We start from the raw sequence: 60,311 nt of genomic DNA, 5'->3' as shown, positions 1-60,311 counted from the left end.
TCAAAAATTAAATTTTTTCAAAAAAAAAAAAATTATTTTTAAAATTTTACTTAGAATTCAGTTAAATTATCTTCACAAACTAACACATAATTATTTATTGTTACATGAATATCATCAACCAACTTTTATATGCACTACTCCATGATTAATTTATTTTTTTATATTTTTGTTCGTTTGTCATTTATAAATTATGATACCTTGAAAGTACCAAATTGCCCTTATTTGTTTGAAAATGACCGTGGGTAAAAAAGTTTCTTAAACTAGAGGTGTACACGGTTTGGATCAGAAAAATATTTTGACCAACCTGACATTTTAGATGGGTTGAGTTGGTAACCCTATTTTCGAGTTGGACGAGTTAATAGCACCAAATTTATGTTTTCAAAAAATTCAATTCAACCCAAACTTAAAAAAAAAAAATCTAACCGAACCCAACTTTTATGATTTGGGTTAGATAGTTTGAGTTGGTCGGATTATCGAGCCATATTTCTAAACCATGCGTACCTCCTTTTATCCACTAAGATACTAATATTTCCTCCAACCATTTTTTATTTATTTAGTTTCTATTTTGAAAATGAATTTTAGAAAATTATCAAATAAAAAAATAATAGAACCACCTATGGCAACTTTAGGTGTATTTTTATTATTTAATACATTTAAATTAAAGATATTACTTCAATTTTTGAAATATGATATTTTTAAAGATTTATTATGATAAAAATATTTTTATTATTTTTTAAGTTACAGATATTTTTTAAATAAATTCGTAAAAAATTAATTATAAGAGATTTTGTTTTTTTTTTAAATATTAATGAAATTTTTTAAAGTTCGATAGTTGTTGTCTAGACTTTATTATGATTTGATTGATGTCGGAGGACATTTGGTTTGATTTTTCGTCGTAGAGCTTACGTAATTTTTAACCGATAGAAACTCAATTATGCATAATTAATTTAATTTTAATAATTAATATAATTTTAATATACCACGTAACCTTTTTTTATTTTTTTTATTAAATGGAATAAAAGATGGGCGTAGGCCCCACTGTGGGATTTATAATTGCATGTGGATAAGGATGTGAAGTTATTTCTTGGAATTTTCCCGTAATTTACCTTTCTATTTAAAATAATAAGGTCAATATTCAAGGAAAGTATTTATAAGTTTTTTTTTTTTTTTTTCTCTTCTTTCTTTCGTGGATTTGATCTAATTTAAATATTATTTTTTCTCACGGATGATCAGTTTCCATTTCATATGGGGTCAATATGAGGTATATGACAGTTCACTAAAATCATGTCTACACTAGCAATGGCTAAAATGCTCTCAAATGTAGTATAGGGGATATGACTAGTTGTCACTTCTTCGTTATATATGTTATTTAAGTCGTGGTATTCGTTTCTTTGCTTATAGTCATATAACGTTCGAATTTCTCAATGCTGACTTGTTCGCTTGGTTAGAACAAGTACCGCACAATCGTTGTCCCGTTATCACAAGAACGTGAGTGTAAAAAATCGACACGTCAATCTTAAAATAATAATTAATATTTTTATACATTTTTATGTTTTTTTTTTCTATATATTTTATATTCTTTTATGTAAAATTAGCTATGACTTGTTTCATCGTGCATCCAAGAGTTTAGAGGAGACGGCCACAATGTTACAACCGCAACAAGTTACTTGGATGTAAGCAAGCGTTAAATAAAGAGTATGGACGATATAGCAGCACATAGAATTTGCAGGGGTGTGGTGCTGTAACCAACACGTTCTTGTGCTTAAGCTAGTGTTCAGACATAGCAAGTGGTATTGAGTTGAGTTATGTTAATATTGCGCATTGCACACTTTTATTTATTTGCTTCCTCAAACGACCAAGCTCAAGTCAATTTTGGTCAATTTCTCTCTCGTTAGTAGGTCGTTCCCTGATTTCAGTTCGATTCGAATGGTTCTTCAATCTACGTTGGTTTGTTCTCTTGTTCATGCTCGATTATGATAATTTTACTCTAAATTTGACCGTCTTAGAGTCATTTTTTGTGTTTTAATTAAGGTTTGTAAGAATGTTTGATTAATTCACCACACCTAAATGGTGTGAAAGTTATCTCATTTATAATCAAACAAATTACAACGATATGGAAATAGTAATAAATGGAAATAACAAAGATACCTGTGCTAATAAGGCAAATATTAGATATTTGCCCTATAATAAAATATCAAATATAATATATATGGTAAACTCTAATTTATTACTAAATATCCTTAACAGTTTGACATGTTGGTTCAATCTTATTCGTTGGAAATAAGATGCCTATCTTTGAATAAGAACTAATTTGGACAAGCGTTCTAACAGTTGGTTCTACTTTACGATATGCAGTAATGTTCGTTTTTCAAAATTGTTAAGTTAACGTTAAGACCTTGTCTTAGGATTGAGCTAAGGTTACGTGAGTCAAAGACATTTTTCTTTTGTATGCATGAAAACTTAACACAATTGTCTATCTACGTGCACAAGAACTACCGTAAGCCCCCATGGAGACGCAGGAGATGCAGGAAACCACCAGTCATATCAACCCAACAGCGATAGGCCCGAGCTATCTATTTATATAAAAATGTCATTAGAATTATATCTTTGTGATATGGTCTTGTAGTAATCACCTATCTGTGTTTGAACGTTTTATAGGTCTTTCAATCTTGCGATATTTTGCTATGAAGGTATGTATATCTAACCCTAAGACCCTATCAGAAATATAGGTAAATTAAATATCACACATATTTTTCATTTATTTTTGTAAATTAATTTTTTTTTACTTTAATTAATTTAATTTTTGCAACCTTTTTAAAATATACGTAACCAATGGGGTTGGAGATGATTTGAAAAATCACAATTTATTAGTGAATTTTACTTCGGTTATAATTTAATATAAACTATTAATAACCAATTATTAAAGTTTAAGGGTAAAATAGGTATATATTTAATATAAACTATTAATAACCGGCAGTTAAGGTAACAATTTCGGGCATGGCTAGCTCCCATAGTGTGTACAAGACCGGGAATGAATTCACCGTCGTATAGCTAACTGGCGATTACTAGCGATTCTGGCTTCATGCGGGTGCGTAGCAGCCCACAATCTGAACTAAGGACGGGTTTTTGGAGTTAGCTCACCCACGTGAGGAAATTATTTTACAATTCTAATGGTTTTTTTTATAAATAATTTTTTAATTTTAAAATTTGGAGAAAAAATAGAGAAAAAATATATATAAAATATTAACCATCCACCCTATTACAATTTAAGTTATTTATAAATTTAAAAAATGTCGGATAGATATCTAAACTTTTAATTTCAGGCATCATTGTTTCATTAGACTTTTGCCCATTGAGAAAAATTTCTCATTGTTGCTTTCCGTAGGAGTCTAGTCCGTATGCTCCAGTCCCAGTGTGATTGATCATTTTCTCGAACCAGTTACTGATCATTGTCTTGGTAAGCTATTGACTCACCAACTAGCTAATCAGACGCAAGCCCCTGTTCGGGTGGATTCCTCCTTTTGCTTCTCAACGTACGAGGTATTAGTAGCTGTTGTCCCCCTTCCAAGGGCAGGTTCTTATGCGTTATTCACCCGTCTGCTACTTGAGACACCACTTTTTGTCGGACTTGCATGTGTTAAGCATGCCGCCAACCTACAAACGGTGAATTTAGTTCGAGTTTGTCAAGAAAGGGCGGAGAGATGGGCCTAGTCCATGAGTCTTGAGCCCAATTTCCTTTGCTTCTCGTCCACCTCAAGCATGGGCCATGGCGAGAGCGGGTCCAGGAAATCAATCCAGAAGGGAAAGGGAAGGAATCGAATCAATTTGATTTTGTTGTACCGCCATTTTCATCTCTGCTCACTGCTCTGCTTCACAGTGTATGCTTAATGGCCATGGCCGGCAACGACCTATTCTCTTCTTTGATTTCAGACATTAAGTCATACTCTGGCAAAGACCCTCTGCTTCCATGGCTCCGGTATGCCCTCAACAAATCACACTCCCATTTCTCTGCTTCTTCTTTGTCTCTCACACCTTATTCCTTGCCATTTTCTTGCAGAGGGATTCGGAAAATGAAAGACTCGTTGCCTACTCACGTTTTGAACGATAAGCTTCCTCGATTCTTGCAGAAATGCACCGAGAAATTCGAGTCCGATCGGCGTTATAGAGACGATTTGCGGTATCTTCGCGTTTGGTTGCAGTTGGTAACTTGTTAATTCATCTCGGTTGTTCTTTTTTTTCTTTTTCACTTCCTNTTTTTTTTTTTTTTTTTTTTTTTTTTTTTTTTTTTTTTTTTTTTTTTGAAAAATAGTGTAGTTAGAGTTTGATGTTTATAGCTTATAATGGTTGATTTTGGGATTCAAACCTGATAATCAGATGGACTATGTGGATGATCCAAGAGCGCTCTTGAAAACCATGGAAGAGAAACGGATTGGGAGTAAATCTTCTTTGTTCTACCAAGCATACGCCCTGTACTATGAGAAGCTTAAGAAGTTTGATGATGCTGATAAAATGTACCACTTAGGAGTGCAGAAGTAAGTTTTTTATTTGGAAGTTTGAATTCATTTTTATTTCATGTCTTGTTCCTCTATACGCTATGTGTGGCTTTATATTATGATTAATATGATTAATATGTATAGTTTTGTGCTATTGTCTCCTGTTCTGTGAACCAAATTCAAATCTGTGTCTATTGAGAATTGATGATTTAGAGATGCGTGATCGAGACAGAATAGTAAATGGATTGTGTGGTTTTGTCAGAGAATTGGAGGTAGTTGAGAATGACATCTAGCGTGAGATTTCACGTCTGTTGGAGAGGGAAACGAAACATTTTTTATAAGGGTATGGAAACCTCTTCCTAACATATGTGTCTTAAAACCATAAGGCTCACGGCGATATCTAATAGGTCAAAACGGACAGTATCTGCTAGCGGTGGTGGGCTTAGGCTGTTACAAATGGTATCAAAACCAGGCATCGGGCGGTGTGTTAGCAAAGACGTTGGGCCTTCAAAAGAGGTGGATTATGAGATTCCACATCGGTTGGAGAAGGGAACGAAACATTCCTTATAAGGGTGTGGAAACCTCTCCCTAGCAGACTCGTTTTAAAACCGTGAGGCTGATGGCGATACGTAACAAGCCAAAGCGGACAATATCCGTTAGCGGTGGGCTTGAGTTGTTACATTTAGTCATATGCTTTTTCTCGAAATTTTTCAATGGAAGTTTAAAAGACTAAATATTTTTGTGCTTTTATCTTTCTTCAAAACATTATGATAACACCTTATGATTCAATAATCTTAGTATTTTAGTTTCATTATCCGTGCCCATGCCCATTGCGAAAATCAAATCTCTTGGAAGAAAAGAAAGCCGGGACAATTCGTCAACTTGGATAGCCTTGGCTAAGGGCAATACTAGTTGATAGTCTCAAGAGGAAATCATCTGAAACAAGGTAGAGACTAAATCTGTTAAATCAATGAGGCTTAACTGAGACAGAAGAATTCATATAGGCATATCTGTTCTCTCTCTTTTTTATTTGTGCAGTAGTTTTAACTTTCCAGTTTTCACAAGGATATTAAATTTGGGTTACACGTGTTACTCATGGCCTATTAAAAGTAGAAGGCCATTAGAAGTAGAAGGCACTCTGTTGTGATCTTCACGGATAGAAAAAGATTGCAATCAATTTGATAATGATCCTGTGACATCGCTTCTTTGGTCCGAACTCAGGAATCCCTTAGATATGATACAAAATGGATCTTGTTCTATCGTTGATAAGAGACTTCTCTATAAACAATATAAATTGGAGTTTGAAGAAGGGGAAGGAGAAGGGGTCCTCGACCCGCAATAGATAGAGGAGGATTTTTTCAATCACATAGTTTGGGCTCCTAGAATACGGCGCCCTTGGGCTTTCTATTTGATTATATCGAAAGGCCCAATGAATCAGATTTTCTCTATTGAGCTAGGTCATTTCAACGCAAACAAATCCTTTCTGATAAAGAGAATGAGCTTTTAAGTAAATATGTTCATGATTTGCTTGTCAAAATTATCATTGTTCTCAACCTTTTGCCTTTTCCTTTGGGATAAGATTATTCTATTTTGTGAATTCTACCCACATTATTACATTTTATCATTCTCATGGCTGACTTCTGTAATTTTTGTAGTTAACTTTTATCTCTGCATCAATATCATTAAATCTTGTATTGAAGTACCTGCTATTAGTGTCAAGAAGTTAAGATGGAAAGACATGTTTTGGTTGTTGTACAGGCTTGCTGAACCTATTGATGAATTACAAAGGTCATATGAGCAGTTTCTTCGTCGCATGAAAAAACACAATTATAAGAAAGTCCAGGTGAGCTTTTGTAAATATGCACTCTACTTTCTGTCTCTTGTTGGGAAAATTCAGTTAGCTTTCTAAGGAACAACAGACATCCTGCAGCATCAGCATGGAAAAACTTCAAGGAGGCATCTGTCTGACAAAATCACTTCTAATCAAGGTGATGCCGTGGTGAACAATAATGAGGATCAAAACAAAGGAATTTTTCAGAATGGGACTGAGAAGATGCCTCAAGATTCAGCAGCTGAATCCAGGATGCTTAAGAGCGACGACACGGTCGTTGCGAAATTTGTAGATAATGCTATTTATGGGAAATCTGTAGCAGAAGATGCTTGTCACCACGGTTTGGTGGAACCAACTGTGAATATGAAAGAGGCAATGAATGCAATAAATAGTATGTTTTCTGAACCAATAGAGATGGCTCCTGTAGGTAGGAGATCACATAGAAGCCATTCCAATAATGATTGCAACTTAAATGGTGGGTTTGAGGTGTTTGTTGACGAGAATCTTGATAAGAAACCTGAACTAGAAAAGCAGATGCCACAGCACGGTAGTATGACCGAACCATGCCAGCTCGAACAACCGCCTTTGATGATTTTTGTGGACGATGAAGCGGGTGGCGAGCTTGGCAACACAAGTTATGAAAAGGATGGATCAAAGTTGAGCGAATCACGATATGTCGTAGGAAGTTCTATGGCATCGGCGTCACGTTCAAAAGCGTTCGTGTTTCCTTGTGTGGACAATCCTGAAAATGTCGATGACGACGATTCTGATGTACAAGATCCTATTGAAGCGAAGTTTAGAGAAGATACAGTTGTTTGTAGGTTTGTTGGTACTGCCATTTCAAATGAGCCAGAGGTGGAAAACATTTGTCACCATGGCTTGGTAGAGCCAACAGTTAACCTGAAAGAAGCCATGGACGATATCAACAACATGTTTGGAAAGCCCATAGAATTTGTTAGGAGTAGGAGATCCAAGAAGCATGAAAATCCACCAGAAGTGCAGAATGATTTTGGTGGGTTCTCAATACTTGTTGATGATGATCTAGAGCAGCCTGCACAGGCTCAGCCACCAGTAAAGTCATCAAGAAAACCAAGAGACTGTGATTTGTTTGAGCCAACAGTGTTTACTAAAGAGGCCATGGATGATATCAACAAAATGTTTGGAATGCCTCTTGATTAGTAGTCAACCACGGGCTATGTTTCTGCTTGGAATGTCAGCTTCTGATTGAGATGTGCTTCTAATGTGTACTGTAATTTTGAATACGTAGATTTTGATTCTGGTTGATTTCCCAGTGCTTGTCTATCATGAAATCTTGAATAGGAATGATTCCAAATTTCAAGATTTTATAAGAAGGAAATGTTGAGAATTGTTGGGAGAGGAGTCCTACCTCGGCTAATTAAGGGATTGATCAAGACCTTACGCGCGCAGTGGAATATGTAGTTTTTGATGAAGCTGAGCTGATTGCCTCATTGACATGGGTTTTGCTGAGCAGTTGCATAAAATCCTTACACAACTGAGTGAGAATGGTCAGANGATGAAGCTGAGCTGATTGCCTCATTGACATGGGTTTTGCTGGGCAGTTGCATAAAATCCTTACACAACTGAGTGAGAATGGTCAGACCTTGCTTTTTTTTATTTTATTTTATTTTAGTGCGACCTTAGGTAGTGTTCTTGCAGAGTTTGTGAACCCCAGCTTGTGTGCGCCGCCTTGATTTAGACACTAAGATTTGCCCCGACTTTCATCTCCTTTGGATTATTTGGGTTTCTTTTCCTAATGTAAAATGTTCACAGTGAGTAGGAAAAGCTTGTTGTTGGACTCTTTTACCAATTGGATGTTTGTGTTAAAAACATTCTCAAATTTATTCCAAGTTTTTTATAGATTTATTCCAAGAATCTATAATTCTTTGATTCTCAGAAGTGGCATGATTTTTGTTTGATGTCTTGGACTTCTAGTCTGGATAATCTGTCTGCTGGCCTAATAATAATCGTTCTTTTCGGTTTCTATCAAGTTTCAATTTCGGCATCTCAATCTCAATCTTAGAAATTCATTCGATAAAAGATAATCTAAGAATTCATTCGATAAAAGACAGAAAGTTGATAACATGTTAAGAATGAAAAGATTAAAGTGGGATCAAACATATAATAAATAAATAAATAAATAAATAAAAAGTGTGATCTAAAGTCCAATTTTTAATAAAATCTTATAAAGTCCAATTTTCAACGACTCTCTCAAGAACACGATGGTGAAGCCATGAACACTGTTGGTAATAGACTTCTTCCTTTATCCTCCATCATGAGTTAATCGTGAAAATTCATTGATATTGTTTTAGTATTTCAACATACATGTAAAAGGGATAAAGAAAAAGGATGAGAAACGCTGCTTTGCTGCCTTTTAGTTTGCTCATTTGTCTATTAAACGTGGGGCAGGAATAAGCATTCAGTGGCTAATAATGTTCATGTGCGCCCTGAAGCTAAAAATGTAGAGCAAATTCAGAAAGAACCACAGAAGAAAGCAAATAAAAATCAATACATGAACAACAAACCGACAAGAGGTAAGAGATTTGGTCAAAAGGGAAACAGAGGAAGAGGCTTGTTTGACAGATTTCCATCTTTTTCCCAATACTTTTGATTGTTTTTGACGTCTCTTAACAGTGAAGATTTTCTCTCCCTTCAATGAAATGAAAACGTGAAAAGAAATGGTGAGAACACAAACCCAACTCTAACATCTAAATGGTTTCATAGAAGGCTGAATACTTTTACTCCCAAAGCTACCACGACTCGACCAACCGATTAAACCTTCCAAAAAACAAGGGACCAACATTAGAATTTCGACCTTCTCTCCAACCAACTCGTTTCATCTGAGTTCAACCGCTGAGTCAAGACATTACTCAACAAGTTCATGGTTTATACACACAAAATAAATGAACTTGGATTATTGCCTACCTCCACCACCTCTATAGTAAAAAAGCATCTCCATAAGAAATCCCATCTCCTAGAAGAAAAATCCATCACTCTCATCCCTTATTCCCATTGCATAAAAGCCTACTCTTGTGTTATTGAACATGTGAAAGATTTACAATCATTCTCGTTCTCTTTCCTATTAAACAAACAAAACAATACTCAATCAATGCAATATTCGCTTATTTCCATTCAAGAGGATGTAAAGATATCTATGCAAAGATAACTAACAACCTAATAAGAAGTATAAAAGGAAAAATTTTCCAACCAAATCCGACGTCAATCCGAACCAACAACCTGGTCCTTTAACTCATCGATCTTAGCAGCCAATTCATCTCTACTTTCCTGAAAGGTCAAAAACAAGAGAAATTTGCTCATTTATCACACATTTGGAGGAAATGCAGGATCTCAAAACAAACCAATTTAAGCAACTACCTTCAATAACAAATAGCGAGCTGTGAACCATACTGTGTAACCAAGCCCCACAACTTCCAACAGCTTAGGAACCTAGATTACAAGACTCGACGGTTAAAAATTCATATGAAAAAGAACTTTACCAATGGACCCCCTAAAATTGCAGTTCTAAGGAAATATAAACTCTAACAGAGATTAATGTAAGAACTACTCACCACTGGGATGGAATCAATAGCACCAACAATGGCTGAAACCAACCAAAGGCCCAAAAAAGCACCAGAACCATATAGGATAAGATTGTATACATCAACAGACTCGAACTGCAAGCAAAAGTAATCGCAACCAAAAATGAAAACCTCAGTACATTTAAGACACAATATGAGAAACTTGTTCCTCAGAGGCACATTATATGAATCTATCAGAAACCCTCAGAGCACATTAAGACATAATTCATGCAAATAGGGAAAACTCGGACATAATTCATGCAAATAGGGAAAAATCAACAAAACAAAAGTTTGAAATTTTGAAGATAAAGAAATTCAACGATGAAAACCAGTAAGTGAAGTTAGGTTGCTCGATTAACCGCTCAGGTCGACATACTTGTCGACCTATCATGTAGCACTGGTATATGCTATCAAGTTTGATGATATCATCACTGCAACTAACTCTGAAAAAATAGAAGGCAAAAACCCAAAACATTTCTATTTTTGTATTAAAAAAATGGCAGAAGCCATCCAAAAATTGTAATAAAAGAAAACCCCGATTACTCAAGTAATGACACACACACACACACACAATTGTCAAAGATACAAAAGGCATTGAACAGTGGGATCTAGCCATAGCCTAAGCCACGGAAAGATGTTGAAAGCAAATAAATAAATAAACAACCAACATATTCAAATACCAAGTAGCTTTGAAGTTGAATCATTCTGTTGTTGAATTTTTAAAAAAAAAATAGGAGACGGCTTTAAGCATTTTACTAACGGATTTAACACATTTATATTGAAAAAATTCATGATAAATTACAATTCACATGGCTTCAATATAAGCCCTTACTTGAAGACCGTTCCATAAATCGAACGCCTGTTCTTGCGCACCCTCAACTGGTTCTTCTGATGACGCCATTTCGTCGGATGGGAGCTTCTCAGCAGGAGAATCTTCCAAGATTATCGCACCATCCCGTTCTTCAGTAATGAATGGTCGATAACCATTTGAATCATCAGAGGCTGCTGCTCTTGGCAACGAAACAGAAAAAGGACGACATCCTAGGAACGAATGGAGAAAAAGAAAACTCTTCAAAATTCACATGCATGTAACATTCCCCCAACATCCAAACGAAATGGCTAATCAGCTCATCGTTATACCAGAAGAATCGATAAAGAACAGTGCGGACAAAGCAAAGAAAAGCATAAAGCAATCAATCAAGAAAATGAAAAAACCACAAACGACACACAGAAATTCAACTAAAAAGTAGAGAACACCACAATACAACCTAAGGGAATGTTTTGAATGGCACACTGAGAATGTAATGAACGGAGAACATACGGAAGTGAAGGCTACGAGTAGAGCGGGAGACTATGGCGATTCTGAGAGGAAGAGAGTGCCTCGGACGGAGCTGCGGGTTTCCGGCGAGAACAGTAGAGAAAAGTGGTAGGTTAGAAATGGGTCGGGATGCAGAGAGCTCCATGGCCATGGCGGGAGAGAGGAATCGGTGAAGCGGTGGAGCGTAGGAGTAGGGCTGAATGGACCGATGAAAACCCTATATATAGCGTCCCAGCCCAGATTCTTGTCTTTGGCCCACCTTTTATTTTTTGAATTTCCATTGAATTTTTTAATTTTTGAATTTCCATTGAATTTTTTAATTTCCAAATATGGTCTTTGGAGGATTATTATTTTTCTAGAACAGTCCACCTTTATTTTCGTATCATATTAAATTCAATTTAATTTGGTGCCAATTTATTTAATTGCTCTTTGTTAGGAAACAAAAATTTCGATTGATAATTCAACACTAAATTGATAAGCCCCTTAATTTTGTATAGTTATAGTATAATTTAATAGATAACCGCACAAGTTTAAGTTTCTAACCTAAATATAAATTTAAATTTAGAAAATTTACACTTTTTACACAAGGTAAGTTCGGGTTGGATGTCATTTTATTACTAAATTTTAAAAATATTATTACTATATATATATAACAAGAATCAACTAAGTATTGTCTGTTGTCGTCTCTTCTCTCAAGAAAGCGAGAAAGCCAACGATAGGGCAATGTAGGCAACGTGTTCGATGAACTTTCCAAGCACATCATACCGCTAGATATACAACATTAAAGAGTGCAAGCAATAAACTGATTCTTTGTAAGATAAACTAAATCAAAACATGATCGACTCACAAATCTATATGTTTTTGTATTAAATATCAGTCCTTTTCATAATTTGCATTGCTGCAAGAACAATAAAATGATGCAAGAACTTGGTTTCTTTCTCCTCCATGTACCCTTTATTAATCAATGAATCATCTCAAGTACTAATGTGCTGGCTGCTATACACTTGACAATTTCTCACTGAATTATTTATTTTACCAAAACCATTGGCATAAATTAATAAAAAAACAAAGAAACTGAAGCTACCTGCCTGCTTGCCTGCTCCCTCGGTTTCTCTTGCATATAAATTGAATGAAGATGATGATGATGATGATGATTACATAAAATCTGGTTGACCTGTTGAAGTTAGACATCGATGCCACATTCGGCTATTGGGGTCCAACATCCTGGCATACGAAATCACTTCTGGAATGGGAAGATAAACGTAGTGTGTGTTGCAGATTCCTACTGTGATGCCGCTGTATCCTGCAAACGCGCCGTGGACCTGTAATCGAGGAAGAATTAGTGGAAGAAACCCCCTGAAGAACCTGGAGGGAGGAGAGAATAGGGACTCACTGCATTCTGGCCCAATACGGTGCACAAAATCCCATCAGATGCATTTGCACGGCATGCACGGATCATATATGTTGGATCAATGTACTTCACGTCAACTGGAACACTAATCTCCTTGAAGTATTTCTTCATCTGCAAGAAGAGGCCAAAAAAATGGTAAGATATGTTAATGCAGCAGCAGAATAATCCTGATCAAGTTTCCAAATGCACAACAAACATCCTCGATCGGCTACCATGCCTTGAATAGCTTACTACTAGCTACTTAGCTACTAAGGTCGGAAGCAAACTCACTGTTGACGAGGGGAAGGAGAAAGAACCAAACAAACACTTATTTACTGAGATAGTTCAACCTGAACTTTTACATGAGAGTCAATGAATTAGCTGCTTTATCGAGTGAAAGAAGAAAAGAGAAATGCAAGATGGATGAGAATGAAGCAAACAATTCTAGGGTAGTTCATAGGGTTACTCAAATTTGATTAATTTCTTTATTTCTAGGGGAGCCAAGCCGAGGTGAAGGAAGAACCACCTAGTTCAGATTTAAAACATAAAATTTCAAGCAGCAAAACGCCGTACAGCTCCCCAAGTATTATGTACCAACGTAAGAAGTAAGCAGGGGATCATAGATTCTCTCAAAAAGCACGATGATTAATCTACATGGAAGTAAATTTACAAACCTCTTGTTGAATATATACGCCAATATCACCTAGTATAATGTTCCCAGATGCATCGGTGGCATTTGTTTTTTGTACCAAATTCTGCAGTTAACGCAAAGCATCAGTATTTCACTCTAATCATTTATGATAAACATAGTCAAAAAAGAAATTAGAAGATTCATAAAAATAACAATACCGAGTACCTGCCCTGCTCCCTCAGCCACACAGACTACAGCAGACCCCTTTGTCTCTATGAGATATTTCAAATGGCGTAGAACACCATGGGGCCCATGTAGTTGGAAAGGAACCTAAGAACCATTGGTGATATCAGTATGGCATCAAGTAAATAGAAACTAAATGTTACATTGATATTTTGACTCATACCTCAGGGATCAAGCATACATCAATCTGCCCACTAGCAAGTGCTGCTTGCATTGCTATAAAACCACTGCTGCGACCCATCAATTTCACAATCCCAACTCCATGATAAGCACTATGTGCCTACACCGATTTTTAAACATAATTATGACGACTTCCAGAATGAGGAAGGAAAGTTGCACATGAACACGGCAGTATTGATTCAGCAATAGAAAGCACGCTACCTCAATGTAGGCAGAGTTTATTGCTCGTTGGGCTTCTTCAACAGCAGTATCAAAACCAAAAGTTTTATCCATCAATAAGATGTCATTGTCTATAGTTTTTGGAACGCCAACCACGGCCACCTTTAATCGTCTTTTTCGACACTAAACAAACAATAAAATATTCAACAAAGTCAGAAATGGTGTTGCTTTTTCTATTAAGAAGCAGAGATGTCTCATTACAATCAAAGACCAAATAATAATAATAATAGGAACAAAAAGTATCATACTCTCGCTAAATGAAAATCCACACTTTATTAAAGTGGAGTGAAGACTGAAGAAAGATCAGAGTGATTCTAATTAAATTCATGTAGCTTTAGAATTGGTTCTGCAATATCATACAATGCCTATTGGATTCATGTTCTCGAAGAACCATAGATTCCAGTATATGACACGCTTGTGAGGTGAGCTTGAAGTATTGGAAAAACATATAGAGTGAGAGCATTCCAAAATACTGCAAATTTGCGTTGTAAACTCAATTTATCACTAATTTTTCTAGCGTAATTTAGATGCAAAGCATAGAAATCAAACTTAACAATAGATCATGAAAAAGAAGGCAATATCAGTACAACAACAAAATTCACAAATGTACTCACTGCACATCAGGAGAAACTAGTATACAAAATTGTCAAGTTAGAGAGGCTATGACCTACCTCGTTGTGTATCACGTTAGCCCCCGCATGTGTGCCATTTCCACCCAAAACAAAAAGCAAATCAATTCCCCTTTCCTGAAACACGGACAATATGTGCCTCAATGATTTTCAAATGGTCTACTCCCAAAAAAACTCTACATTATCGAACTAAGAGAGTCTGTTTCAGACCTGCAAGCTGTCAACAATTTCGTCAATGGTAGGACCTCCACGCGAAACTCCTAACAAACTTCCACCAGAAAGATGAATGTTCTGAACCACCTTTCTGGACAACTAGGAATGAACGCCACCAAAAAGTCAATTAAACAGCTTCAGCTAAGGCAACTCTTTCAACCACATTGTCGTGTGAGAAGCAGCACTGTTATAAGACATGTGGTTCTACAGAAAATATAATTCTATGCATGCCAAAGAGCAACCTACCGGCATTTCTGTCAGTTCTTTGTCAGAGAATCCGCGATATCCAAATGGAATCCCAACTATCTTCTTCACACCATAAATTTCAAGTGTGATTACAATCTGTATAAGAATGCATATTCTCTGAGAACGTAGAAAAAAATGCTGAAAACCTCTTCCAAAACAAGCATACAAATAAAATCTAGAGTGCATATCCTTTTAGAAATAATTGACGCAATAACATCTAAAAATGAAATCTGCTTAAGTTCATGAAATAAAAAAAAAATAAAATAAAATAACTTTTGCAACTGAAGTCGAAAGTAAAATAATGATATAATGAAAATAACCTGTCTGATAACATCATTAAGGCCAGGACAGAGACCTCCACAAGTCACAATTGCTGCTTTCACTGCTTCTGGTTTAAAATATATTTTCTCTCGAGGCCCAGCACGATGAACCCTATAAATTAGAATTGTTATATTATGCATGGATGTAATTAAGAACCAAAATGCATTAGTTACTTTGAGAAAGAAAATACGCAAGAAATTCTTTTCCAAATTTGTGAAGCCCTATGATCCCTTTGACAAGCTAAATAACCCATAGTGTCTTAGCAATCTTTCTTTTCTTTCCCTGATTTCCTTCTTTTTTTATTAAATAAGTGGCCATACTGCCAAGTGATTTCCCCTCTTAGCCATAGTTTCAGTTCACCCCATAATTGAACTTCAAGCAGTCTTTTAAGGTTCTAGAAAATTAACAATCGCTTCAACAGTTCTGGAAAAAGGTTAGTATTAAAACTTTCAGCTCAATTATACCAATGCAGGCATGGCCTACAATCGCTAATGGCTATAAATTGAATAGATTTTACCATTGTTCTACCCATGTACAATTGGGGTCAATGCACTCAGCACCGGCAGACCTACGTGATGAGTAATTTATGACCTGGGCAGTGCACAATAAAACCAAACTTATGAGTACATTCACTAAATTTCTCAAAAACAATAACAAAACTGCATGTCATTATAATATAGACGAGAAATTTTCAAGTTACCCAGGTTAGAAAGTGAAAACAGGCCTCAAGAACAAGTTCTAGTATCACATGTAGCAAACAAATATTCAGAGCCTACATGTCAGGGAGTGTTTAGAATATATCTTAAATGATCATCCAATAGCTTAAGTTTCGTTAGTATTCATAACATAATGAATGATCAGGAAGAATATGGCAGAAACTGAAGTGAAAAGAAAATGGAAATAGTTCTCGAATTAAGGAAAAACCTTCAATACGGTGTTGAAATAAATGATGACCAACCAATCAACTTCCAAAATGTTTTCACCATAACAGTGACAGAAAATATACCTTGAGAAGTACACGATCATTATTGTTTACGTATCCATGCCACTCTTCATCTGACGGATAACCTCCAGCAAAGGCATCCGAAACCGGTGGTGACCTGCAATTCCAATCCAAACAAACACACATAGTAAATATCGACATTCATACCAAACAAACAAACAAAAGGAATCATGTAACCAGAAACTAAAGGAAAAAAGGGAACAACACCTCATCTTGAGGCAAAAAGTGGAAGGAATAGGAACAGCATCTCCGAAAACGTCAGTAATGTGAGGGAGACTGAAGCGCTTTTCGAAGTCCGCCTGGTACTTCATTTTCCAATCAGGATCACTAAAATCAATCGCTGTATTCTTGCGTTCATCCTTAACATCAACAGAGGCACAGATTCTTCCAAAAAGCTTCCTCGAACTCAGACTCAAAAACTTATCACCATTAAAACCGAACAGTCCATTGGAACAGTGCGATACCTGGTGATGAAACCCGAGTTTGGGACCGATCGCGTGCGAGATAGAACCCATCAAACGGCGATCGGTTCGAACAATGGAGGAACAACGTCCAGTATGAGGAACAGAGGATTGAAGAACTGGCGACAATGAGAATTGTTTCTCCAGAGCTACAGTACGGACGGAGACGAACGTCCAGTCCGATACGAACTTCGAACAAAAGTGGTGGCCGTCTGGTTTTCCCGTTTTGACTTGACGACCATGCTCCATATTAACCCTTCTTTTCCACCTTATATTACAATATTGCCATTCACCTTCTATTATTAGCATTTAATTTGGTGTAATTCGATTAGACTTTTGCGAAAAAAATGGCGATGAAAATCTAAAAAATAAAATATAATAAAATAAAATATATTTTGTATTTATTAACATATTTTAATTAAAAATGAATTGAATCTATAACCTCGAATATTATATTTTTAAATATAATTATGAATTTTTTAATTTTTTAAATTTAAAATATGATGAAATTTGTATAATGCATAAAATCTTCAAAAATAATTATAAATAATATGTCTATGAAATACATATTAATTAAAATTAAAAATAAAAAGATAAAACACTGATTTTTTTTTAGATTTAGAGTTCGTTTATATTTGGTTTTAAGTTTATGATTGAGATAAAAAAATTTAAATGAGTTATTATTTTTTTATTAATTTGATCTTAAATTTAAATATACTCTATTAGTTTAAACATATACGATCGACCAATAAATTAAAGGTTCAAATTTTTCGACTTCAAATGATGTCCAGCTAATAGAATAACCGATGGTCTCTATACTTTTCAATTTTATAATAATTTAATATATATAGTAAAAAAATCTCATCAAATCAAATGATAATTTTTATTATATAAATAAATAAAATAAAATACATAAAAGCAATGGAAATAATAATAATAATAATAATAATAATAATAATAGTACAAAAACAAATCAATGATTAGGGTATTCTTGGAGTCAATGGGCTTGCATGTATCATAATTAAGTGAAATGAATAAATCTTTTTGGGAATTTGTCCAATAAAATATTAAAAAGTGTCAGAAACAATGTTGTCCACAACTCTGACAACTTCAATGGATGTTATAATTTTTGTTATTCCTATTCATTCGAGCCTACCACTTATCTCGACCGTCCATGTAAATTACGCGTTTTAGCGTCATCTATTTTTGGAGCTAATAACGTTGGTAGATGCGATAATCCAAGTATCGACCTTTTAGGTAATAGTTGATATATTTATCAGTTAAACTATGTTTGAATTGATGATAATATGTTAAAAAAAATGCTCGTTGTGGTAGTTTTTTCACGAAATATATATAACGTATAGTTTTTTTCCTATTGGTAGAGAAGAATTTCATACCGGGTGAAAATTAATATATATTCTAAATATTTATATTATTGTAATATTTTGAAATTAAACATTGCAGATGTGGTAAGTATCTAGAATAATTAGTAAATTACAACCATGTAGAACCCTAAATGGTAATATGCTACTGCTTTTTGGTTGTTTTCCTTAAATGCCACACAAAATTGTCTTTAAACTAAAATTTTTCTATTGTAATTAAAATATTCTTGAAGTGACCGCTCGTATTTATTTACCTTACATGGCACATATTAATATGTTTCAAATGAAATTATATTAATAGAGAATATTATTATTCAAATGGTTATACAATAATATGTGTTTAATTTGTAAACTTTTAATATTTTTTTTTTATCTAAGATTGCATTAAATGATTATGTATGGTGTATAAAGAAAAGTTTTTAAAATATTAAAAAAAAAAAAAAAAAATTAAACAACCCAACACCCAACACCCCAGGTTGGATTCGATTGAGTTGAAAACAATTTCGGGTTGGATTGGGTTCAAAAAATTTCATCAACTCAATCCAACTCGACTCATCTACACCCTTGATTGTTTGGTGCTCTTTAACGTTCTTTATTATTGAGGCATCTAAATAAATAGAAAAGGAATGGATCTTATATTTATATATATATAAATAAACCCCAAATACAAAGGTAAATAAACAGGATGAGATATTACTCTCATTTGGTGGTGAAGAACACGAAAGGGACCAGACACCATTTGTACACACAAACTAAACACGAACATTTTTATCAAAGGAAAAGCACCATACCAGAGCATTTAGCAGAAGCTTCATCTCGCCTTCCGCTTTAGAAATTTGGCCCAGCTGCGAGTATCTCATCTGTCAGCTTGTTATCCTTCCCAATCTTGTAGTTGGTAAATGTCTCAAAGTTCTTCTTGAACAACCCTCCCAGCTGAAGCAACGTATCCTTGTACGCCTTCTTGTCCGACCACTGCATACACAACATCCTGTATACATTACCAACTCGAAGCAACTCGAAATGGATTCTTTTGACTCGTTTCGATTGAGAAAGGCCAACTTACAGTGTTAATGGGATCCAAGATTTCTGAAGGCACTCCGTCGATCTCAATGGGAATTTCGAGCCCGAATACTTCGGTTCTCTTGTATGTTGCGTTTAAAAGCTGGCCAGAGTGAATTGCGTCGATGATCTTCCTTGTGTATGGTAGCTTAATGCGGTTCCCTTGGCCATACCTGTTGGATGAAATATATGTATAGGTTTTTTCTTTTTTTCTTTAGAGAATGTATTTAATGTGTCGAGTACTGATGCGTACCTTCCACCAGACCAACCAGTGTTTACGAGCCATCCCGTGGCGCCATGCTTCTGCATCTTCTCAGCTAGCATGGCTGCGTATTTAGTTGGATGTAGCATTATAAAAGCAGCCCCGAAACAAGCCGAGAACGTTGCCTGTGGCTCTTTGATTCCGTCTTCTGTGCCTGCCACCTATTCACAAACGAGTATTCGACCAGGTGTTTAGCTTAATGTTTCCATTCTACACACAAGACATTACTCTTATTATAAGAAGGTTGGAGTATGTATTTACCAGTGCAGTGTAACCACTGATGAAATGATACATGGTCTGTGCTAGGCTCAGCTTGCTCACCGGTGGAAGCACCCCAAATGCATCACAGGCCAATAAAATCACATTCTTTGGGTGCGGGCCAACACATGGTATTTTTGCATTTGGAATGTATTCAATGGGGTAAGCTGCCCTTGTGTTCTCTGCAACAAGATAATCGAACTCGTAAGGAAGAACCCGAGTTTAGTATGTAATTTATAGCAATGTAAGTCTCATAAAACCTTTTGAAGTGTTTTTGTACCTGTGACTGATTTGTCGGTATAATCAACTTCTCGGGTATGTTCATCAAACACCACGTTTTCGAGCACTGCCAACAACCCATGAAATTCGTCATCTCATCCCGATGCAATCAGTACGAAAAATTAGCCAAATCAAACAAAGAACAGGATGATAGAAACATTACCAGTTCCAAATATGATGGCATTCCAAATGTCTGGCTCCTTTTCTCTCACGAGATCAATGCATTTGGCATAGCAACCTCCTTCAATATTCGACACACCATTATCACTCCAACAATGTTCATCATCCCCAATCAGATACCTATTATGATCGGTCGACAATGTCGTCTTTCCAGTACCTAATAACGCAAAACCAACGAGTACTGAGGACCTCAAAATCACAGACAGACACAATTATGCAATAACCATTAAGATTAAGATAAAACAAATAAGAGTTAAGGATGGATAGGGTAAGAGGGCACATATTGTTATGGGGGTTTAGGAGCCATTCTGATTTGGCTCCAATGATACTATACCTGAGAGTCCAAAGAAGAGGGCAACATCTCCATCTTTTCCCATGTTGCAGCCAGAATGTAAGGAGAGGATTTGACGCTTAGGCATCAGATAATGCATAACACTGAATAAACCTTTCTTCATTTCCCCGGCGTATTGAGTGCCGAGGATGACCATTTCCCTCCTAGAAAGGTTAATATCTATGCTAGTAGAGGATGTCATGTAGTGAGTGTAACGATTACACGGGAATTGCCCAGCATTGTAAATAGTGAAGTCCGGAGTACCGAAATTCTCCAGCTCTTCAGGAGAGGGTCGGATACACCTGTCACCGACCCAGTTATCGAATTGTACACTAAGCTAATACACCGTTGTACATATTTTTTACGGCTTATTCATCCATGATAATGTAACATATGAACGTTAAGGAGACTTATCTGGGAGGCTTAGGCTTAGGGCCTTTGTGGAAGGGACAAGTGATGGAACATATACTGCTGATAAAGATTGAGTGTTTAGTAATTTCACTTACATGTTGTGCATAAACAGTGAATGGTAGGCTCTTGCAGAGACGATACGAACTTTGATTCTGTTCTCCGGGTCCCAATTCAAGAACTGGTCATTCACAAACACCTGCAAATCACAGTGTTACTTCAGAAGCAATAATGAAATTGAACATAATAAAAAGACAGCCAGCATTCAAAATGGCAGCTGCGAGGACAAAAAGATGAACTGCAGTCATAATGAATAGCTCATCAAAGATTATGGTAGCAACAGCTAGCAGATATGGTTGTTTTTAGTCGGTCCATTTTAGACTTTCACTCAAAGTTTTTAAAATGCATCTACTAGTGAAAGATTTTTACATCCTTATAAATCATGTTTCATTCTCCCCCAACTAATACGAGATCTCACAATCCACCTCTTCAAGCCCAGGGTCTTTGTTAACACTCGTTCCCCTCTTCAATCAATGTGGTATCTCACAATTCTTTATAAGGACGTGGAGACGTCTCCCTAACATATGCGCCCCCCAACTAATATGAGATCTCACAATCCACCTCTCCAGGCCCAGGGTCTTTGATAACACTCGTTCCACTCTTCAATTAACGTGGTATCTCACAATTCTTTATAAGGACATGGAGACGTCTCCCTAACGTACGCACATTTTAAAACCTTGAAGGAAAGCACGAAAGAAAAAATCTAAACAAGACAATATATACTAGTAATGGGCTTGAGCCATTACAAGAGTAATAAGTCGATTTGTATGTTAATATCATTTTGACTTTAGGGTTTCGAAGAAACATTCATCAAAGCCGAGAAAAAATAGAACACCAATGAACATAAAAATAAAAAGTAACCTTGTCCAATGAGTTGAGGTAATCAACAGCCCTTTCTCTGTTAACCATGAAAGTATGCTCGTCCATTTCAATGTTCGGGGAACCCCTAAAAGCAAATAATCCGTTAACGTGAAAGGGAAAGAACCCAAATAGTAGTAAACAGATGAAGAAGAAGACGGCAGATCGAAACTCACTTTCCCCACCAAAGATCATCCTCGGTGGTTTCATCTCTGACAACTCTTTTATCTCTCGGAGATCGGCCGGTTTTCGCACCAGAAAGAGTCGCCAACGCACCGGTCGACGTGATAAATGACCCTTTCTCATACTTTATCGCCTGCTCGTAAAGTTCTGCAAACAGTAAAAGCGCAAAGATATTTAGCTTCCCCTTGGTTCGTTCCTGTCGACTTTTAAAAAAGGCAAGAAATATATTTAAGTGAAGAAACGTCTCAAGCACAAGTTCCAGATTCCAAACTGGGCCCAGAAAATATGGGCAGACTGATAAACGAATGGCCCTTGAAATAGACGAAACCATCTGATTTGCCCTTAAATGGAATGAAAATTGAAAGCGACGGAGAAACGGACAAAAAGAAAACGAACCTGCTGGGGAGAGATTGTAAAGAACATGGGTGAACTTCAGGGAGCTGTCGCTAACGCTTATTGTCGGCGCATGGTAGTGGTGGTGCACCGCATGGCCTTTGGCGGTTTCTGATTTCCTCGCCGGATCCCCTTTCACCAATTTTGGTCCGGTTTCTCTTGTCAATGATGCCAATGAAGCGCTGCTCAAACAAATATTGCATATTACAAATCAAATAACAAGAAACCCCCGCACAAATTAATCCGTCTTTGATCGGTTCACCCGACCCGATTACGTATAAACAATTAATCAATTCAAAATAAATATTAATTAAGCGTCGTTTTCGAAGAATTTTAAAATGGGAGGGATGATTGGTTGTTGCGACATGTGTCAGTCGAGTACGTGAAAGCAAGAACCTGATGGATTGAAGTTGCTGCTTCTGCCTCTCCTCTTCAGAGAGCGGAGAGAAGGCTCCTTCAGTGCCTTTAATGGGAGTAGTTGGGGCCGATTTCTTCCTCTGCAGCGAGTGCAGTTCATCAATGGTCTGCGCCTTAACAGGCGGCGCACTATCGTCGTGACAGATCCCGTTCTTCTGCGTCTGAATTTTCGACAGACCGTTTCTCGCCGATCCATGCTTCGCGAAACTGAACTCTGCGTTCCCGTTTGCCGCCATTTCTCCTCAACCTGATCAAACAAAATTCACTAAGAACACAAAAGCAAAAAAGAATCGCCAAATCATAAACAACTATCATTTGTTCTTATTTTAACAGATTCATTGATTGATCGATAGATCGATCGATTACCAAACCAACTCAAACAACTCATTATATTTCAATATTCAATATTCAAATTCCTCCATCTTAGAAGTCAGTTTAAGTTCATTCTCATTTCTCATGGTTTCAACGTCAAACGGAATCTCTGTTCGGTGTATCCATAATCCAGCAGTAACAGAGAACTCACAGAATACAAAGGATCAAAGAGGTATCGATAAACCAGAAGCTCGAGAACCGAAAATGGAGAAGAAAGAAGCGAGAAGCTAATTCTGGAGCAAAAGACAATGGGAGAAGAAAGCGATGGATTCAACCATCAAAGCAGGGAGAGATCGAAGAGAAGAAGTAACACGAAATCGAATCGGATGTGAAGAACGAAGTTCATGAGGCTGCCTTTTAAAGGCTTCACGAGGAGCCGTAGCTAACCAGAGCTTAACCAAACCATGGTTAGTTTCTATCACCGAATTTCCATAAGTGGAAGTTCCGACGGCTCATAACACGAGAAGCTAAAGGGTAGAACAGGAAATCATGGAATCTAATGCCATGCCGGTCTCTTGCATCTCGCGGCTATTAATCAACGCCGATAAATTCTTCTATATCTCTTCCCCATCCATACAATATATCGTTCTACATATATTTTCTCTTTTGGTCCTTCAATTTATAATTAATCACATTTTGACCCTTAATTTTATAATTATTTAATTTTGGTAGCTCTCTTAAAATTATAATTAATTATAATAAAAAGTAATTTGATAACCATTTTTATTAAATAAAAAATTAAATAAAAATATAATATAATTTTTTTCTTTTCTTTTTCCTTTCATCACCTCTCTCTCTCTCTCTCCAAAAGTTTTATCTTTCGTCCTTCAATTTAAATTAATAACATTTTGATCCTTAATTTTATAATTATTTTTATTTTACAATAAAATTTAATATGATAACTGTTTGATGAAAGTCTCAAGCTAATTTAGGGAATGATGATGGATTGATAAGTGAGGAATACTAACTTTATTGGTACGAGGTCTTTTGGGAAGCCCAAAGCTCAAAGTGAACAATATCATACCATTGTGGAGAGTCGTGTTCGTCTAATATGGTATCAGAATCATGCCCTAAACTTAATCGTGCCAAAGATTTTAAAGGAGTCGAGCCTCGATTAAGGGGAGGTACACTTTGTTCGAGGGGAGGTGTTGGATGATGAAAGTCTCACATCGGCTAGTTTAGAGAATGATCATGGGAGGTGTTGGATGATAAAAGTCCCACATCGGCTAATTTAGGGAATGATCATGGGTTTATAATTGGTATTCCACTGCTCAAAATGAACAATATAATACCATTGTGGAGAGTTGTTCATCTAACAATAACCATTTTTATTATTAAAAAAATGTTTAATTATTCTCTCTCTCACTCATCAATCACGTAGCATTCTTACAAACGTCGTAGCCTATCTACTGTCACCTGTTGTCATCTCCTCTCTCTCGAGAGCCTACTGTCACCTGTTGTCATCTCCTCTCTCTCGAGAGCCTACTGTCACCTGTTGTCATCTCCTCTCTCTCGAGAGCCTACTGTCACCTGTTGTCATCTCCTCTCTCTCGAGAGCCAACAATACAAACAACATGTTCGATGGATTTTCCATGCACATCATGCATGCATGTATGTATAATATTATATACAAAATTTAATCTTTAAATAATTTAAAAAAAATAAATAAATTTATAGTCGTTGACTAACAATAACTATTTATTAAATTTTGTATGAACATATATTTTGGTTCATTTGTAATATTCTAAATCTGGTGTCAATCTTGTACGGATGTTCATAAAATTTTTGTCATTTTCTCTCTCTTTTAAAATATATTATTATTTATTTATTTAAAAAATATAGACACGCCACATCTATCTTATCCCAGTATATATTTTAAATTAGGTGTCTAATAAGTCCATAAATATTTAAAATATAATTTATTATATCTTAAAATTAAATTTATGAAGTATTAAACATTTTTTAAAATTAAGAAATGTATTAGATTTAGTCGCGCAATAAGATTTTTTATTTTTTTGATTTCATATTTGTTCCCTCTCGATTTTCTTCGCTATAATATTTAAATTTCTAAAACAAAAATAGATAAATTATTTTCTCGAGCTTCGAAAATTCGACTTAATTTAATAATATATATAAAAAAAAAGTAGAATAATAATAATAAAGCAAAGGTGGGAGAGAGAATTTGAAAATATTTTAGATCAATGTATTAAATTTTCACTAACATAATGATATTTTTATTGACGACGGCCACATTAAAAATGAATTGACATTATAATTTTATTGCCAAAAAAAAAATTGATGAAATAATAAAAATAGATGTCCTGAATTTACATTAACATTAAGTGTTTGGATTAATTTAAAAAGGTTAAATGCATATATATATATATATATATATATATATATAGCCATACATATTTTATTAATATTTTTGTAGCACTTTAGTAAAATTGAGATATTGTGGTATCTATTTAAATTAATTTTTTAACGTCCATTGTAACTCAGTTTTAAAATTTTGTATTAGATGTCACAATCGCACTTTGATAGTAGCGGGACTTGTGATTGTGCGATACTTACTTCTTAGCAACAAGTGAATTAAGTCTATTCATTTTTGCTTCGCCTACGATCAAGTAATGTATACTCGAGCCTCTGGCCTCGATTAAAGGAGAAAGTTTTAGAAAATGGGGCAGAGAGATTTCGAAAGAGAGTTTTGAAACAAGATTTGAGAAATTGAAATTGGCGTTATATGGAAATATAAGCAAAAGACAACAACAACGGCTTACTGCATATGACTATCGAGTAGGGAGCAGAATTCTAGTTTAAATGGATAATGAAAAAATAGAGAGAAAATTTTATTCATTAACTCGACGGAACAAAAATAGAGATTATATTTCTTATCTCGTTTCCACCCGGCTTCATTATTGTAAAAAAAACTATGTTGAATATTGAAATTTGAGCTTATAAGTTTTTTAAAATATTATATTATATTTTGTTTATAAAATATGGTTAAATTTATTTTCACTTTTTCAATAGAAAATATACTTAAAAAAATTAAAAAAGAAAACATCTATTCTTTTAATATATATATATATATATATAGGAAAATATACGTAAAGAAATAGATCTTGTTGATGAAAGTTCCGGCCAATTTAGAGAATGATCATGAGTTTATAATAAAATAATATTATTTCCATTGGTACGAGACTTTTTGGGAAGCTCAAAACAAAGTCATGAAAGCTTATGCTCAAAGTGGACAATATCATACCACGAGAGTCGTGTTCATTTAACATAATATCAGAGCCAATAGAATCCTCAAATGTCGAACAAAGAACTCCAAAAGAAAAGTAGTCGAGCCTCGATTAAGGGGAGGTGTACTTTGTTCGAGGGGAGGTATTGAATGAAAGTCTCCGATCGACTAATTTAGATTATGCTCAAAATAGACAATATCATACCATTGTGAAGAATCGTGTTTATCTAACAGATCTAGAGGAAGCATCCTCATTTCCTGAATTACGGGTCCGAATTTAATAAATATTTGATTGAATTATAGGTGATTAAAGGCGTATTTTATTATTAAATAATTTTAAACGATCATAAATTAAATATATATAATTTTGATGTGATGAAATCCACAAACAGCCAAATTCAAAATGCAATTTATTTTTNTTTTTTTTTTTTTTTTTTTTTTTTTTTTCCACTTAAAACCTTCATCGAGCATAGGAACCAAATCACGAACAAATCACGTAGCGAATCAACAAAAGACTTGAGTTACATCAGTTGACAAGAAGAGCAGAACAAGTCCAACAGATCACAAACCGCTTAGGTAGAGGTCTTAAATTTAACCGTTAATTTTAAATGATAAAAATATCTATTTTATTCTATATAGAAGGAAGATAAGAGCTTAGAAACTAGGGGTGTACATTCAACCCGACAACCAGACCAACCCAACCCGAACTATAAGGGTTGGGTTGGATTAGATTTTCGGGTTGGTTTGGGTTCATTTTTCTGAACCCGAACCCTTGAGTTGACCCGATTAGAAACTAGAGGTGTACATTCAACCCGACAACCAGACAACCCGGACCAACCCAACCCGAACCCTCGAGTTAACCCGAGCCAAATACAAATATACTAAAAAATTTACAGTAATGATGGATTTTCTAGAGTAATACTTTGTTCTAACTTAAAACACGGACTCGAGTTAACACCAATCAAATACATTATTTTTTTTTATATTATTTTATTATAATTCAATGATATTAGAGCGATGTTTCAATCCTAGGACTTGTGGTTATGACCCACCACGCTTCCTCTGCACCACTTTGATTAGTTAAATGCTAACTTTCAATTCTTTTAACCTTATCGTAGACATCCTTTCTTCACGATCGCTCTCATTTGGACGTAGTATCGATTCATTCACGTACCTCTCTTGTCACATTTAAAATCTCACACGCTCTACAAAAACTAGAGACAAATTAAAATTACACGCATCAAGAGGTTAAAACTACGAATGTCGATGCATGTCCACAGTTACATAAAAGACATTCCCGTTATCAACGATAGATCGACCAACAAGAATAACATCGTAAACATAAATAGCCCCAAACTTTTGACTGCAAGATCATACAATTTTTCTATAAATGATCGCTTTTATAACATTTACCAACTATATTACAATAAATTGGATATTAAAAAGAGGTATTTATATAAATATTATAAGAAAAGTCAAATTTATTAAAATATTTTTAATAAACAGGAGCCACGGTCGATATATATACACATACATACATATACACATAGATACATATACATATATTATAGTTAGGGAAAGGTTTGGAAACGCGTCTGTTAGGGAAAGGTTTCCACACCCTTATAAATGGTGGTTTGTTCTCCTCCTCATTCAATGTGTGATATCACAATCCACCCCCCTTCAGGGCCCAGCGTCTTTCCCTTTCGGGCTTTCCCTCAAGGCTTTAAAACGCATCTGTTAGAGGAAGGTTTCCACACCCTTTATAAATGGTGGTCTGTTCTCCTCTTCATCCAATGTGGGACATCACAATCCACCCCCTTCAGGGCCCAGCATCCTCGCTGGCACTCTTTCCTTACTCCAATCAATGTGGGACCACCCCCAAATCCACCCCCTTTGGGGCCCAACGTCCTTACTGACACACCGTCTCGTGTCTACTCCCTTTGGGGAACGGCAAGAAGGCTGGCACATCGTCTGAAACCTGGCTCTGATACCATTTGTAACGCCCTAAATTCACCGCTAGCAGATATTGTCCTCTTTGAGCTTTCCCTTTCAGGCTTCGCCTCAAGGCTTTAAAACATGTCTGCTAGTAAAGGTTTTCACATCCTTATAAAGGGTGGTTTGTTCTCCTCCCCAACTAATATGCGACATCACATATATGCATACATATATACACACACATGTGTATATAACCCATATGTATATATATATATATATATATATATATATAAATTAAGAATTATAAAGAGTTATAACAAGTCGTGGGCCCTTTTGATTTTGAAAAAAGCCCAAGCCCAGTTTTCAAGCCTGAGATTGAGGCCCAAACTTTTTTTTTTTTTTGGGTTAAATTATATATTTAATTTTGAGTATATAGATTTTTAAATAATATTGTAGAATTAATGTTCTAGTTATTTTAATTTATAAACTTACCTATATATAGTTATTAGTGTAATAATGAATGAAAGTCAACGTCCAACCTATTCACTGTTTTTCAATTATTTAATGCTAATTATCTAACTATAAATGAGTGTATATATATATACACATAAAATTTATAAATACCTATTATTAGAAAACTTAACTCATTTAAATCTAATTCAAATTCTAACTATATAGTTTTATTTTAATTTTTTAAATATACATTAATTATTTTAAAATTTAATGTATTGAATTCAATAAATATAATTTTATTTGAAATATTAATTTTAACACTTCAAATTTCACATATTTTTCACATTTATATTTAATTTATAAAATATTAATTTGAACCTTCCAATTTTTTATTTAAAATAATTTTAAATTTTAGTATTATTATTATACGGTTTGAGAACCTTATAAGCGAACACTTTATAAGGTAGAACAAATTGTATCTATAAATATAGTCATTCACACGATGTAATCATTCACAAGTGGCATTAAATTCTTGCAATTATTTTAAGAATAAACATACGACCGAATTGAGGGACCCTTTGTTTTCACGTGTCTCGTCACAATTCTTACAACTACTTTTCAAGGCGAGGGAGTAATTACATTAAATCGATTAGTTAAAAAAATCAAGGTCGCCATTATAACGTACTTTTAGAGTTTGAAAATTTTATTAAAAATACTTCATAACGAGGTCATGGATGTATAGTATTTCTCTACACACAACTCACGGACACGCACATGGACTCAACAAATAGACGTTTACGTACTCACTGAACCTACCCTCCCCTCCAAGTTGTAACCATGTAGGGAAAGAAGGTGTACATAGGTATCATAATGTACGCGTTCGTACTCATCATAACGGGGAAGTATCATGATGCACGTGACATAAAAATGCATGAGGCTCCTATAGTTTTAAATCACGACGTTGGCATATGATGCAGGTCATACATTTATTATTTCATAAACATAACTTTCATGTTACATATGTTGTATAACAGTGTCTCGCAATCCTAAGACAATTAGGTTAATATAGTGTACATGGTGTCACAATCGCACTCTTACGGGATGCTTGTAAGTGCGACATTCACTCTCACCACTGAGTGAGTGAGCCAATTCGAAACCGTATCAGCTGACGTATACCCAAGCCTCAGTCCCGCTTTAAGAAAAAGGTTTTAGAAAATGAGGGCAAAGAGAGATTTTAGAAAGAGAGTTCGGCGTATACATGATTTTGTCGAAACGTCATACACTTTGAAAATACAAAAAAGAAACTATATATCATGAAAGCGTCAAAAGGAAAGAGTTTGACATGTGGTCATAAGCAACACGCCTTTGATAAGCATGACTGTGACACATGGCATATAATATAAATGTATGATGCATCACACGACATGGAAGTCATAACAAGATCCATAACATAACTTACAATACAACATGACATAACACACGTCATAGCATCACATAACATAATAAGCAAACATTAAATAATCACAAGGCACATCACGTTCAAGGGCCACAAGACATGCACGGTTCATATTTCAAGCAATTCATCTAACCAAGCTTATGGTAAATCTTACCTAAATAGCTTAAGCGGGAGTCACTAATTCATCCTTAAAGCTAGTCCAAATGTGTTTATTGAAATCTAAGTCAACCTATGTAAGTTCACGACACTAGATTAGAACACGTTGAGCACTCTAGTTTACTTAATACTCCTAATTAAACCTGTAATTTAGCTTACAACACTCACCTTAAATGCCAAAATCTTGTCCATGAGGATAAAAAATGATAGGGTAGGTCCAAAAAATAGTGGAATAGGTTGAAAATCATTAAACCGAGTGGATTGAGCGAGATGCACCAAGCCAGAGCTGAAGCTAAACACGAACCAAAGATGAGTTGCGACTAATGAGCCAACTAACACACACACTGCACGTGGGGTTTGACTCATGAGTCGTTAGGTCGAATCAAGTTGAGACGTAGATCGCGGGCCGGTTCATGAGTCGCTTGGTTATGGGTTGTATTGGACTTAGGTTGATAGCTAGTGAGCTATGGGTCAATAGCTGGATGGCTTGCATTGCGTGTCGTGGGTCTTTGCGCAGTTGAAAAAACGGATATCGTTTCTAAGGCCAGCTTTTTGGAACCCTAATTTTGGAGTTTTTCCCAACGGCCTACCTTTTTCAGCTGCGTTCCACTACCGCATAAACAATGAATCTGCTCGTTAGGCTTAATGAGCCACCATTTATGTGGCCTCTGTACTAACTAGCAATGGAGTGGTTGAGATATTTTAGGAGAGACTCCAAAAGATTTTTAGGTGATGTAGAGTTGGATTGTAACATACAGACGAAATAAATAAATGTAAACTTACAAATAGATCTAAATTGAAATAAAATATATACCTAACAATTAAGTTAAATTTTGAAAACTAATTTTTTTTTTTTTATTTGACTAGAAATTAAAATTTTTTTTTAATGTGAAAACTTGAAACAAAAATAAATTTTAAAAACAAAAAATAAAAAAAATGAATTTGTTAACTAGAGACTCCTATTTTTTATTATTAATTTCTGAAACTAAATTTAAAAACATTAATTCTATCTCTAAATTTATTTGCATTATTATTTACTTTTCAGGTGGTCTAAATTTAGCCTTATTTTTTAGATTAAAATAAAATAGCTTTTAACAACCTATTTTAATTCAAATGTCCTCAGTGACGTCACTGTTTTTTAATAATAAAAAATGACTAAAATCTTGCTGACGTAACTGATCTTCTTCCGTTTCCGAATACGCATCCCAAGAACCAAGATTCACGTGCTAACGCGCTAAACTAAGGAAATGTTGACGTGGCATACTTTTACACTATAATTATTTATTTTATTAAATTATAACGTACCCATAAAATTTGCTATTTATTTAAAAATTATTATTATTATTATTATTTTGTTTTTTTATTTTTTTTACAAAAATTAGGTTTCGACTTGAAATAAAATCTGGATCAAAATATAGAGCGAATTCTCGAGATTTGAAATTTGGATATAACGACCCATGTCCGAGATTCAACACCATTCCCAAGAGATCCACAAAAAATATAATGACTCTGAGTAAAACACGCTTAACTCTAGAGTTCATATGATTGAACCATCGAAAAAAATGCACATTGTTGGTATAAATAAAGGCTTTCGTTTGTTTTAATATATATTTTTTAATCGTTTTAGCCTCATGACCACTCAATTGTGGTATCGGTTCATTCATGTATCCAACATTTACTCAGATGTTACATTGGAGTTCTTCCATTTTATTACTAAATTGACAGTATGCAATTACACTCAACACTAAGATAAAACTGCTCAATTGTCTGCACTAATTGTCTACTCGGGTATCACATTGATTATATCTACGATCTAAAAATAAGAATTCTTTCAATTTTAAATTGAACATAATTATGATATTTATTATTGATTTGAAATCATATAAGCCATAATAAAAATTAGATTAAAAAAAAAAAAAAAACAAAGATCAAAATAATTAATCTTTAAATAAAATAAAACAATTATAAAAATTTAAAAGTTTATGGATAAAAGGAAATTAAATTAAAAAAAAAAATCTTATATACTAAATATTTGATAAAAATGATTTCACATTTAATGCACATAATTTCGGTTAGATATTAATGGCCACATGAGTTCACCAATAATACCANAGGAAAAAAAAGATTACGCTATTCTTCGGGAATTGTAAAAAAAGGAAAGAGATCTAAAAGATCTTTTTCCTCTCAACGATTGAACAAAAGAAAAAAATAATAAATTACAGAAAAGTACAGGTCCCAAACAGTCAGAAAAGGGGTATTTTAGTAAAAACAACATCCAACACGCGCTTGATTTAATGAAATCTTNAGAATTCTTTCAATTTTAAATTGAACATAATTATGATATTTATTATTGATTTGAAATCATATAAGCCATAATAAAAATTAGATAAAAAAAAAAAAAAACAAAGATCAAAATAAATAATCTTTAAATAAAATAAAACAATTATAAAATTTTTAAAGTTTATGGATAAAAGGAAATTAAATAAATAAAAAAAAATCTTATATACTAAATATTTGATAAAAATGATTTCACATTTAATGCACATAATTTCGGTTAGATATTAATGGCCACATGAGTTCACCAATAATACCAACGCAAAACAATATTCTTAAAAAAAAAAAAAAAAAAAACCCAAGTCAAATTACAGAAAAGTACAGGTCCCAAACAGTCAGAAAAGGGGTATTTTAGTAAAAACAACATCCAACACGCGCTTGATTTAATGAAATCTTTTATTTATTTATTTATAACGACGACGTCATAATTAATTTGGAAAATTATTTACCCGGACGAATTTTTATCCACAAGGCACGTTAAATAAATTTTTTAGCGTAAAAAAATAAAAGTCTAGATATTATTAATTTAAAATTGGATTTACAATTATATCTCAACTAACTCCTCAATACATATATATATATATATATATAATTGATTTATTGATTTATTGATTTATTTATTTTCTTTTTGGTTGCGAGAATTTACTCGTGTGCGGAAGAGCAATTTTAATGCGGGTGGGGGTGTTTCTCTGAAGAGGGACTTGGAGGAAACCGAACTAGTTGAAGCCATTACGGCAAGGGGTTTTAGAATTGTAGGAAGCCATAGTCGTGAGGCAAAAAATGGTAGGGAGTTCTCTAGGATGAAATAGGGATGGCGATGGAACAATCGAATGTTGATGCAGAAGCTAATAGGTGCCAGAACAAGCAGCTAAGGTCAGGATTAGGACGGATTGCTCCATATTTGGGAAAGAAATCGCCTACCGCTGACTCGCTTTGAGACTTGTCGACTACTTGGTATGGTTAGCTACAGTTTCCTATGATTTGAAGCTTTATATTTATATATATGTGCGTGTATTTCTTGGATATTGTACTCGGAGGTCATCGGAGATGGCCGTAGGATGGAATGAAGGAATTCCTTTGGTTCGAGGATTTTTGTTTTTGTTCTTCTTTTAGATGCAGAGAGGGCTGAGATACATAGAGAGTTTGAGTTCCTCGTAACTAAAACTAGTGGTTTTTTTTTTTTTATTTGTTTAACCGAAGGTACAACAATTGAATCTCATACATGAATGAAAATTTGAATTTAGATAATGGGAGACCTACTTAGTTGTAAGCGTTTCGGGGTGTAATTTTGGTTTTACCTTATTCGTAGGTATCATTTAATTTCAAACATGTTTGTATATTCTTGAGGATTTGATTACCACTCTATCCATGAGGTATCTGGGTTATTCATATCGTGAATTGAATGGTTGGAGTTAAGACTATGAATTTAGAATTTTCCTTTTTGTTAGCATGCTAATCTCCAGCTTATGATGTCATGGGAAATTTTAGATTGTATTGCGGTGGACAGTTGAAATTGCATTTCTTATCGCTTTGTTCTCATCTTGAGAAGTTTTTAGTCTGTTTGTTGAGCTGATTAGTTAAAAGGAAAGCCTAATCCAACATGTGAATCAGTCAAATACACACTGATATGATGACTACACTAGCATTTATAGTAGTGAAACGTATTCTCAATGGCCAGTCCTTTACAATATTTAGTCTGTCTGTTCTAGTCTTTATGGTTTTTGATTAATGATAAAAAATACAATTGTAGTGGAGAGAAGAAAAGAGAGAGAGGAATAACAGAAAAAAGTAGAGAAAATGGAGACAACACAGTTTTCAGTGATTCGACTTATCTTTTGATTATAAAATTATGATGAATTTTATGCTGATCATATGGTCGTCCTAAATGGTCCATCTTTCCCTAAAAAAGGAGGAAAGAACAATGTCTTGTGAGATTGTTTATAAGTCTATTGCACTTAACCCCACTATTAATTCAGTGATTAAAAAGGCATTCTACAGATCTTAATTTCTTCGAATTATATGGGTTCAAATCACATTGGCCAACCTAGTTAGGAAATAATACTCAGTTTCCTGATGCTAAATGTTAGAGGGTCTAGTATTTATTATGTGGGATTAGGTGAGGTGTGTGCAAGCGCCTAAATACACATGATTACCTAGAAAAAAAGATATTTCCCCTGACATTTTCTTCCACAAATGGCCATATGAATGTAGTAAATTATATAACTTTGCACTTCTCACTTCTCTCTCTTTAGTATCTTTTTGAAAGATAAGTTTTTGTGTTTTTTTCTCCCTTTTGACCTCATATATATCATGGCTAACCGAGGCTCCTTTTTGTAACCTCTTGATCTTGGTGATATCTTCTCTCTTGGGCTCTAGTTTCTCTCTATCAATAGAATTATCAGTTTCATATTCTGAAAAAGGTCTGTTGTGCTTTCTAATTCACTTTATAGCAATCTTTTATTGATTAATTTGATTTTTCTTCTTATTTTTAAGTTTAGGAGATATTTTCATTGTTGATAGTCCTTCAGTGGAGGAAGGTTGATTATCAAAGATGCCATCTCTTCAGTTGTTGCATTTAACCAAGCATCGTCACAATATTCTTGCTTCAAGGAGGTATCACAGATTCCACTACTTGTTTTGTGAATCTACTTTACATCTGAGTTGACTTCATTAATTTGGTTTTTTAATAGTTTCTGTTCTGTTATTAGCCACATGTATGGTATTTGCCCATTCTCTTGTTTACGGAAAAAAAGAAGATTTATTGTATGGAATTTATTTCTTAAACTGTGTGCAATTTTGTTTTACCGAATAATCACCATAGTAATCAATATTTAATATGTGGTTATATTACAAGTTTTGTCCTTGAACTTTCAGGTTTGTGCCTATTTGAATCTAAAGTTTAAAAAGTGTTAATATGTCCTTGAACTTAAGAAAATGTCTAATAGGTTCACGACTTTCAATTTTGTGTCCAATATATCACTGAATTTTCAATTTTATATCTATTATGTTTTTGACCTATTTGACATTTTTTAAAATTCATGGAGACGCAAATTTGCAAGTTTAGGGTCCTATTACACGTCAAAGTTGAATTTTATATTTATTAGATCAATTAGTTTTCAAATATTTTTATATGTCAGCGACCTGTGCGTTGAGAGACTTAGTAGTCATTTCTTTAAAGTTCAATGACTTGTTAGATATGAAACTAAAAATTCAAAGACCTGTTAGATATATTTTAAAGTTGAACTTTTTTGACACAAACTTGAAAGTTCATGGACTAAATTTATAATTAATATGTTGATTAAGTTTAAGGTAGTCTATAACTTTGCTTGCCTGCATTGAGATTATTTTCTAACCTAGTTGTGCGAACTGTGCAAGTTTGTGTAACTTTTAGTTTTGAAAATTTTAGAATATTTTTGTATTTCTTTTGATGTTTGGAGTCAATAATCAATATCCACTTCCCTTCCAACGGTCGTAACATTTTATAATTTGTACATGAATCCCATCTCGTTACTTATTATGAAAGTTATTCACTTGGTCATTCCTGTTAGCCATAGTTACCTTTTGAACTTTGGAATTGGGTGGGCAATGAATGTACTTTCATTCTTCGTGATAGGAAAGCTTTGCTATTTGCCACTGGCGTTGTTCTTGTTGGTGGGACTGCTGCATATTTGCAATCACGGCGCAGCAGTAAAAAATCATCATCTTTTGACCATGTAAATGGGCTAGGACGTAGTGATGAGAGATCTACAAATTTGGCAACCGAAGGTGGTAAGAGCAGGAAAAGTGCGCAGAAGAGTGGTGGACTGAAGTCACTTCATGCACTTGCCGCTATTCTGTTGTCTAAGATGGGCAAAAATGGTGCCAGGGATCTTTTATATTTACTGGGTATAGTGGTAAGCGCAAGTTATATAATATTATATGATGTGATGATATAGTGTCAATTTGGCTTCTTCTTCTCTTCCTTGGTAAATTCTTCTTAGAGTTACTTATATCAAACGTATATAACCTGTATTCTAATAAATCATAGAGTGGACGCTAAATAATTCCATCTCTCTGTATCTCTCTCTCACTTACATGTAAAAAAAGGAAAATTCAGATACTTTTCAGTGAATCAATGTTTTAGATTGAATAATGTTGAGCAGATGGCTTGGATCACAAAGGTTGGTTCACTGTTAACTGCGTGAGAATGAGATCACATTGCTCCTGGATGTTGGTGGTTCTTTGTAGAAAATTTTGTGCCAACCGTTTAGCATAGTGGTTGGTGATATAGGAGAAATACAAGCTTTGAGAATTATTGTTCAACTGAGAACAGGCCTCTTAAATGCCTTTCCCCCAAACTGTAATAGATCTCTATTGGCAAGAAGGGTAGGGTAGCTGATTTGTTGGATTCACTAGACAATGAAGTTAAAAATTTACTCCCTTTAATGATATTCAAGCTCAAAGAGTTTGAAGGGACATCAGTTTTAGGAATATTATTAGGATGAATTTTAGAAATATTATTAGATACTAGGGACATTTTAGTCACAGCACAATAGGTCGGTTAAGGAAATATGGTTGTAGATTGAGTTAGGGGAGCTAGTGGCAGGCTGTTTCTAGAAAAAACCCGTGGGAGAGTTCAGGTATCTTGAAGGGCTTGCGATATTGTATATTTCCTTAATATAAATAATATTTTTTTGTAGCTTCTATTTTGATTTTTTGTTCCTATTATCAAATGACTCAATGGATGTTGGATTTTTTTGGGGATAGAGAGGGTATTTGGGCCATTTATGTGGTCTTCAACTAATCTCTCGAAATAACAGCATGCATGACCCTTCAACATTGGTTGTCTAGAAATTCGTAGGAATGTTTAAATGGATACAGTGAAAATGGACGTTAGAATTTGGATATTGTTCTTGTAGTTCTTTTTCTTCTACCCTACCTCACGTATACAGTGCAAATTATGCATTGGGACAGACAGGGTATGAAAAAAGCAAGGGAATGAGAAGCTTCTCGAAAAAACCTAACATCCCTTCTCCCAAGGATCATCGATTGGTCAAGAAAAAGACATGCATGTAGGCTTTCGAAATAATGAAGAAATATGATCATCCATTTTTTTTTTTTTGTTGGAATTTAGTGCTGAGGTTCTGATAACAACAGTTGAAATAATGAAGAAATATTATGATCCTTATTGATTGTGTGCTTCCTATGCAAAAAGTGAGGAAACCTGCCTAAGATATTAAAAATCCTTTTGAATATCTTGACAACCAATCATTGTAAGGGAAAATGTTGAGGTGTCAAACTGGTTCTTCCTTGGAATACCTTAGTAGCTATTGAACAACTTCTAGTGGACCAACCTTGAAGAGAAAATATAGCCTTTTGGGAGAAATTTTATGAGAAATTTGGATAAAGGAATCACAATATGTTCGACAATATTGCCGGAGTTTTTTTCCGGAGAAAATACAGGTGAGAGTACTCATGGGCCTCTTTCTGAACGTTTCTTCTGTGGCATTTAAGGATGAGAGTAATCATGGGTTCTGGACATTGTAGGATTNTTTTTTTTTTGAAAAGTTCAGTGAATGGTTATGATGTTGGCAACTTTAAATTGGAGGAGAGAGGAAAAGTTCATCATTTTATATTAGTTAAGTTGTCTGAAAATGAGATAGTTGGAATACAAATTCATATCTGTTTTACAGTTCCTAATATCCTTCGAAGGTCTTAAGACAACCTAGATATGAAGAAGATTCTTGCTGTGTGCTGAAAATCTCAAATTGTAATGGATGATTTGTTGAACTCTCAACCTTACCTAATGAAAGGATCAAAAGAAAGCGTGTATGTGCCTATGGGGGTGAACAAAGAGGAGTTGGATCTTTTTGAAGACAGAATTGACTCCAAGGAGAGGATGGTGTCGGAACGATCTGAAATGTTGGAGGACCAACGGTTGGTTAGGGGAGTGAAAGGGGAGGGGGGATCTTTTGCTCTACTAGTGACTGATATTTGGTTGCTAACTGGGAAGACTCGGGTGAAAAATGGGAGGAATGGGTTCTTTATTATTGATCGGGTGCATACCATTGTGATTACCAAGTTGCGTTTCCATAATGATTGTTCCGCCATATTGAAGGCATTAAGAGAAGTCATAAATTAAGGCTGTACTATTGGTTCTCTTTACCAATGGTTATTTTAAGGATATAATTCTTTCCTTTGATGCTCCTGTGTTCGAGCTTTCTTGAAGAATCTTATGNTTTTTTTTTTTTTTTTTTTTTTTTTTTTTTTTTTTTTTTTTTTTTTTTTTTTTTTTTTTTTTTTTTTTTCTGGAATTGGTGCAGGGGTGTTACACTAATCTTAAGTTGTTTTTTGAACACTCTTAGCAATGAATTAAATTCTGTGGTTTTTCTTCTTCAAATATTATTAATAGTTGATCTTATTATTGTTGTTGTAAATTTTGAAATGCAGAAGGGTGGACGATTATCTTGCTTTTGGTAGAGTTGTTTATATTTTGTCTTGTTTGATGAAGCTTTGTAACTTTTCAATTTCTTAATGAAAAGTTGTGTCCTGTTTAAAAAGAAAAATTATTTCTTGTGGGTGCGTTTGGTTCTCTCTTAATGGGAGGAGTTCTTCATAACATTGCTAGTACCTGTCCATAGTATCAATTATAAGTTGTTTTTTTTAAAAGAAAAAAAAAAAAATACAAAAAGGAACTACATTTACTTTGCAAATACACTTGTTGAGTTTTTTTTTCCCTGTTATGTTTGGCAGAGGCAATTTTAAGATTCATGGGGAATTGAAGATAACCCCTTGCTACGAGAGATGGATAAAAACATAAGTCTTCGTTTGTCATTATTGGAAGAGGAGTAAAACAAGAGAAAATGAATGTAGTAGTATATATAGAACGCCAGAAAAACCATAAGTTTCTGGTTTCTTACCAAAGATGAATAAATAATAAAAAAGAACATATATTGCCAACCTAAACGTAGGTCAATTGGCTAAGGTGTATACCCTCAACCAAGAGATGGGTTTGAATCCTCCATCTCCACATGTGGAACTAAAAGGAGAAGAAGAAGATGAAGAATTTATGTCTTATAATTTCTTTTTGATGACTGATCTGTATAATATTGTTTGCAAACACTCTTTTTGGTCGTTTTATGCGTTCATGCTTGTTTTTATCACCCATGCAGGTATTACGAACTGCTCTGAGCAATAGACTAGCAAAAGTTCAAGGATTTCTTTTCCGTGCAGCATTTCTTCGACGCGTTCCATTGTTCTTACGTTTGATTTCAGAGAATCTGCTTTTATGTTTCCTTCTCTCAACTCTTCACTCTACTTCGAAATACGTGACTGGGATCTTAAGTCTGCATTTCAGAAAAATATTAACACGACTCATTCACACTCACTATTTTAAGGTACTTCTGGCTACAATTTGTTGAAGCAGCGCTGTTGATCAAATGTTTACTCTTTGTATTATCTTCTGTAGATTTTATAGACGGTCCTGCATATTATATTAATGTCTTTCTACCTTAGCATCTTTATTGTAGCTCTTGATGAAGGGTCATTTCTTATTTATTTCATCTGCTTTTAAGTGGAAGAAGATTGTCAAAGAAGGGGTGGGATGTTTGTTTGGTGGTTTATCTAAACTTGAGCAAAAGAAATCATAAAAATGTCCTCCAACTAGTCTATATATGAAAAAGTTCGTACCTAATAACTCTTTGCTCTCTCTCTCTCTCTCTCTCTCTCTCTCCCCCCCTCCATTTAGTTTGTTCTCATATTATCTTGTGATGGTTTGCTCCCTCACCTCCTCTTTTTTAGATAGGAAAGTTTCATTGATACAAATGAAATTTCCGAAGGGAGTCAATTGAAGTTACAAAAAAGACCGATTTCTTTCATACTATCCTGGGTTGTGATGCTAGGAACGTTGTTTTCAAGACCTGTCAATGTCACTGTGATGAAATCCTATAAGATCTAGGTTCCAAATGGGCCATCTTTTATGGCAGCTGAACTAATAGTATCTATATATTCTTCTTTCTTTCTTGTTTCAGAATATGTCATACTACAAAATATCACATGTTGATGGTCGAGTGACCAATCCTGAACAGCGAATTGCAAGTGATATACCTAGATTTTGCTCAGAAATGAGTGAGCTTGTACAGGATGATTTAACAGCAGTTGTTGATGGTCTGCTCTATACCTGGCGCCTTTGTTCTTATGCTAGCCCAAAATATGTCCTTTGGATTTTGGTAATCCCTGCCGTTAAATTTTCTTGTTTCTATGTCATTAGCTAATGCTTTTCATTTGACATGTGAGATTGTAGATATTTTCTAGAGTTCAGTTTAAAAAATTGAACTTTAATACTCAATCTGATAAAAGATGCTACTTTCCAGGGCTATGTAGCAGTATCCGGAACCTTGATTCGAAAATTTTCTCCTCCTTTTGGGAAACTAATGTCTAAAGAACAACAGTTTGAAGGGGAGTATCGCCAACTTCAATCTCGTTTAAGAACCCATTCTGAGAGCATAGCTTTTTATGGTGGAGAAAGAAGAGAGGAATTTCATATTCTGCAGAAGTTTAATACTCTTGTCGAGCACTTGAAGATTGTCCTTCATGAACATTGGTGGTTTGGCATGATTCAGGATTTCCTAGCCAAGTATTTCGGTGCTACATTTGCTGTTATTTTGATTATTGAGCCCTTCTTTTCCGGTCATCTCAGACCCGACTCTTCAACTTTAGGGCGAGCAGAGATGTTGAGCAACCTCAGATATCATACTAGTGTTATAATCTCATTGTTTCAGTCTCTTGGAACTCTATCGATTAGTTCAAGACGACTCAATCGTCTCAGGTATTCTTAAGCAATAAATTGGTAGATACTATATTACTGTCTTTAGTCGATGAAGAGTATTTGTCAGCCTCAAAGCAAGCATAAACAGTCTTTGCATGACATGGATGATGAATATATGGATGAAAGTAGTTTACCTTATTAGGAGCATATACATGTACTTCTCTAATATTTATTTCTTTGGTTTCATCCTCTTTTCATCTTCTTTGTTATTGCAGTGGTTATGCTAGTCGGATTCACGAGCTGATGATTGTATCCAGAGAGTTGAGCGTTGAATCTTCTCAGCCAGCAATGGATCATATGAATTGCTTCAGTGAAGCAGATTATATTGAGTTTTCAGGAGTTAAGGTAAATCCTTCGGTGAATTAGCTGAGATTAACTCCACGTGTAGATACTTCACATTCTATCTTAAAATTGAATTTGCTACCAGGTTGTCACTCCCAGTGGTAATGTATTGGTGGATGACTTGACTCTCAAGGTTGAACCAGGATCTAATCTTTTAATTACAGGTACTCCTTCCATCGGTTGTCATCTTGCTTGGTGTTAATTCTTTACCCATTTAATCTCTATTTTCTGTTTTCTCACCACCTTAAGTCAGATATTTGTGTAACCTTAAATTTAATAGTTATGGGATGCTTTATTGCTATTATGTTCAGAAAAATAAACCAGATGCGAAACATTTTCAGACACAATGCTGTCAATGTTATTTGGACTAATGAAGCTTGTTATTTTGTGCTGAAGGTCCAAATGGTAGTGGGAAGAGCTCACTTTTTCGAGTTCTAGGTGGTCTTTGGCCTCTGATTTCTGGCCATATTGTTAAACCTGGGGTCGGCTCTGATCTTAATAAGGAAATCTTCTATGTTCCTCAGAGACCGTATACTGCTGTTGGCACCCTTAGGGACCAGTTAATTTACCCACTAACTGCAGATCAAGAAGTTGAACCACTCACGCACGATGGAATGGCAGAATTATTAAAAAATGTCAGTTTCTTCTTATGGTATTTCTCTTGTAGTTTTAATCTTCAAGTTTAGTGATCATTACACTACTTTTGAGGTTTGATTGTGTTGGCATTCTGTTCCTTTTTATAAAGGTTGACCTTGAATATTTGCTGGACCGTTACCCACCTGAAAAAGAGATAAACTGGGGTGACGAACTATCTCTAGGCGAACAACAAAGATTGGGGATGGCTAGATTGTTTTATCATAGGCCCAAGTTTGCAATTCTTGATGAATGCACAAGTGCTGTCACAACTGATATGGAAGAACGGTTTTGCTCTAAAGTTAGAGATATGGGAACATCATGCATAACAATCTCGCACCGCCCAGCCTTGGTTGCTTTCCATGATGTGGTACTATCCTTGGATGGCGAAGGAGGATGGAGTGTTCATTATAAACGGTTAGATTTCAGCAGTCCAGCTCCATCAACTATCTATGAAATGTGAAAAATGCATATGTTTATTCATTCTACTTCCTTGATAACCCAGACAGGAGGTTCCGCAAGGAGTGATCAATTCCATGAGACCTAAGACAGACCGTCAAAGTGATGCAGTTGTAGTACAGCAAGCTTTTTCCAGTCTTGATAAGGTTGAAAAGCTGTTAGAACTTTCTGTTCCATTGGGTTATATAGTCTCTCCATCATAATGCTGCATGATAAAAACTCGCGATTCTTCCTTTTTTTGTTGTTATCTAGGCATCCAGTTTCTCCAAGTCAGATGCAGGATCATACAATCCAAGGGTGATAGCAACCTCACCTCCTGCTGATAATATTTCTACTCGTCCAATTGTTCCTCAACTTGCAGGAATTCCTAGAATATTGCCACTGAGAATAGCTGCAATGGCAAAAATACTGGTTAGTCTCTCATAAGTCTAACAACGAAACTCCCATTTATACATGCTGCCAACTGATAAACTAGTAACTAAACCTAAAAATAACTGGCAACTGAACTCGTATATAAAACAGTGAATCAACAAGCTCATTACTGAAAACTAGTTGGACTAATAAAATATAAAATAAAGATTGGAATTAGCTCAATTTTTACTGCATCAAGAGCACATTAAAAATGTAAACTAAAATAGAAATAGATTCAACGAGGACAGAAGGAAAAAAGAAAAAGAAGAAAAAACAGCCTAGAACCCATTAAGAACTAAGGTACATGAGAGAGATCCTGTCCCGTGGTTGTCAAGCTGGAGGAGGAGTTTACATTTGGGTTTTATGTAGTCCAAAGATTCTGAGTGTTAAGATTTTGGCTGGCTCCGAGGAACCCTAGAATTAGGTTTTGGGCAGTAAAAAGGAAGTCATCCTGATTTATGTTTTATGCAGTCCAGATGTTACATTTAGATTTTGGGCAATCTAGCTCGGGCCCTAAGCCCTAAACCCTAAACCCTAAAAAGAAGGAATTGGCATTTTGCTCTATTTGGAGTGGATAAAGGGGTGGGAAATTTAGGTTTCGGGCAGTTTATTACAGGTCAAGTGGCCAGTTGAGATAAGTTCAAGGTTGCCAAATATTTTGGTTTCTGGAATACAAGGCTATGAGACTCAGGATTTGGGAGCAATCAGAAGATGCAATTTTAGATTTAGTTTTCTGGCAGAAAGGATAGAAGAGAGTCTAGAAGAAAATATGTTTTGATTCTAGGTCTTTACATAGTAGAGAGAGTGGGGAGGGATGAGAATACTCTTGTAGATGTGTGAACAAAAAGTGTAGGAGAGGAACTGACTTTTATTTACTTATTTTACATTTCAAGAATTTTACTTAAGGTGAGGTCTTTCATTTTTTTTGATGAAGTAATCTCTTTTATTTTGTAAATTCTTAATATGAAATATTGATATTTTCTTCTTGTCTGGAAAAGTAATATCCATCTTATTTTATCGTTTATTGGGAATTGTGTTTAAAAGTACAACCTTTTTCTCCCCAAATTTTAATTTAATCTAAATATATAATGTGCCTACAAGATCTTGAAAGTTTAGAGAGTGACTAAAATGATGGTAGGTACTAAAATAGACATTTTGAAAGTTCATGAACCGGAATGGAAAACTTAAAAGTTTACACGCATAAAGAAAATGTAGAGTGTGAAAGAGTTTTCTCTCCGAGAGGGCCATACACCACAGCATGCAGTGGATTTGCATTTTCTCCAATTAGGTCTACATACAAATTAGCTTGCTGTTCTTGCTGGAGAAACATAACAAAATGACATGAGATGTTTTTATTTTGTTACTCTTGTGTCTAACCCAAACCGTAGTTGGAGTTCCACCAAAGTTGAGCTGCATTCTGAATCAGAATAAGCTTCAATTGTAGCCTATTGATATTCTGAAATAGGCTCAAGTTTTTCTGTTCTAAACGATAGATAACATGGCCCTTAAATACTCTCTATTGTCATTTATGAACATTACTCATCACTGATCTGCTTATTCTGCAGGTGCCCACATTATTTGATAAACAGGGAGCACAGTTGCTGGCAGTTGGTTTTCTTGTGCTATCTAGAACATGGATATCAGATCGCATTGCCTCATTGAATGGTAAGTTTGAATGTCATTGCTGAAACATGAATTATCTTATAAGATTGCCTATTTCATTGGGGAAGAATCAATTTCCACAGGAACCACTGTAAAGTTTGTTTTGGAGCAGGATAAGGCTGCCTTTATTCGGTTGATTGGAATTAGTATCCTGCAAAGTGCGGCCAATGCATTCATTGCTCCTTCTCTAAGGTGATTTCGGATTCCTTGGAGCACACCATAAAAACCTGAATTCTACAATGAAGTTCTTTTAAGAAAAATTTTCTGCCCTTTTCTCTGCAAATTTTCTTTACAGGGATGACCATAACACAGACTGAGAGCCATTAGATGTTCTTATTCGTTTGGCTTTGGCATTGCAGAATATCTTTCAATTTTTTTATCCAATGTCAATTGCCATGTCATGTGCAATATTTACATGCTCAGGCACACCTATATACTTGCTTTGTCTTGTATATAACTCTAAATATGTTACCTAGTCAAGTAGCCCACACGAGTGGGTGAGTTTGTTGGCAAATGGGCAAATGTTTTGGTTGGAGCAAGCTTGTTAACGACAATTGTTAGTGTTGGTTATTTCCTTTTGTGTTAATTAATTTTTTGTATTTATGTATTATATTTGCTAGAATTTTATTTCCTCATTTGTAATGAGGGCTTTTTGTATTTAAGAAACCCATTTCTTCTTAAAGAAAATAAGATAGAAAATATACTATTTTCAGCCTGGTATCAAAGGTAAAGATCCTAATTTTTGGAAACCCTAAAACTAACTCTAACCCTAGCTGTCCCTGCTGGATGTAGCTTTTGTTTTTTGTTCATAGTCCCACGCCACCTAGCTTTCGAACTGCTCAACCTGTTATTTTCATTTGCAACTTTTTCCATATGTGCACCATTGGTTGTTTGTTTGCTTCTGCATCGTCATCCGCTGACTGCTCAGCTGCTGCTATTCTCACTGCCGCTGGTGATTGTATTCTGTTCTCACATTTTTATTGTGTTTTTTGCTTGTGGTTTCTTGTTTGGTTTTGTTTCTCCTATTTCTTGTCGATTCTATATTTGAGTTTACTGTTTTGGCTTTGATTTTCTTCAGCAATAATGTTAGAAAATAAGTCATCTATTGCTAAAGTCTTAGGCAATCACATCTATTCCAATGGTCTTTCCTTCCAAATAGCCACCATTTGTCTTAATTGGATAAGTTTCTTCGTTGGTCCCAAAGAGTTTAGATGTATATTCGTGGGCATGGGAAGATTGGCTACTTTATTGGAAAAAAATTCGTCAGACACAAATGACCCGTTGTTTGCTGAGTGGGATGTTGAAAACTCCATGGTTATGACTTGACTAGTAAACTCCATGGGATAACGTCACTCAGATGTATTCAGTTGTGGACAGTCCATCACAAGTTTTTGAGCTGAATTTCAAACTAGGTGACATGCGACAGGGAAGTTAGTCAGTTACACAATATTTTCACTCCTTGAAACACATTTGGCAAGATCTCGATCTCTTTGATACATATGAATGGAAGTCAACAGGGAACCAAAAACATTGGAAAAATTGTGGAAGATGGTCGTGTTTACAAATTTCTTGCCTGTCTATATGTTGAATTCAATGAGGTTTGAGGCTTTGGATTACTACTCTTCCAACTATTAATGACGTTTTGTCTGAAGTTTGTAGGGAAGAGAGTGGTTAGAATGTTATGANAAAAAAAAAAAAAAAAAAAAAAAAAAAAAAAAAAAAAAAAAACTATTTCTCCAGTTGAACAATCTGTGTTGGTGGTTGAAGCTACTACAAACAAGGCTTTTGATAAGTCAAACAAGACACATGACATGTCTTGTGTCTGATGCGACTACTGTAACAAAACTCGACATACTCATGTTGGAAACTTCATGGAAAACTTGCAAATTGGAGGAGTTTTAAGCAAGGAGAGAATAGTACCATTCAACATACTCCAATGCTAATGTTGTTGACTTTAACCCATTCAATAAAGAGAAAATTGATCAAATCCTGAAGTTGAGGTTAATTCTTCCTCGGGTAATTCTAGTGTTTTCTTTTCATAATTAGGTAATTATCCTCAAGCTCTCTCTTGTCTCAATTCATCTCTGTGGATTGTAGATTTTTGAGCTTCTAATCATATGGTATGTTTCTCCCAATTATTTGATTCATACTCTCTTTTCTATTGTAATGAAAAGATTTGTATTGCCAATGGTAGCTTATCGTTTACTTCAGGAAAAGGAACGGTTTGATATGCTCCAAATACTACTTTACATTCTTTACATCTTGTTCCAAAATTCGTCTGTAATTTGTTATTCATCAGTAAAATCTATAAGGATTCTAACTGTCGTGGTACCTTTTATGAATCCCATTGTATCTTTCATGGTTAGGACTCGGGGAAGATGATTGGGCATGCTAGGATGCCTGTTGGTCTTGAATTTCTGCCTAGTTATAAAAAATAGGGGTTGAGCAGTGTTAGTTCTCCTTCTGTTAAAGAAACTATAATGATTTGGTACCATAGTCTAGGACATATCAATTTTCTGCTAGTAATCATGCTGATGAGTGGAAATGGTCTCTTGATAGAAGCCGGTTTTTCCCTTCCCGACTACTCACCAACATGCAGCCTTATACTCTCGCATCTGGCATGGCCCATTCCCAAAGAAAATCAAAATTTTCATGTGGGCGTCAAACCATTCAAGTATTTGTACTCTTGTTATCCTTCAAAAAAAGCTCCATGGATCTCTTATTGTCCAAATTGGTGTCTTATGCCAAATAAACAATGAATCTTCCACCATCTCTTCATCACTTGTCCATTTGCTGCCACATTCTGGAAGATGATTTAATCAGCTTTCAATTGGCACCTTGCTATCTTGAGAGATATTATCAATATTCTTGAAGTTGCATCATTGATCGTCCTCTTGATAAAGGAAATTATATGGCTCTGATTCATTAGAGCCACTTCTGGCATATATTGCTAGAATGCAATCGTCGTATCTTTGAAGACAAGGCCAATATCTTTGGCACATAGTTTTCCTTCTTTTGTAATTATCTTGTCCAACTTGTTACACCAGCAAGCTCAATTTAATGGCTGCGTGAATATTTTTTTCCGATCTTTTTATTCTATGGATGCCAAACTTTGTTGTGTTTTTTCATAAACAAAATGGCGACAAACTCTTATATATTGTTCTTTCCATTCAACAAATTTCGTGTCTAGTCTCTTATTTAAAGAAAAAAGTCTAAGTTTGATTTATTTTATTCAAATTTAGCACTGATATCCTGCTAATTAACAGGCATTTCACTGCAAGGCTAGCCCTTGGTTGGAGGATTCGGTTGACTCAGCATTTGCTGAAAAATTACATGAAGAACAATGCATTTTACAAGGTACATGGGTTAGTGTTCAAAAAAACAAGTTACATGGGTTATTGGTGGTTTTCCACCCTGAATACATTTTCTAATTGTGAAAAAGTGTTCATTCAATCAACTGGCTTTTATATTTGGCTTCACAGATCTGCTATATTCTGATGCCGGATTAGCAATTATATGGTCATACCAATAATAATAAGAATAATACTAAAGCATTGTCAAAAGGCTTCTCATTCACGGTTTAGTTAGGCTACTATTTGTTTGACCTTCAATATAAAGACCATCTCTAATGCGAGTTATGTTGCTTCTTGTAGGTCTTTTATATGTCTAATAAAAGCATTGATGCCGATCAGAGATTAACCAATGATCTTGAAAAGTTGACAACTGATCTATCTGGGCTAGTCACTGGGATGGTGAAACCATCTGTTGATATTCTTTGGTAAGTGAAGTTTAGTGGTGGAATATAAGGAATGAGGACTTTGTATCTTTGTATTTCTCTGTATAGTTTGGGTAAACTGAGTACAAACTGCTTTAAAGAAATTTCAAGCTAATTTCATTTGGTAACTTGCAATCGGTAGAAGAAAAGAAGTAAACGCAACACATAGAGCACTAGGGACACAAGAAATATATATTATACTAGTTTTAATTTTCTCCTTTACGATATGCTTTGTTATATCATGTAGACCTAGATTATGGGATAAGAGATGGTATCGTTGTTGTCACAGTACACATGTACATGTGTCTTCTGAAAAACTTCTAGTTCTTATTATCCTTTTATCTATATTCCTTCACATATACCATGCACCAAACACTATATTCTATTTCAGCCCTACATTTGGCCACCGTATTTTATTTCGTTCTTCGTCAGATGACTAAGTTACCTCCAACAAATAAACAATAGCCAGAAGTAGACATATGTGGATGTTTGTGTCAAATAAATAAGTCTTGCCACAAGTCTTTGATTTCGTTCCTTCTTTTTTTTTTTTTTCGATAAAAAAACATCTAGTATATTCCACGAAAAAACAAGGAATGACTTAGAGGGCTACTAGAGGTAACCCCCAAGAAGCTAAAAGCCATGAGGGCCTTACAATCATTTGTGATCACAAGGAGGCTATAATTACAAAATAATTTTGTGAAAAGATATCCACCGAAGGCATCTTTGGTATCGTTCCTTATTCTTTATATCTTAATTTCTGGCAGCTTCCTATTTCAAATTTGGTTCCGTAGGTGCCTCAGCTATCTTGCACCCAAGTAAACCAGTTTCTCCAAGTAAACCAATAATATATTTTTTTTATTTCACAAAGATACCTTTTTTCTCTTATACCTTGAAGTTTGATAGTGGATTAGTGAGAACCACAATATTTATATACTAGGAAAAAACTACTCATGTACAGCCGAATTGAGCAGAAATAATAAGGGTCAGATGGGGGCTTCATAGGCCTATTTTAATCTTTCAGCAGTTAGTTTTTAGTATATAACGAACTGTGTTAATTTGCTTGCTTGTCTCATGTAAATTAAAATTTTTCTGTTTCTGCTGCTATGGTTTAAGGTTCACTTGGAGAATGAAGATGTTAACAGGTAGGAGAGGAGTTGCCATTTTGTATGCCTATATGTTGCTTGGCCTGGGTTTTCTAAGAGCAGCTGCTCCTGATTTTGGTGAACTAACTAGTCAAGAACAGCAACTTGAGGGAACATTTAGGTAATTAGTTTATTTATTATCTTTTTTATTTGTAATGTACTGCTGCAAATGGAATTGAGTCACGATCATCGATAAATTCAGGTTTATGCATGAAAGACTCCGTACACATGCTGAGTCTGTTGCTTTCTTTGGCGGTGGTTCTCGAGAGAAAGCCGTAAGTTTTCTGAACTTTGCATTGTGTTGTCTAAATGGAAGAAAACGTCTTATTTGGCAATGAAATTACAAAAAGAAGACTTTCTGATTAGCTAATATGGAGTGATGGAATTATTGGAAGGAAAAAGGGGATATTTGAAAATTTATTTTGAGAACAGGTTTTTGTTTTTCTTATGGGGGACCATTTGAATAAGTTTTCTGCTTCTGGTTTCAATTAATAATCATAATTAGTTGACTTTTGTGCAGGTTGAAACCACTGTATATACATTTTTAGTTCTGGAGGACATAGCATTTCTATTTTCTAAAAAACTGGTTCTTTGTGTGAACATACCGGAAGAAGACAACGAAAAAATAATTTTAAGTATAGTTATTGAAACATGCATATCTTTTTAACCAAATTTTTGTTCTAAAAAAATGTTCCAAATGCTGCCTTCTTTTTTTTTTTCTTTTGTTGGTTTTCCAAATTTTTAAATAGGAAAAACTGGGATGTAAGATGGTTCCCAAAAAAAAGAAAAAATCTGATAGTCCATTATATTTCTTAAAACTGTAAAATTAATTTATTAATTTCAAAGGAAACCAAAACAAAGGAATCCTTGGGATACAAGTACCAAAGAAATTGGGAGATCAGAAGAGTAGGAAATGCCACCCAAGCTTAGTGCGTTGAAAAACCTCTTTGTTACAGCTTCTATAGTAGGAAAGATGAACACAAACCAACACGTCATGTGAGCAATACAAAGAAATCATTTGGCTATGTTAGAAAGGGAAATAGCTCTAATATATTTGAACTACAACACGTAGATTGATTCTTTTTTGTTTAAAGCGGCTTTTCATTGTTTTTCTTTGTTACATAAAAATACTGGGGATGTAAATGTATAATATGTTACCAACTTCGAGCACTGCTTTTGTTTTGTGTCTTAATTATATTTTGCATTTTCGTCTGTCTTTGTTGGCAAGTTGGATTCAGTATTCATGCTTATGAAATATATATTTGTGCATGCTCGCTTCTGTATGCTCGAGCTATTGGACCATTCACAGCTTGATGGATAAGTAGGATCCTATTTAGCTTCTGGTCTTAGTTTTAGGATTTCTTCCTTACGAGAACATGTTCATTCACCGAGGGATCATAACTTCTACTCTACTCACAATGAGTTGGCTCATTATAGCATTAAAATTTATTTTTCTTATTACTGAGCAGATGATTGAGTCAAGATTTGATAAGCTTATGGATCATTCATTGTTGAATTTAAAGAAGAAATGGCTGTTTGGCATACTAGATGATTTTATCACAAAGCAATTACCTCACAATGTGACATGGAGTTTGAGCTTGTTGTATGCCCTGGATCATCAAGGTGACAGAGCCATGACTTCCACTCAAGGTAGCTGACTGTCATCTAGAATTTAACTGTAAAACTGAACACGCATTCTTTCTTTCTCACCATAAAATTTTCTCAGGTGAGCTGGCACATGCACTGCGATTTTTAGCATCTGTTGTATCTCAAAGCTTTTTAGCTTTTGGCGACATTCTTGAATTACACAGAAAGTTTCTTGAGCTCTCTGGTGGTATCAATAGAATATCTGAGCTTGAAGAGCTCTTAGATGCTGCACATTCTGGTAAATTTTTCTCACCTCATCAATTAGATTGTGGATGGATACTTTGATTTCAGTCGTTTTTACGTTATGCTGAGAATGTTTTGAAGTTCAATGTTATAGTATGTCCTTTGATGGCTAGTTTTGCGATGAAGTAACTGGCAACTAAGTGAAAATCTTTTAAGTAAAATAATTAAGTAATTCTTGACGTATAAGGTAAATATTGTTCCATTCATCATATTTAATTTTCTTTCGGCTCCTTGCAGCTAGTGCCTGTGATCTGACTCTTATTGGTTTTTGTAGTTAAACAATTGGAAACTTAATTATTCTGAGTTTTTACATTCTACCGAGTTTCAAAAAATTCATCGAGCTAGCTGATAGTTGCTTCCACAACTTAACTAATTTTAGTTGTATATTAACGGTAACTACTCATCATCAGTAATTAAGCTATCTCTCCTCATGAAAAACATTAGCAATCAAAGAATTTTATCCACCTAACAAATGTGCATATGTGGAAATATCCAAAGTTCTTATCCCTTTGATCAATTCAAGCTCACACTTTTGCCTCCATATCATTGCTCATTTGAAAAGTCAATTTCTTATCATAAATGTTGCCAAAATGACTTTCATATTTATATTCCAGAATTTGAGGATGTGACAAAAAATGTGTGAACATTAGTGGTGTAGCCGAAGGGAAAAAGGGGAATGCTCTCCAATAAGTTTTTTAAAGAATCTTTATTATGATCAGTAATTATTTAATACAGAAGAGAAATTTCCTATTTGTATAGAATTGAAAACAAAGTATTTAAAGTACTGGAAAGAAATTTAAAATATTTAACCAAGAATTAACCCAAACGACTAAGAGTTGGTGCTTTTTGTGACAAAAGTTGTGTGTTGAAATGTAATAAGGTTCAGTTCTCATCCATAATTGATAATGCGGTTGGATGTTCTTTTTTATTTTTTCTTTTATTTTTTAGAAAAATTAATTACGGTTCGCATACATCCAAGTCTTTATATGTTTTCTTTTCCATATGCTATATTTTGGCGATTATTGAGAAACAGGCTGGTGGAATATGTGACTTTCTGTGTAATTTGTACTTTATCAATTTCAATCTAGGAATTGCTATTTCTACTTGCAGAAAACTGAAGTTCTATTGTTGTATTTTTTTTTCTGGAAAAATGCAGTTACCAGAGGATTAACGACCAACAAGAGGGACTTTCACTCTGAAGATGTTATTTCCTTCTCCAGGGTGGATATCATTACCCCAACACAGAAGATGTTAGCAAAGAAGCTCACTTGTGACGTTTTACATGAGAAAAGCTTGTTGGTTACTGGTTAGTAAAGTTTTCTTTTTCTTTTTCTTCTTACTTTGTCTATCATTAATATGTTATTTTTATCTCACGATGTGTACAAATTCTTAAGGCCCAAATGGAAGTGGAAAAAGCTCCATTTTCAGAGTTCTTAGGGGTCTCTGGCCAATTGCAAGTGGAAAACTCACTAAACCATCTCAAAATATCAAGGATGACCAATGGGGTTGTGGTATATTTTATGTTCCTCAGCGCCCCTATACGTGCCTTGGAACACTGAGAGATCAAATAATATATCCATTATCCCGTGAAGAAGCAGAGATGAAATCATCAAAATTGTATGCCGAAGGTAAACATTCTTGCAAATTTGCACCGTCTTTTAAATGGTTGAAGTTCTATTGGATCAATTTTTGTCATTAGTATCTCATTTTGGAATTGTCTAATATATTCACATCTATTAAGCACGGATGTTTTTCTTGGGTAACTGTATATTTGACATTTGTGAGGCTTATGCCAGACGCTTGTTAGATGTCTCAGATACTTGATGGACAGTTAAATAAAGTTCTTTTTTTAAAAAATCGGTAGATTACTGAATTTAAAGGGAAATATAAGGAGCAAGAGATCTGAACTGCTTATGACCGACTGTTAAAAATTGTTTCACGAAATTAGTTTCGCTATGCCTGATGGCTCTGAAATAGATGTTTTTGCTAAATATTGATGCTTCAGAAATTTTTTGCTAAGAGTGCCAAAAAACCATTCTGGAAAGAGTTGAATTTTAATGTTCAGTAGTGTGCTTGTTCTTTTCACTATGGTTTCCCTTGGGGCTTAAGAAGTTGAAATTCTTATTATGCTGTTTCCGTTCAATCTGTATCGTTTGTCCACTCAGGTGAAACATCTGTGGATAATAGTCTGGAGGCGCATTTGGGAACTATTTTACAGCATGTTAGGTTAAATTATCTTTTGGAAAGGGAGGAAGATGGCTGGGATGCAAATTTGAATTGGGAAGACATTCTTTCCCTTGGGGAGCAGCAGAGGTTAGGAATGGTGAGTATCTCAATTTATCTCATCTGTGAGCTTAAATATTAACTTTTAAGAATTTGCATACAAATATCTTAATTAAATTTATATTCTGTCTTATTGAAAGGCACGCTTGTTTTTCCACAAGCCAAACTTTGGCATCCTTGATGAGTGCACCAAGTATGTTGACCAGCTTCAGTTTTCTCCCTTTTATCAAGTCTAACGTTGCATGATCATTAACTATTTACGCCTTTTTTTAACCAGTGCTACTAGTGTCGACGTTGAAGAACACCTATACAAGGTTGCAAAGAGCATGGGTATAACAGTGGTGACTTCATCACAGGTTGGTTCTCTTTCAAGGATATTGATAAATATATCGCATTATGTAATTTGAATGTGATGCACCGCCAATTGAGATAGGAAAATACCTCTCTTCAATTCACAACTTAAATTGAATTATCTACTCAAGTTCATTTCCTGTTGTGATATTCAAGGCTTAAGACTTTGTTCAACTAGATTTTACTATGACCATTAGCGCAACTAGTGGTATTTTGTGAATTCCTCTTACTGTTTCCTTCTCATATTTTTTCAGAGACCTGCTCTAATACCATTCCACTCATTAGAGCTACGACTTATTGACGGAGAAGGTAACTGGGAGCTTCGTTCTATCGAGCAGTAAGGTATATGCGTAATAGTCCAACTGAATTTATCTGGATTATTTCGTCATGACACCCTCTGTTGGAGCGCCATTGTAAGAAAAAATATGGTTCTCTTATATATATATATATATGGGAAAAAGAGGGTTCTCTATAAATAATATGCATACAAATGGTGTATCATATAGCTCAGTATATGAGAAGAGAAGATGCCATTTATTGATATCTTGCTCTGAACTGTTACGATAGGAGGTAATAAGATCTGACCACACAAGCAGGTCATATCTCTGTAGGGTAGAGAAATTATTTGTACAGGATTTATAATTTAATTCAATTAGCTTGTAAGATTGGATGGATTATCATATTTTAGGGTCCCCACTGAATAAAAGGGAAAAATGATGATATTTGGGAGTGTTTTTCAACGATTACTCAATGATTCTTATGGCCCCAAATAGGATATATCCCTCAGGTCCTAATGTTTTGCTCAAATGCGTAGAGACGGAGAGCTTGAAATATGCAAAATGCAACATTAACCCAAAATTGAAAGTTCTTGCCAGAAGTTTTATACTATATATCCCTCATAGCAGTCTACGGTGGTAACAATAGACCTTCATTCAGTTTGGCATTGGCTGAATTGCTTCCTTTATTTTATTTTTTACTTGTTTGGCTTTGCTTTTCTCTTTTTTCCTTCTTTTTTGACTCGTGTTCTTTCAGTTACATAAAATTTCAGTTGCTTTCTTCTGTGTCTTCTGTGTCTTCAGTGGATGTTATCCTTGCTTTTCTGCTGAGATTATCAATTGCCTTTTAGGATGAATGTGGAGGTATTCTTTTGTTCCTTCTCAAGAAATATGGGTCATTTGAGTCTAAATTAGAAAAATGGAAATTCGAGAGATATATCCATGTCTTGGAGTAGATCTCGTATCCAACCAAGTCTTTAACCAAACAATAGGAGAATTTTCCTTCCCCAAAAGCTCATATGATCTGGAGGGTTTTGTACCTCTTCTCTACAAGAGGCCAAACCAAGTGAGAAGAGGACTTTACCATCTGTGGACGGGTACTAGCTTAGCACTTTCTTTATTTTATTATTATTATTATTTTTTTGGTAGAAATTATTAAGATTTCATTTACCTCTCCGCAATTGTGTTCAGGCGAATACAAAATTGTGAGACCCATCTATAGATGGTGTTTATCAAATTCTTTAATAGAAATCAACTGTGGTCTCTCCCACGGTGTGTCCAAACTCATTTCTATTCCTCCCGAAATAGGTATGAATTGAATTACATCCCGAACTAGGTATGAATTGAATTACATCCCGAACTAGGTATGAATTGAATTACATCCCGAACTAGGTATGAATTGAATTACATCCCGAACTAGGTATGAATTGAATTACATCCCGAAATAGGTATGAATTGAATTACAATTCGTATTATGTGGGGTTCAGTTCGATTTCCTTCTCATCTCTCTTTTTTCTTTCTCACTCTGTTTTCTAGATCATGCTCTGCTTTTGTTTTTCAATTTTTTTTCATAGCAAGAATTGATCCCAAAGTGGCTCTAATTGATCTTGAATAAAGATCTTAACATATATGGATTTTTATTTTTGGTTAGGAATTCCAAACCTCCCTACTTTGAACATAACCTCTCATAACTTTACTTTTGGTTTTTTCAAAAGACCTCATAACCTCTCATAACTTTACTTTTGGTTTTTTCAAAAGACCTCATATTAAAAGAGATGTATTTTCTTATAAATTTATGATTGTCCTTAATTAGTCAATTTGACTCCCTCGTAACAATCCTCAACAATTTTTTCGATTCTGATGTGTATAAATTCACCCACCGTTTCAAAACATACCCTTATTGTGTGCAATTGTGTGTGACTATTTTCATTAAAGCAGTGATGGAGAGATGAAGGCACAACGATAGCGAGATATACATATATAAAATCTTGCTGACTGTGAGTTGAAGAGATATATGAAGATATGCACATTTCAAACTAATTACGAGATAAGCAAATTTTAATTTTTATAGTGTTTAATCTATTTTTTTTTTTTTTTAAAAAAAACTATTAACAGGAATGTAGACATTGTTTTTCCACAAAACATAATCTCAATCATTTTTATTTTTATTTTATTTTGAAAAAGATCTAAAACCCAATTGAAATTTGGACTAGATGAGTATAATACCAGTAGTTATTATTTCATCTATAAAATTTTGAATAAGTAAATAAAAAAATTAAACATGCATTTTAATTTTTGTTGCTTGCTTTTCTAGTTAAATTGATTAAAAATCCAAATGGGCATTTCGAGAGTCAAACATATTTCATTTTAATTATGATTCTAATTATGAATTACTTTCTAAGTATCATAGCATAGAATCGTAATAATTAGTTTCTAATTATGATTCTAGTTCATTATGAATTAGTTTCTAATGGCAATTCGAGAATCAAACATATTTCATTTTTATTCTAAATGAAAGTAAACATTATGAATTAGTTTCTAATTATGATTCTAGTTCGTTTTCATTACGGATCTATAAATATTATAAATAAAAATACTATTACGATTCTAGGCTATGATTAATTTTCATTACAATCACAAAAATTTCTAAATGGGTAAGTAAGCAGGTCCTAAGTATAAGAGTTACATTTCTACCACATATATTTAACTACAACTACAATCAATATAGCAAGATCATGGCAACTAGTTCTCAATTGATTTGTTGATAATGATGCAATTCAATACAAAACAGATTATGAAATTTTAGCATAGTTTTGTAGTATAATTTGGAAAGAGATGCAAGTTTGAAATTTATTTATTCAAAATAACTGAAGGAAAATCCATCAGAGTACACAAAACAGGAGGGAAATCCTACAACATATTGAAGATGCCATTTTCTCTCCATGTTCAAAGTTCAAACGAACGGATAGACAAGGTTTTAGAGAAAAGCAAAGTAAATTTCCTGAATAAGAGGGGTACCTCAGGCATCAACATGTCCAATCAACGCAAGAAGCATTCTCTCGTAGTCCCCAGAAGTGTCTTTGGCGATGTCACGATCCAGAGGAATGCTGTTCCTGCGAAAATATTCTTCTTTGATGCGCTCCATGTCGATTTCAGCTCGAGTAGCAACGACCCTTGCAAGTGCCCACTCATCCGTCCCCAACTTATTGATTGCCAATCGAAGGATTTTGGAAAAGTGTCTTTCTGGGAAGATCAAAGACTTGATGGTTGTTCTCAGTAACTTAAGGTACTCATCTTTGGGATCGACCTTCAAATCCTGAAAATATGCAGATTCATTTTAAGAAGTAGTTAAGGAAATGGAGGGCGTTTACATGAAAGAAAAGCAGGAAAATGTTGAAAAGCTTATGGAAAATGTGTACATATGTACCTTGTTGATGGCATTGCCATACTCGTTATTGTAGAGGTTAAATGTTGTAAGTAATTGCGCTTTGCTCCTTGTCGTTAGGATTCTAATTAGTTCGTCATGATTGTATTCCTTATTTGCTATCTTCTCATGGAGTATTTTCGCCTCTGATTTTGCTATGGATTGATTCACCTCATCTCCCTCGTATCGGAGGGAGCTAATCAGAGGGACCAAAAGCTGCATAGAGTTTTGATCACGAATTAGTGAGTTCATCAGCAAATAAAGTAACAGAATCAGCACAGAGAAATTTCAGCTGTGCTAGAGAAATTTAAATAATACCCACAATTATAGCTAGCTAGGAAATGTCATTCATCTCAAACATGTTCTTCGGCCAATCTCTTAGTTTATTCAGTGTCATTGAATTATACATGTTTGATGATATTGCTTATATGTTTCAGAAGTTGGTGATGTTACCTTGCGGATATCTCCAGATGTATGATATGCAACATCTTCTTCAAGAGATCTCTTGAAACGGGCATGATAGGCCTGCCTCGCCTTGAATAGTTCGAGTGGTGATCGAGTGCAAGCTACTTCCACAATAACCAAATTGTTTGAGGTTGACCTCTTTGTTGCTTCATTAACCATAAATGCATCACGATCTGCAGGTTCCAATGTCCACAAAAGTACAATTCGCTGGATGAAGCACAAGATACATGGAAAAAAAAACAAGAGTGAATAAATACTGGAAAATTCTTCTGCTCTGTACAAATACTACGCACAAAAACCGAATTTCAGTCGAAGCAATTGCAAAATTTGAGAGATGAAATACGCAACAAACTCTTGCCTCAAAATCACTCGAAAGTTCCTTGTCTAGTTCTTTAAGAAGATCTTCACCATGCATCTCAGCATAGGTTTTCCGAATTAAACTTCTTTGAGCTGCATTTCTATGGGCCAAAATCGATATGATCAAGCCCTCGTTCGTTCCCCATCCTGCACGTTGATTGGCCAAAGATCACAAAGCAGCAGTTATTCAACGGAACGATAACTAGAAAGTGCTCGCTATCCAGATGAGGATGGGAGAGCCATTATACTCCAGAATGCAGAAATAAAAGAGTAGCTACTGCTTAACAATTTCATCCAAATTCTGTCTGTAGTAACTACTATACATATAACCATCTGACATTTAAATCAACCAAATATAGATCAAGCAATAACCAAACATAAACACGATCAAGCAGAAAGTTAGATAAACAGAAAGAGCGCAATCATGATCTCCAATAGATCAGAAAATCGAATCGACGTAGCTTCATTTCGATTTACATTAACGCGATCGCTTACCAAAAATGAACACAAAATTAGATCAGACCTTAACAAAGCTTCACAATCAACAATCAAGATGCAATAAAACCTCGATCCTCAGACATTGACTCTCACGATCAACCATTAAAAAAAAAAAAAAAAGAAACGAACAAAATCATAATCGAACGAGAAACGATTAAGATAACAAACCTTTGAAAGCTTTGCGAAGCTGCTCACAGTCTTCGGCAGGAGAAGGAACATGCTCCGGAACTTTGATGGTCGCCATTGCCACTAATCTTCCTTGATTCCGCTCCGGAACTCTTGAGACTATCTCTCTGTAAGATCAGATTTGAATAGAAATCGATTTCAGGATGGAATGTGGGGCCCATTAGCAATAAATAGCCGTGGAATTCATTGGATCTGCAAAATAATAATAATAATAATAATAATAAAATAATAAAAATAATAAAATAATTTGTCGTGGTTTATGGGGAGATTTCTACGTGGATGCCACTGCGTCAACGACAGGTATGAATATCAACTCCACTAAATCAGCTAAAATCCTCTTTTAACTATATTTGTTTGAAAATTCTTTCATTGGCGTTCTAACAATTCCTTGGTGTATTATTTTTCAAAGGAAAAATAAAAATAAAAAAGTATTTTTGAATTTGTTCATAATTAAAATCTTATTTCTAAAAAAAAAAATATATTATTATTCTTTTTAAGTTTTAAATGCATCTATATTTGGGTCAGGTGACAACTCAATAATTTATTTTTGAATTAACT

General features: G+C 34.7%; 6 protein-coding genes and 1 non-coding gene across 10 annotated transcripts; 2 read left to right on the top strand and 5 right to left on the bottom strand.

Moving 5' to 3' along the window:
• Positions 1-3,674: 3,674 nt before the first annotated feature.
• On the top strand, positions 3,675-7,854 carry LOC111809814. Its single transcript, XM_023696249.1, has 5 exons — positions 3,675-3,976; positions 4,058-4,202; positions 4,375-4,532; positions 6,252-6,336; positions 6,424-7,854. Exons 1-5 carry the CDS (start codon positions 3,888-3,890, stop codon positions 7,501-7,503), a joined length of 1,557 nt encoding a protein of 518 aa, XP_023552017.1. The 5' UTR covers positions 3,675-3,887; the 3' UTR covers positions 7,504-7,854.
• A 978-nt stretch (positions 7,855-8,832) lies between these two features.
• Positions 8,833-11,444, bottom strand: LOC111809736 (protein CURVATURE THYLAKOID 1D, chloroplastic-like). 3 transcript variants are annotated; one of them, XR_002817292.1, is made up of 7 exons: positions 11,242-11,444; positions 10,753-10,961; positions 9,912-10,016; positions 9,718-9,789; positions 9,551-9,627; positions 9,268-9,421; positions 8,833-9,120 (listed from the first exon to the last, which is right to left on the bottom strand). XR_002817292.1 is itself a non-coding variant. In XM_023696137.1 (6 exons), the coding sequence occupies exons 1-5, from the start codon at positions 11,387-11,389 to the stop codon at positions 9,562-9,564; spliced, it is 600 nt and encodes a 199-aa protein (XP_023551905.1). In that variant the 5' UTR covers positions 11,390-11,444; the 3' UTR covers positions 8,833-9,120; positions 9,551-9,561. The 3 variants fall into 3 exon arrangements, 2 of the variants coding, with proteins under 2 accessions (XP_023551905.1, XP_023551904.1); XM_023696137.1 differs by lacking the exon at positions 9,268-9,421; XM_023696136.1 differs by lacking the exon at positions 8,833-9,120 and having other exon boundaries at positions 9,318-9,627.
• Positions 10,267-10,357, bottom strand: LOC111810970. Its single transcript, XR_002817485.1, has one exon. It is a non-coding gene; the product is annotated as a small nucleolar RNA snoR128 (small nucleolar RNA).
• Positions 11,445-12,156: 712 nt separating the features above from the next.
• On the bottom strand, positions 12,157-16,999 carry LOC111809801 (ATP-dependent 6-phosphofructokinase 5, chloroplastic-like). Its single transcript, XM_023696231.1, has 13 exons — positions 16,521-16,999; positions 16,317-16,410; positions 15,828-15,901; positions 15,310-15,421; positions 14,990-15,085; positions 14,741-14,842; positions 14,573-14,647; positions 13,884-14,024; positions 13,666-13,782; positions 13,485-13,589; positions 13,303-13,383; positions 12,632-12,760; positions 12,157-12,560 (listed from the first exon to the last, which is right to left on the bottom strand). The coding sequence occupies exons 1-13, from the start codon at positions 16,826-16,828 to the stop codon at positions 12,393-12,395; spliced, it is 1,602 nt and encodes a 533-aa protein (XP_023551999.1). The 5' UTR covers positions 16,829-16,999; the 3' UTR covers positions 12,157-12,392.
• A 1,769-nt stretch (positions 17,000-18,768) lies between these two features.
• On the bottom strand, positions 18,769-23,533 carry LOC111810304 (phosphoenolpyruvate carboxykinase (ATP)-like). The gene is made up of 13 exons (XM_023696996.1): positions 23,368-23,533; positions 22,824-23,091; positions 22,431-22,609; positions 22,028-22,181; positions 21,855-21,939; positions 21,032-21,132; positions 20,529-20,827; positions 20,178-20,351; positions 20,016-20,081; positions 19,739-19,917; positions 19,469-19,638; positions 19,220-19,388; positions 18,769-19,128 (listed from the first exon to the last, which is right to left on the bottom strand). Exons 2-13 carry the CDS (start codon positions 23,078-23,080, stop codon positions 18,985-18,987), a joined length of 1,977 nt encoding a protein of 658 aa, XP_023552764.1. The 5' UTR covers positions 23,081-23,091; positions 23,368-23,533; the 3' UTR covers positions 18,769-18,984.
• A 9,892-nt stretch (positions 23,534-33,425) lies between these two features.
• LOC111809940 (ABC transporter D family member 1) lies at positions 33,426-55,294 on the top strand. 2 transcript variants are annotated; one of them, XM_023696419.1, is made up of 26 exons: positions 33,426-33,748; positions 35,293-35,407; positions 36,408-36,687; positions 39,946-40,170; positions 40,804-41,001; positions 41,146-41,600; positions 41,816-41,945; positions 42,028-42,106; positions 42,339-42,577; positions 42,688-42,992; positions 43,081-43,180; positions 43,287-43,445; positions 45,011-45,110; positions 45,191-45,299; positions 48,374-48,464; positions 48,761-48,885; positions 49,996-50,145; positions 50,227-50,299; positions 51,494-51,674; positions 51,751-51,909; positions 53,071-53,220; positions 53,309-53,542; positions 54,080-54,237; positions 54,338-54,390; positions 54,475-54,553; positions 54,803-55,294. In XM_023696419.1, the coding sequence occupies exons 2-26, from the start codon at positions 35,346-35,348 to the stop codon at positions 54,887-54,889; spliced, it is 3,981 nt and encodes a 1,326-aa protein (XP_023552187.1). In that variant the 5' UTR covers positions 33,426-33,748; positions 35,293-35,345; the 3' UTR covers positions 54,890-55,294. The 2 variants fall into 2 exon arrangements, with proteins under 2 accessions (XP_023552187.1, XP_023552186.1); XM_023696418.1 differs by having other exon boundaries at positions 35,288-35,407.
• Positions 55,295-57,647: 2,353 nt separating this feature from the next.
• LOC111810749 (annexin D2-like) lies at positions 57,648-59,893 on the bottom strand. The gene is made up of 5 exons (XM_023697519.1): positions 59,736-59,893; positions 59,071-59,216; positions 58,701-58,919; positions 58,251-58,463; positions 57,648-58,139 (listed from the first exon to the last, which is right to left on the bottom strand). The coding sequence occupies exons 1-5, from the start codon at positions 59,809-59,811 to the stop codon at positions 57,843-57,845; spliced, it is 951 nt and encodes a 316-aa protein (XP_023553287.1). The 5' UTR covers positions 59,812-59,893; the 3' UTR covers positions 57,648-57,842.
• Positions 59,894-60,311: the final 418 nt, after the last annotated feature.

Source organism: Cucurbita pepo, chromosome LG14 (assembly GCF_002806865.2).
Source record: "Cucurbita pepo subsp. pepo cultivar mu-cu-16 chromosome LG14, ASM280686v2, whole genome shotgun sequence".
In the NCBI taxonomy this organism is placed as follows: domain Eukaryota; kingdom Viridiplantae; phylum Streptophyta; class Magnoliopsida; order Cucurbitales; family Cucurbitaceae; genus Cucurbita; species Cucurbita pepo.
The sequence above is the reverse complement of the archived record's forward strand: the minus strand, read 5'-3'. Positions and strand labels throughout refer to the sequence as shown.

What these genes read in the sequence shown, in the direction of transcription:
- LOC111809814 (XM_023696249.1), top strand. Translation starts at nt 3,888, where the DNA reads ATGGCCATGGCCGGCAACGACCTATTCTCTTCTTTGATTTCAGACATT. An exon ending in CCTCTGCTTCCATGGCTCCG is followed by an intron (nt 3,977 to 4,057) that starts GTATGCCCTCAA and finishes ATTTTCTTGCAG; the next exon opens with AGGGATTCGGAAAATGAAAG. An exon ending in TACCACTTAGGAGTGCAGAA is followed by an intron (nt 4,533 to 6,251) that starts GTAAGTTTTTTA and finishes GTTGTTGTACAG; the next exon opens with GCTTGCTGAACCTATTGATG.
- LOC111809736 (XM_023696137.1), bottom strand. Translation starts at nt 11,389, where the DNA reads ATGGCCATGGAGCTCTCTGCATCCCGACCCATTTCTAACCTACCACTT. An exon ending in TACTCGTAGCCTTCACTTCC is followed by an intron (nt 10,962 to 11,241) that starts GTATGTTCTCCG and finishes ATTCGTTCCTAG; the next exon opens with GATGTCGTCCTTTTTCTGTT. An exon ending in CTCGCTATTTGTTATTGAAG is followed by an intron (nt 9,628 to 9,717) that starts GTAGTTGCTTAA and finishes TTGACCTTTCAG; the next exon opens with GAAAGTAGAGATGAATTGGC.
- LOC111809801 (XM_023696231.1), bottom strand. Translation starts at nt 16,828, where the DNA reads ATGGGTTCTATCTCGCACGCGATCGGTCCCAAACTCGGGTTTCATCAC. An exon ending in TTAATGATGTTATCAGACAG is followed by an intron (nt 15,086 to 15,309) that starts GTTATTTTCATT and finishes ATTCTTATACAG; the next exon opens with ATTGTAATCACACTTGAAAT. An exon ending in ATGTATGCTTGATCCCTGAG is followed by an intron (nt 13,590 to 13,665) that starts GTATGAGTCAAA and finishes AATGGTTCTTAG; the next exon opens with GTTCCTTTCCAACTACATGG.
- LOC111810304 (XM_023696996.1), bottom strand. Translation starts at nt 23,080, where the DNA reads ATGGCGGCAAACGGGAACGCAGAGTTCAGTTTCGCGAAGCATGGATCG. An exon ending in TTACAATCTCTCCCCAGCAG is followed by an intron (nt 22,182 to 22,430) that starts GTTCGTTTTCTT and finishes TACTGTTTGCAG; the next exon opens with AACTTTACGAGCAGGCGATA. An exon ending in GATGATCTTTGGTGGGGAAA is followed by an intron (nt 21,940 to 22,027) that starts GTGAGTTTCGAT and finishes ATTTGCTTTTAG; the next exon opens with GGGTTCCCCGAACATTGAAA.
- LOC111809940 (XM_023696419.1), top strand. Translation starts at nt 35,346, where the DNA reads ATGCCATCTCTTCAGTTGTTGCATTTAACCAAGCATCGTCACAATATT. An exon ending in TTCATTGCTCCTTCTCTAAG is followed by an intron (nt 45,300 to 48,373) that starts GTGATTTCGGAT and finishes GCTAATTAACAG; the next exon opens with GCATTTCACTGCAAGGCTAG. An exon ending in GTGGTTCTCGAGAGAAAGCC is followed by an intron (nt 50,300 to 51,493) that starts GTAAGTTTTCTG and finishes ATTACTGAGCAG; the next exon opens with ATGATTGAGTCAAGATTTGA.
- LOC111810749 (XM_023697519.1), bottom strand. Translation starts at nt 59,811, where the DNA reads ATGGCGACCATCAAAGTTCCGGAGCATGTTCCTTCTCCTGCCGAAGAC. An exon ending in GCTTCGCAAAGCTTTCAAAG is followed by an intron (nt 59,217 to 59,735) that starts GTTTGTTATCTT and finishes ATCAACGTGCAG; the next exon opens with GATGGGGAACGAACGAGGGC. An exon ending in CATCTGGAGATATCCGCAAG is followed by an intron (nt 58,464 to 58,700) that starts GTAACATCACCA and finishes AACTCTATGCAG; the next exon opens with CTTTTGGTCCCTCTGATTAG.